This window comes from Macaca thibetana, chromosome 10, assembly GCF_024542745.1.
Source record: "Macaca thibetana thibetana isolate TM-01 chromosome 10, ASM2454274v1, whole genome shotgun sequence".
NCBI classification, from domain to species: domain Eukaryota; kingdom Metazoa; phylum Chordata; class Mammalia; order Primates; family Cercopithecidae; genus Macaca; species Macaca thibetana.
The window spans coordinates 47,254,966-47,327,054 of NC_065587.1; the positions used below are offsets into that span (position 1 = coordinate 47,254,966).

Here is a 72,089-nt window from a genome sequence, read left to right on the forward strand (position 1 = left end):
CATGATGGGTTAAATTGTGTCCTCCAAAAAAAGATATGCTGAATTTCTAACCCCCAGAATCTCAGAATGTGACCTTATTTGGAAATAGGGTCTTCACAAATTCATCTAAGTTGAGATCAGGTTATTAGAATGGGTTCCAATCCAATACTACTGGTGTCCTGATAAAAAGGGGGAAATTTGGACATAGACAGCACAGAGAGAAGATTATGTGAAGACACATATAATCTTCATAGAGAGAAAATGGCTACGTGACAATGGAGGCAAAGAGGGGAGTGATGCATCTACCAAGCCAAGGAACACCAAGGGCTGCTGGCCTTGGTCTCAGAAGCTAGAAGACTCAAGGAAGGATTCTCTCCTAGAGCTGTCAGAGGGAACGTGATGCTGCTGACGCCTTGACTTCAGACTTCTAGCTTCCAGAACTGTGACAGAATTAATTGTTGTTGTTTTAAGCCATCTGGTTTATAATATTTTGTTAAAGCAGCCCTAGAAAACTAACATATCGAAAATGAGGCATACCAGGATCTTCTATTTAATTTCACATGGGAGTACAGTGACCAACGTCTCAGTTTGCCTGGGTTTTCTCAGGAATTTTCAGCGATAAAAGTGGGAAAGTCCCAAGCACACTGGGACAAGTTGGTCACCTTGTGTGGCAGCCTCCCCCCTTACTAGGCAGAGTTCCAGAGAGGAAGTAAAGCAGCTTTCACAAAGTTCCTCTTTCAAGAGTCAAGTTAGGGAAAACTGTTAGGTAGGATATGGCAGCCTTAACCACAGGGGCAAGGAAATGTCAAGAGAGCTAAATATAAATTTAACATGAAGGTTCTAGAAATTACGATTGGTGAACTAGTCCCCACAGGAGCCAAATCAGGAGAGAAATAAAACAAAGGGTAACTTCATCTTAGGGAGATGATAAGAAATAAACATAGTCCATATTTGACCCTCCTGGAGCAGATTCACCAAATGTTCCCCAGCATTGATATTTTTTTAAATTTGTATTTGTTTATAGAATAGGTAGAAAGATACCTTTTTAGTATGAATTTATTTCTTGTTAGGGTCAAGCACTTTCAAATATTTACTAACCACTTGTATTTCCTCTTGTGTGAATGGAGTATTTGCCCATGTTTCTCCCATAGGTTATAGTTGTGAAAAATTGGTTCACATGAGTTCTTCAATAGTAAATATATTTACAATGCATGTGCCACATATATTGCACATATCTATCCATGTTTATAGTATGCCTTTTTTTTTTTTTTTTTTTTTTTTTTTTTTTTTGAGATGGAGTCTTGTTCTGTTGCCCAAACTGGAGTGCACTGACACAATCGCGGCTCACTGCAAGCTCCACCTCCCGGGTTCACGCCATTCTCCTGCCTCAGCCTCCCGAGTAGCTGGGACTACAGGTGCCCGCCACCATGCCCAGCTAATTTTTTGTATTTTTAGGAGAGATGGGGTTTCACCGTGTTAGCCAGGATGGTCTCAATCTCCTGACCTCATGATCTGCCCGCCTCGGCCTCCCAAAGTCCTGAGATTACAGGTGTGAGCCACCGCACCCGGCCTATATAGTATGCTTTTTAATGTGGTCTATGTTGCTTTCAAAGTATAGAAAATTTATTTAAATTGTTGATGCTTCCTTTGTGATTTTAAACCATTTATTTTTAATTTTGCTCTTAGGCAGTCCTTACCCACAATTTAAACTTGTTTTTAATTTTTAATAGATAATGGTAATATTTTATCCTTGGAAAGAGAGGAGCATAAGGTTAAAACACTCATCATTCCATTTCATTACAAAAAGTCATGTCATCTTTACTTACTGTACTAAATGGCTCTTGTTCTTCCTTCCTATGGCTGGCACAGCATAAACCAGTGCCTGGACTAGGGTGAGGGGAATAAGGTGCAAGGGCACCAAATGGAAGGATTAAATAGTAATTAGCTAATTAGTATGTTTGTAAACATAAATACAACACTAAAAATCCAAAAAGTGACAGAGGGTAACAGGGGAAACAATGTTAGAAAAATAAGGAGGAGAGTAAGAAGAGAATGAAACAACTTTAAAAATTGGTATCAGACAAAATCAATGTGCAAAAATCACAAGCATTCTTATACACCAATAACAGACAAACAGAGCCAAACCATGAGTGAACTCCCATTCACAATTGCTTCAAAGAGAATAAAACACCTACGAATCCAACTTACAAGGGATGTAAAGAACCTCTTCAAGGAGAGCTACAAACCACTACTCAACAAAATAAAAGAGGACACAAACAAATGGAAGAATCAATGTTGTGAAAATGGTCATACTGCCCAAGGTAATTTATAGATTCAATGCCATCCCCATCAAGCCACCAATGACTTTCTTCACAGAATTGGAAAAAAACTGCTTTAAAGTTCATATGGAACCAAAAAGAAGCCCGCATTGCCAAGACATTCCTAAGCCAAAAGAACAAAGCTGGAGGCATCATGCTACCTGACTTCAAACTATACTACAAGTCTGCAGTAACCAAAACAGCATAGTACTGGTACCAAAACAGAGATATAGACCAATGGAACAGAACAGAGCCCTCAAAAATAATGCCACACATCTACAACCATCTGATCTTTGACAAACCTGACAAAAACAAGAAATGGGGAAAGGATTCCCTATTTAATAAATAGTGCTGGGAAAACTGGCTAGCGATATGAAGAAAGCTGAGACTGGATCCCTTCCTTATACCTTATACAAAAATTAATTCAAGATGGATCAAAGACTTAAACGTTAGACCTAAAACCATAAAAAACCTAGAAGAAAACCTAGGCAATACCATTCAGGACATAGGCATGAGCAAGGACTTCATGTCTAAAACACCAAAAGCAATGGCAACAAAAGCCAAAATTGACAAATGGGATCTAATTAAACTAAAGAGCTTCTGCACAGCAAAAGAAACTACCATCAGAGTGAACAGGCAACCTACAGAATGGGAGAAAAATTTTTCAATTTTCTCATCTGACAAAGGGCTAATACCAGAATCTACAAAGAACTCAAACAAATTTACAAGAAAAAAACAAACAACCCCATCAAAAAGTGGGCAAAGGATATGAACAGACACTTCTCAAAAGAAGACATTTATGCAGCCAACAGACACATGAAAAAATGCTCATCAACACTGGCCATCAGAGAAATGCAAATCAAAACCACAATGAGATACCATCTCACACCAGTTAGAATGGCAATCATTAAAAAGTCAGGAAACAACAGGTGCTGGAGAGGATGTGGAGAAATAGGAACAGTTTTACACTGTTGTTGGGACTGTAAACTACTTCAATCATTGTGGAAGACAGTGTGGCGATTCCTCAAGGATCTAGAACTAGAAATACCATTTGACCCAGCCATCCCATTACTGGGTATATACCCAAAGGATTATAAATCATGCTGCTATAAAGACACATGCACACGTATGTTTATTGTGGCACTATTCACAATAGCAAAGACTTGGAACCAACACAAACGTCCATCAGTGATAGACTGGATTAAGAAAATGTGGCACATATACACCATGGAATACTATGCAGCCATAAAAATGGATGCATTCATGTCCACTATAGGGACATGGATGAAGCTGGAAACCATAATTCTCAGCAAACTATTGCAAGGACAGAAAACCAAACACCACATGTTCTCACTCATAGGTGGGAACTGAACAATAAGAACACTTGGACACAGGAAGGGGAACATGACACACTGAGGCCTGTCGTGGGGTGGGGGGAGGGGGGAGGGCTAGCATTAGGAGATATACCTAATGTAAATGACGAGTTAATGGGTGCAGCACACCAACATGGCATACGTATACATATGTAACAAACCTGCACATTGTGCACATGTACCCTAGAACTTAAAGTATAATAAAAAAATAATAATAAAAGTGGTATCAGAAATAAAATAGAGAGGAAATTTCATTGAGGTGGCGTTGTGAGGATGAATTGAAAATTATTTCCTCGTTAATGAATGCAATAGATACTGGAGAACCATATTAATTATTGCTCATTTTTATGTTATTTTGTACTTATAGAACTTACCTGCCCGATCCCTATTTCACAGGTTTGCTATGTGATATCTTTGGCTGGAAGAAGTGAAAGAATGGTGTCTTGAAAAACTAAAAGTCAAGAGTCTTAATGGAATACAGTCCATATTCTATTCCTTCCTTATGCACTTGAAGAATTATCATTCTCAGTCCTCTGACAGACTGCAACTGCTCTCTGTCCTTCTGCGCCTAGCATCCCAAATGTCAACATGGCCTCGAGGGAGCTGGCTGTGAGCTTGCCTTCCACTCTCTGTACCACTGGGGTACCACAGAAAGACAGTTGGTCTTGGTCCTGTCTCCTGACACATATTTCTTAAGTTCCTTGTAAGTTCGTGTGTGATAAGGGTGACAGGAGCATCTTTTGCTCAAATGAGGTGACTCTTGGTGGGTCCCTAGATAGCTTCAGGATGGGACATCGTTGCCAGAAAGACCAAGCCTTGATTAAAAGCATGGAACTTTTAACTCCCAACCACAACCTCCAGGGAGGGGAAAAGGGCTAGAGATTGAGTCAGTCATCAATGGCCAATGATTTAATCAATCATGTCTACTTAAGTAGACCTGCATTGCAAACTCAAAATGACCAGGTTCAGAGAGCTTTCCGGCTGACAACCACATCCGTGTGCCAGGAGGGTGGGGCACCTGAACTCCATGAAGAGAGATGCTCCTGCACTCAGGACTCCTCTCAACTTTGCCCTATGTACCACTTTATCTGGCTACTCATCTTTATCCTTTATAATAAACCAGCAGAAGTAAGGTAAGTGGCTTCCTGAGTTCTGTGAGCCATCCTAGCAAACTGTCAAACCTGAGGAGAGAGCTGTGGGAACCCCCAGTCTATACAGCTGGTTGGTCAGAAGTATAGGTGACCTGGGATTTGCAACTGGTGTCTGAAGTCGGGGCAGTCTTGTGGGGCTGGGCCCTTTAACTTGTTGAATCTGTTGCTAATTCCAGGTAGATGGTGTCAGAGATCAATTGAATTATTGGACACCCAGCTGGTGTTCAGAGAATTGGATAATTCGTTAATGTGAAAAGAAACCTCTGATTTGGTGTCAGAAGCATTGTTAAGTAAAAACAGTTCACCTGCATAACTTCCCCCTTTTTGGGAATTCCCTTGCATAATTTCTGCCTTTGATAGCAGAGCTTAGTGGCTCTTTTGATCTCATCATCCAGAAGTACAAAGTTCACCTTTTAAAGGAGAATTAATTATATAAAATATTGTATTTTTAAATTATTTATGTAATTTCTCTTAAGTAAGATTTAACATGCATAGGGCAATATTAATTAATTTAATGTGGCTCATCTTTTGTTTTAAATTAAATTTCCCTAAAAATAATTTTTATGTATAATTTTTATGTATAAATTCCTTATAAGGTGTGTTTTCTCTTTATGTGCTCTCAACATTTATCGAAGACTAAATAATTCCCATTGACAAATGGTGTTTTTACTTTAAGCTGCACTTTCCTATAATGTGATTTCAACATATAGGAAAAACCAAATCATTCCATATATATTTTTCTATACACATAACCTTGATGTGTATAGAATCTAGGTGCTTGGAATTTAGGTTAACAAGATGGACGTGGCCTTTTACATCAGGATGTTTAGTATAGAGAGTGTGTTAGGGAATGACTTCCCTCTTCTGGCCTAGAAGTTCTGCTTCTCTGTACTGCAGCACTTAGTTGGTGGACAGGAATGGTCCACAGGCTCTTGGAAAATTTGTTGGTGTGTAGCAAACAAGCTCACTTCTATTGGCTCCTGGCAGGAAGGAAGGATGCAGCAGCAACTCTGCAATTGTGAGCAATAATTTCCAAGACAGATGTAAGACTATGCTAATATTGTCAACACCTTGTTGATTAACTTTCTTTGGAAGAGCATGTGTAGCAACTAATCAATAACAAGTCCAAGTCTTCTCTTCTCCTACTACTCACTCTTTGGTTGATGGAAGTTAAAAAAAAGAAAAAAGAAAAAACTTATGTTTATGTAATTTTTAACAACTACCAGAACAAATCCTGAGTCAATGTTTGACAATCTAAATCCCTTTAAAGTCCTCCTAGGGATTGCAAGTTGTTTATTGATCAAATCCTCGTGTTTAGCAAATGAATTCCTCTATGAAATTGGGGGAAGAAATTCCAGTCATATGAATGAGTTGGTCTTTTCTTCCAAGGCCAATAGTGAAATAATTTATAGAGAAGAATTATAAGCAAATTAGCAATTGAGACACTGGGACTTATCTTCAGAGGAGAAAATCTAAATATTTGTCCAGTTGAAAATAGTCACACTTCTGTCTGTTAAAGAAAAAAGTAAACAAGAGACACAGTATTTAAGTCCTAAGAAGAGTGGCTAGAAAATGAGGATTTAAAATTTTATCCAAGATAAAGAATGAAACAGGCACATTTTTACCTATTTCTCCTTTAAACTAGTTACATCTGTTGAAATTACACATTTATGGACATTAACAATTTGGATAGTTGAGCAATCCTTTATTGCATGTGGTTCCTTAACTATTACTTTTAGGCGGGAGTGATACTAAAAAAATCAGCAACATACATAGCGCTGGCACGGCACTAACCAATCAGAACAGACATTCCCTTGTGCAGGCTTTTTTCTTTACTCTTTATTCTTTATTCTATAGCTGCTTGATCAATAAGGAGTCTTAGTGTAGGACCTTAGGTGACCAGGATGAGGTAGGAGATCTTCAGAGGAAACCAGAGAAGGAACAACATATAAACTAGTAAGGCAATACCAATCATCCTTGCTGAATATAAACTCTTGCTTTAAGTCCAAAGTCAAACTCCATTATAAAAGACATCACAGTACCATCCCAGTATTTTTTTTTTCTGGGATACTATTTTGTCTTAAGCAATTGTGTTATTAGCATAATCCCAATTATACGTTCTTGAGTTAAAGCTGAAAGAAAAAACCTGAGGCGTAGTCTTCAGGTTAAACGTCAACGAGGAAATGCAAGGTTCTTAACAAAATAGAAAGTTTTAATGTTATGTGCTTGTCATTCCAACCTCTTCTTTTTTCATGCTCTTAAATGTTTTGGTATGTTACATTTAGTTTGGATGGTGTATTAATCAAGGTACACCAGAGGAAAAAAAAAAAAAAAAAAAAGACCAATGAGATGGGGAGAGAGAGAAATAAGATTTTTTTTAATTTGCTCATGCAATTGTGGGGACTGGCAAGTCCAAAATCTGTAGGGCAGACAGGCAGACTGGAAATTCAAGTACGAGTTGATGTTGCAGTCTAGCATCTGAATCTGCAGGGTAGGCCAGCAGGTAGAAAACTCAGGCAGGGTTTCCAAGTTCCAGTCTTGAGACATAATGGTGTCTTCATCTGGAGACCTCAGTCTTTGCTCTTCAACGAATAGAATAAGTACCATCCACATTATGAAGAGAGCAATCTGCTATACTTCAAGGCAATTGCTTTGAATGCTAATCACATTCACAAATACCTTCACAGTAACATCTAGACCACTGTTTGACCAAATAATTGGGCATCATAGACTTGCCAAATTGATACATAAAATTAGCCATCACTGATAAGTATTTTTGAAACTTAGTAATAGGAAGGATGATGGAACTGCTAAGGTATGGCAAAATAAAATACCCATGACTAATCCAGGACCTTTAAATATGTACTTTATGCTGGGCCCACTGCCAAGTGCCTCTCTCTTCTACACCTTACAATAGCTTGAAGGGGTAAAGATTGTTATTATTCCACTTTGTACATGACCAAACAACGATTAGGAAAGATTGCATCACTGTGCTGTATTAATTTCCTATTGTTGCTATAACAAGTTAGCACACATGTTGTGGCTTTAAAACAACACAAATTCATAATCTTACAGTTCTGGAGGTCAACAGTCAAAACTGGGTCACACTGGGCTAAACTTAAGGTGTCAGCAGGGCTGTGTTCCTTCTGGAGGCTCTAGGTCTAGAGGAGAGTCCATTTTCTTACTTTTTCCAGCATTTAAAAGCTTCTTATATTCTTTGGCTTGTCATCTCTTCTTCCATTTTCAAAGTCAACAGTCTAGCAGTTTCTAACCTCTCTGATTCTGACCTCCTTTTTGGGATGACATTCGTTCCACTCAGATGATTCAGGATAATCTCCCACTTCAAGATTCTTAACATAATCATATCTGCAAAGCCCCTTTTGCCAGATAAGGCAACATATTCACAGGTTTCAAGGATTGAGACACTAGCGTCTTCAGGGAGCCATTACTCTGCCTGTCACACTTGCTTAGTCTCACACAGCTGATAGTAGTGAAGCCAGGATTCAAACCCAGTCCCATCTAACCTAGAGTCAATGATCTTGACCATGGTGGCTTTTCACCTCCCACAAATACCATGCAAAAGGAATTTAAGTCATTAGGGTGACTATGTATTTGAGCATGAGCAGCGATCATCAAAAGCATTGGTCATAGAGAAGCAAGCAGGTTCACAAAGCACTGCTTAATAAATTATCCACCGGCACATGGAAATGCTTTGTTACAAAGAATGCTTAAACCTCTGGGATTTTACTTCCATGACCAACTGAAACAGTGAATTATTCAGGCTTCCAACACTAAAATAATGCTTCTCTGATCACATAGATTAGTAACAGCCAAATTTGGAGAAGACTGAATTTTTAAAGAGTATCTTGGGAGAAGAAAGAAAGGAGACAAACAAGGACACTTTAATGCCAAAGTTAGGGCTACTGTCCTCACACAGAACACCCCAAAATCTCAAGGATCAGTTCGCCGACTTGACCAGCTCCAAGAAGCCACATGGATAAAATAGGGTTGGAAGGATTCAGAAAATAAAGCTTGGAAACCCCCAGCTTGAGAGAGAAGGAAGAAGGATGTATTTACTTGGATAAAGAGAGTTCAAAACAAAACTCCGAAAAAATCACAAATAAAATCGCCCAAGGAAAATGAAAAATAATAAAACAGACAATCCTGTGTGAACACACTGTCTATTCTCCTTTAACGGTCTTTTTGCTAATTTCTCAGTTCGTCAAGTTGCAAGACAACATTTAAAAAATGACCATGGAAACAGCCTGTTTGAAGGGCTTGTAGCAGAGCACAGTGGGCAAGCATGCCCAGTTTACAAGGCAGATGCACACGCACACACACACACACACACACACACACACACACTTACCTTGATTTTTCAGTAACTTGATTTCTACTTCCATTTTCTCCACCCTGGGAGATATTTGGCTGTTGATTTAGAGATATTATCAGCTCTGAAATACTACTATTCTCCTTATGTTTATAAGAAGGAAGATTAAACAAAAAGAAAAGAAATTTCCATCTGCCTTCTATAACACTTCCCTAGGAAAAACTGATTGCTTTATAATAGGCAGCAGTGGTTCTCAACTGGGGCTTTTTGTGCCCCAGTGGGCATTTGGCAATGTCTGGAGACATTTTTGGTTGTCAGAACAGGAGGTGGGGAGGCAGGTACTACTGGCTTCTAGTGGTAGAGGGGATGCTGCCAAGCATCCTACGATGCACAGGACAGCTCCCATAACAAAGAATTATTCAGCACAGAGTGGCAATAGTAATAAAGGTTGAGAAAGCCTGACCTATAGCCCAGTGGATAAGAACAGGGCTCTGGAAGTAGATAGCCTGTATTCAAATCCTGGCTTCACTACAGATTAGTCTAACACCTTAATGTTTCCATATCTCCACTTCCTTATCTCTAAAAGAGATAACAAATACACCCACTTTAGAGGGTTCTTGTGGGCATCAAATAAGTTAGTCAAGGTAAATGCTTAGAGTACAGCCTGACAAATAACATGCATATCACAAATGATGCACATATTGTTAAATATATCTCCACAGACTACTAACCTCACAGGCTAAAAATTGCTTACCTGTTTAGCTTCCTCAACTCACTCACTGAAGTGTGAGCATCCTAAGGACAACACTGGATCTTTATTGTTTGCTTCACCTCAGCACCAAGCACAGAGATTAAGGAGACTTAGAAGAAATGAGATGCCGAAGATTCAATCCACAGATGGTAGCTATTGTCATTGGCCATTGCCCACATCCACTCAGCCCTTGGCACTCCAGGCCCCATGGCTTGATGTTCTCTATGATCGAGGGCTTTCTCTGACCTGAAGTGCCAGGGACTCAATACCACCAGTAAGCAGCCCTCAATCAATAACAGATGGAATTGGTGTATTAATACCCCAGTTCCCCCGGCCCTCACGAGCGTCACTGTGAAGCACATGTTCCCCACTATCTCAGGCTTCCCCAGCAGGTGTAAGCTCCAATTGCCCAGAACAGTGCCTTGCTTCATGACATGCCCTTTCCTGATTGCTTCGCATCCTTGTCTTATTTTCCCCTTCTTCTGCCAGTGTTTTGTGGCTTAACCTCCCACATAAGCGACTATACTCTGACCCTGGTCTTCGAGCTGGCACCGAAGCAACTACAACTAACACAGCACTCCAGGAGTAGGATGGACCAATTTCTCCAGGAAGATGATCTCCCTGACTAAATATTCCTGCACATTCATGGGAGATAAAAAATCACAGTGCTTGGACTCGGGCTTCACTCCTGTCCATTTCTCATCTCTTGGGAAGCACGTCCCTTTCCACAAGATGGCAGGTACGGAAACGGGAAGTAGAAGGGAAAAAAATCCATTTTCAGAGTGATGAACTAAGTAATTTGCCTCCAGGTCTGAGACGGGTATGAAATGAAACTTGAGGTAATCTTCCGAGCAGAGCTTGGGGGCACCTCTGACTTTTAAATGGAGCTACTCTGTTTCTAGGGAAATACATACTTTTAAAAATTATGCTTGAGGCTAAAAGCTTCCAACAATAAATCTCCCGGAGGCGCACTCCTCTAGGGACAAATATACCGGGAAATCTTCAAAGAGGGTGCTCGGTTTATCACTTGGTGTCTCTTTCCCACTGAGGAAGGAAATCCCTTTGTTTCCACTGAGAAATCAAGTCCACTGGGACCTCTTCGAAGGATCAAGAATTCTTCAGCTCCTCCCATCCCCACAACTTAAAGACCACAGATCATTTCATTCTGAAAATAATCCTTTGGGGGTTGAAAGCAGACAGCATATTAGCAATCGATGCCGTTCCTCTTGACCTGAAGAAAAAAAAAGAAAATCAAACATACAAATAACAACAAGTACCCATCCTGCTGTGAAATAAAAATATAATCTCACATCTGTTCTTTTATCTTTCATGGAAAACCGGGTGATACTATTACTAAGAATTTGTTGAGCACTTACTATGTGTCTTAGTCTGTTTTCTATTGCCTATAAACAGAATACATGAAACTGAGTAATTTATAAAGAAATTTATTTTTCACAGTTATGGAGGTTGAGAAATCCAAGGTCAGGGGTGTGCAGCTAGTGACAGTCTTCTTGCTGATGGGGACTACAGAGTCCTGAAATGGCCCAAGGCATAGCATGGGAAGGGGGCTGAATGTGTTAGCTCAGGTGTCTCTTGCTGTTCTTATAAAACCACCAGTCCCACTCCTATGTTAACCCATTATCCATTAATCTATGAATGGATTAATTCATTCATAAAGTCAGAGCCCTCATGACACAATCACCTCTCAAAGGACCCACCTCTCAGTACTGCCACATTGGAGATTAAGCTCCAACGATAGTTTCAGAGGAGACAAACATTTAAACTGTAGCACTCTGTATAAGGCACTTAAATTTATCTCACCTAAAAACTCCACAAGATAAGTAACAGTATGTCCATTTTACAGATGGAGAGTCTGAGAGGCAAAGCTTTAAAAAATTGATGAAGGTTATGCCATTAGCTCATAAACAGCAAAGCTGGGATTTTTTTTTAACCCAGGAGAGCCTGACTTTAGAATTTTACACTCAGTGATTGCCTTACGTGAAACTTAAGTCAATTTAACTAATAAACATCATCTGAGGAAAGCTGATTAATTATTCCGCTAGATATCAGGCAAGAAAACAGGGAGGATATAAAAACTGACAGTCGTCAGAGGGAAAAGCCCAATGAATGGGGAATAATTGCTGCCGATGGCTAGTGAAGTCTTCCATCTGAGATTCCATAATCATCATAAACTTTATTTCTCATATGTACATGAAACGTGTGCAACTACAGTACAGTTGTTGAAGAATCTAATTTGCAGGAAAATGCAATTAAACCTGGGAGTAACAGAATTAATAGAAAAATGAGAGTTGGAGATGAATCTATCCTCACTAAAGAAAATGAGGAAAAGAGACCCACGTTCTACTGCACTGAGACCAACACTGTGACTGGAAAACCTCACAGTCTCCTGCGAAGTGAATGTGCTCAACTCTCTTCACATTCCCCATCTGTCTCACACTCAGAGCCGTGTGTCAGACTGCCCTAGCCCAATTCTGAGCTCCAACACTCACTAGCTATAGGGGCTTGAGAAGTTCCCTCATCTTTTGTGAGCCTCTGCTTCTCACTAAAATGCAGCCAGGGCTAACACCTTCATGAAAGGATTGCTGTGAAGATGAAATGAGAAATGCGTGCAAAGGCATGACTCCGTGATCAGCAAGTAATAAGCACTCAGTAAATATTCCTGGGTCTCCTTAGGCCCTCACCTGAATCCTGAGAGTGCCAGGCAGTGCACACAGACACCACTGGCCCCAAGCTCTATCCAGTGGTCTTTGAGCTTGGCTTCCTTTGCAGACCAGAGCAAAGAAGGGAAACCTTGGTTAAGTGAACTAGCCTCTGCATTGAGTTCCTGGGTGGGGGGACTCTTACACTGGTGATTCAACCATGTATAGGACTCCAAGTTCAGGGGAGGGCCCTCTTTCATTCCCAGCCCCCTGGGATAAGATCTTACAGGGATGAGCCTAGAAGAAAATCCAGCTGTAAGTGCATGGATTCTCATGGTGCTTTGGTATGCACTGAGCAGAAAGAAAATGCTTATAACCAGGGGTAGATGCATAAACAGGTGGGTGTTAGGAAGACTGATGAGTGGCCCAGAATATGACCTCTTTCTTCAGAGGTTCATAAAAATAGCCCTTATTGACTGAAATTACTTTAAAGAAATTATTCCTAGTCCTCATCATATATCAATAAAATTGCCCCATTATCTCCAGTTTACAGGTTGGATTGATCTTAAAGTTCAAGTATTTTACCATAAAGCCCCAGCTGGGAAGAGGCTGATTTGGAATACAGACTCAGACATCCTGGTTCTGCACCCTGTAATCTTTTCACTCTCCCTTCTGTGTCCCTCTTGAGTGATTAGTGTGCCTACAGATACCTGGAAACAGTGGGCTGTAGACAGAGAGATGAGCTGCTCAGCTCAGACCTCCTTTCAGGAAAGGCCTTACCATCTAGCTGAGGGGTGTGGGTCAGCAGACTGTACTCCCCCGCCTTGCTATCTGTTCTTGAATGCAGGGACTGCCACAGCTGCAAAGTGCCAACTGAACCCAAGTCATGCTTTCAGAGCAGCTCCCATAGTGATAGAGCACGGTGGAGGCATAAAGGCCCAGTCATTTCTGTCCAAGGCAGGACACTCTGATGGGCAATACCAGCCCCAGAGCTCCCTAAAGGGTTGGCAGGGATCAGAGTTTCATGTCAGTTCAACATCTGCCTCTGCCCAATCTTGCTTTCTCCCCTTCTTTTTATAGGTGTTAATCCCAATAAATACCTTAAACTCCCAATTTTGCCTCCAAAGAACCCAACCTGCAGTACAAAATGAAGTACACCGTGTGGTCTACAGAGCCACCCTGATCCTAAAATCACAATCATTCCCATTCAGAGGGCCCAGGGAACTCAAGTCTTTTAAGCCACGGAAAGGTAGGCTCAGGTAGGGAAAAACCGAAGTTGAGTTTCGGAGTCAAAAGACCTCTATTGGACCCTTAGCTCATCCACTTTCCATCTCTGTGTTAGGCAATCCAAGTGACCTCACTCAACCTTATAGGAAAATTAGAACTAGTATTACTTCATGGGATCAATCAAGACAATGCAAACAAAAATCATAGTGCATTTTATAATGCTTATCACTGTCATCCTGACATATCCCCCTCTTTCCGTTATAGATGAATGGGCACAGTTATTTGTGGCATGGGAGAAATGCTTCTCTCTTTCCCAATAACTCAATTCCCCTCTCACTGAAGGAGAGTAAATTCCATTCTTTTCCAAAAGTCTCCAAAATCAGCAGGCCCAGCAGCAAGAAAGCGAGGAACATTGTTATTCTTGTACAGCAAAGCTGTAGCATATAATTAAATCATTAAGAGGCAAATTAACTCCTCTAGCAATACTCTTCTAAGTATTTGTGGGCAAACCCATTAGCATTGTGCCAGTAAACTCTGAAATTTCTTTGCTTGCAGACTGAGTAACTACAGCCTCAAAGGCAAGGGGTGGGGTGGGTAGTGTGGTGTACGGTGATTTTACCTACCATGGAGATACAAGGGAGTGTTAGGTTGGGAAATAGATAGGATGCTAACGGTGTATTGTGACTGTATTTCATAAACCCTTGAAAATATAGCTGCCAAATTTCTTCTACATAGAGCCAACAATAAATCTATTTGTTTCCCAGGAAAATCATTCAAGAGTTTTTGGTTTCCCATTCACTTAGTCTTCATCAACTGCCCCCAATTTTGCTGAATTCACTCAGCTTGGATTATTTGGTTCTGGAGAGGACATAGCTAGGCAGGGTTACTGAGTCAGTAGAATGGGCATCTTCCAGTGGGACATTTTGGAGCTGTTTATTTAGCAGGGTTTTCAGAATAATGAATATAAAGTTGGCTTTGACTCTGTAGCCAAATATATATTTATGCTATTGACTCAAATTCAAGCTGACCAATCTGGTTGGCTGTCTGCAGCCTTCAATTCTTCAACGCTTGAGTGTTTCAGTCAATATGTTGATCATTTATATGATGACCCTGCTTAAACCATTTAATAAAATGTAAACAACATGAAAGTGTATTGGAAGTCAACATAGCTCATTATTGCTGCCTATACACTCATCGAAATCCTGAGCAGGGCATCTGACCGGATTGGAGGTTTCCTCCAGAGTCATGCAAAAATTTCAGCTGTGAAAAAACTTTTTTATGGCATGTAAGATTAGCCCACACTAATGCAAGGTCAAAAATAATAGAATCAATAGGCAAACTCAATACTGTTAACATTTTGAGAAAATTACTACCAGAAAACAATGTCAACAACAGATTGAAATGGGTCTCCAAAGTCGTCCCATTGATTTCCTTTCACTTTGGTGACAATCTAACTCTTTCTTTTATGCAATATGGAATGTTTTAGCCTTCTTTTCCCCCAGCTCTGCTTTAAACATGGAATATTTCTGTTGTACTCTTTTTGACTGATGTCAAACATTACATGTGTCACAAAAACTTATATTGTTGTCCGTATCTAAGACAACTGAATATGAAAATTTATTCCATCATGTAGAGCCTTTCATGGGTCTTTAATTTAGGGCTCAGTTGATAAATTCAAGAGTTATTTTAATTATAGCAAGGCATCCAAATGCAAATGTAAACAGTGTCATTAATAAATTATCAACTAAGTAAAAACCTAATACAGGAAACAGACGGACTTGAACATAGTTTTATATCAACTATATCGCAAGCATTGTCATCACCCTTGATGTTTGAAGGAGAGCTTACTGTTTGGCAGATCCAGGTTCTTTAGTATTGAGAGATCAGACAGTAGCCATGCATTAGCAAAGGAGTTAGCAACCCCCACTCCACCCAAGACTTTTCTGCCCCAGTCTTTCCATTTTAGTCAAAGGCTCTATCACCCCCAACTCCAACCACTGATTTATTCAAACTAAAACCTTAGGAATTATCATTACTTTCTCTTCTCATAGTCAATCCTCTTTCTCATAGCCAATCCATCAGCAAGTTGTGGCAATTTTAACTCCAAATTATATTCTGAATCCATTTACTGAACTCCATCTCTGGTTATGCACTGCAGTAGCCTCTTTCTTGGTCTCCTTCTTCCGATTTTCTATTGAACAGGGCATTACAATCACTTAGAAACACAAATCAAGTCCTTAAAAACTCTTTCATGGTGTCATTGCCCTTAGTATAAAACCCAGACCTCCATATCATTACCTACCGGGCCCTATATAACCTGTCCTTGTCCACTCTCCTTCCTAATCCTTGGTCACTCCATTCCTAACTTCCTGAGCTCCAGCCCCACTGTTCTTTCGTGACTCAGAACATGCCAAACTCAATAATATTTCAAGGCCTTTGCCTGGGCTGTTTCTTCTTCCTGGCACATTTTTCTCCCAACTTTATTCGTCACTGGTTTCTTCTCTTTGGCTAGGTCTCAGTTCTCCTGGAAGAACTTTCTCTGAACATGTCATCAAAGGGTGTCCTTAACCTCACCCTCATGCCACTTAGTTACTTTTATCATCTTCATCATTTCTAGTTAATATGAGATTCCTTAAAGAACGAAAAGTAGAACTACCATTTGATCCAACAATCCCACTAGTGGGTATCTACCCAGAGGAAAAGAAGTCATTACACGAAAAAGATACTTGCACATGCATGTTTATAGCAGCACAATTCACAATTGCAAAAATGTGGAACCAGCCCAAATGCCCATCAATCAATGAGTGGATAAAGAAACTGTGGTGTATATATATATACGATAGAATACTACTCAGCCATAAAAAGGAATTAATTAATGGCATTTGCAGAGACCTGGATGAGATTGAAGACTATTATTCTAAGTGAAATAACTCAGGAATGGAAAACCGAACATTGTACATTCTCACTCATAAGTAGGAGCTAAGCTATAAGGATGCAAAGGCATAAGAATAGCACAATGGACTTTGGAGACTCAGGGGGAAAGGGTGGGAAGGAGGTGAGGGATAAAAGACCACAAATTGAGTGCAGCATATACTGCTCGGGTGATGGGTGCACCAAAATCTCACAAATCACCACTAAAGGACTTACTCATATAACCAAACACCACGTGTTCCCCAGTAACCTATGGAAATAAAAAAATTAATAACAAACAAATAAATGAAATAATAAAATACGGGGTCTTTTGTGACTTTTTTCACTTAGCACAATGTTTTCAGGTATCACCCATGTTATAACACATATCAATAATTCATTTTAAAAAAAGGTTAACATTTATAACTCTGACTGCAGTGTATAAAAGAAAAGGGAGGGGGAGAGCTGAATCATTTTCTCTAGCATAAATCCCTTTGTTCTCAAGCTTGATTCACACAGACAGCCAAAATCTCTTCATTTATCCATTAAGGGCATTAGTACTCATCTTGCTAAATTTTCTTTGGAGTAATTTTTCAACCTTTTAGAGTTTCTCCCTAATTTCAGGGTTCTTGTTTACTTCCCATAATGCACCTGGGTATCAGGGAAAGGTCGATTCCTTATGGTGCCAGGAAGGTACTTCTGGCCTGTGAGCTCCCCTTTCATGACGGTTCCTTCTGTTCATGGTCTTCTGGCATTGCCCTCCACACTTACTGCAATTACTGTTACAAAGTGTGGCCTCCTTGCTCAATGGGTATTCAAGATTGGTGTTCACTAAGATGCAATTGAGACCCACCAGTCCTTTGGGCTCTGTGTTGGCCTCCGGTGTTAATGAACCTGGATCTCACCATTGCTTCTGGGCATGAAGTCCAAGTCCTAAACTTCCTCTACCTGAACCCAGTCTTCTTCCAGGCAAAGAGTTCATACAACATTTCCATATCCCTATGAGTACAAATGGCTGCTTGTTTCCACACCATGTTGGGGTATGTGCGGTCCTGTGATGCCACCCAGGCCAGCCAATGTTACTCTCCTTTTTCCTACCTCAGCCTCCCGAGTAGCTGGGACTACAGGCACGAGTCACCACACCCGGCTAATTTTTTGTGTTTTCAGTAGAGACGGAGTTTCACTGTGTTAGCCAGGATGGTCTCCATGTCCTGACCTCATGATCCACCCACCTCAGCCTCCCAAAGTGCTGGGATTACAGGCGTGAGCCACCGCACCCAGCCATCACTCTCTTATGTGAAACTATGTAAGAGGTGTCCTTGTAACTAACATGATGCTTCTCTATGAGGCCTCATTCGCCTCAGTCTTCAGACTAAAAATTGTGTTCCAGAGTTAAATTCAAGATGGCCTGAAACCTAGAATCACCAGGATACTCCTCTGAGGATTTCCTGCCTCCTCTCTCCTCACTACATTTCTGGGCTCCTCCTTCTGGCCTCTAAAAACTTTTCCTGCACCTTGTGCACATGTACCCTAGAACTTAAAGTATAATAAAAAAGAAAAAAAAAAAGCTATTTATCAACATACTCTTTTTCAGTATATAAAAAAACTTTTCCCTTTTTATGTGATCAGAAATTTATTTTAATACATAACCTCACCTTTGCCACTCTAAGTTTCCTTCTGTGGTCCGCCTACCCAGCCTTGATTGTGGGATGTAAAAACCCAGTTTGGAGAATACTCAGAATAGTAGTACTTTCTTGTACTGGCTTATAAAACTCGTACAAGGCTTATAAAACTATCTTCTTACTACATCTCTATTTTGAAACTCAAAGCTAAGAGTTATAATTAAGATAATTATATTTCCGTAAGTGTTGCTTGAGGATTTTTAAATATTTTTTTAAATTCTGAAGTCATCTTAAAATTGCAGAAAAGTTTCAAGTATAGAAAAATAAACATTTTCCCCCCGCACTGTAAGAGTAAGTTGCTAACCTGATGTCCGAACACCTTAGTGTGTATTTTCTATAAATAAGGACATTCTTTTACACAACCAACCATCAAAATCAGGAAACTAACATGAATCACAGGATATATTCCTATTGTCCCACTCATGTTTCTCTGATTGTCCTAGAATTGTCCTTTGTAGTCAAAGGAGCAAGTTCAAAATCAACTGTTGCTTCTATCCTCTTCAATCTGGAACACTACATTGGTCTTTCCTTGACTTTCATAACCCGACACTTTAGAAGATCATAAGTCAGCCATTTTGTATATGTTCTCTGGCACTTCTGTGGCTGCCCACCCTTAGTGATTGTGAGATAACTGTAGCATAATCTGAAGCCATGGTTAAGAAGACAGATTCTAAAACATCTGGGGGTCACATTCTGTCTCTACCACTCCTGCATCTCTGTTGCTGCAAAAATGTGATTTCCTTGTCAGTCGAATGAAAGGAATGAAAGTGATCATTGTGCTTATTTCCTGGGGCTATTATGAGAATAGTCTTCTTCCTGCACACTCAGAGCCTGGGTTATGTGGAAATTGACGACCTCTGGCTGCAAAGCCCTTACAAATGACCAGCAGGTGCAAGAAATATAAATATCCCTTACTCCTAATTGGGACAATTTGATGATGGCTTACACTCAGAAGTTCCCCATGGGATAGAGGGCTAGAACCCAAGTTACCTTCCCTAGAACTTGTAGATACTGTATACTCGCTTGGCCTCCTTCTTCTCCTGGCTTTATTTCCTCATTTCCATTCTGGTATTTTCAGTAGACACTTCCTAATAAATTACTTCCACACAGATCCTTCTTTCAAGATCTGCTTCTGGGGAACACAACTTAGGACAATTTCCATCTTTTTAGAAAGCAGTTTGCCTGCCATACAGAGGACAGATAGAAAATAGATCGGTTCAGAAGCTGCTAGGGTCTATATATTTTTTTAAAAAGTAAATCATTCTACCCAAAAGTCAGATGTTTATCACAGCACTATTCACAAAAACAAAGACATAGAATCAACCCAGGTGGCCATCAATGGTGGATTGAATAAAGAAAAGGTGATACATATAGACCATACTATGCAGCCATAAAAAAGAACAAAATCATTTTTTTGCAGCAACATGGAAGCAACTGGAGGCCATTATCCTACATGAATTAATGCAGGGACAGAAAAACAAATATTGCATGTTCTTACTTGTAAGTGGGAACTAAACCCTGGGTACTTATGAACATGACGATGGCAACAATAGACACCAGGAACTACTAGAGGTGTGAGGGAGAGATGGGGGCAAGAGCTGAAAAATTAAAAATCAGGTACTATGCTCTGTATCCGGGTGATGGAATCAATGGTACCCCAAACCTCAGCGTCATGCAATATACCCACGTAACAAACCAGTCCATGTACCCCCTGAATCTAAAATAAAAGTTGAAATTATTTTAAAAGATGGCTTAATTTTATTGTAATTGGAGAAATGCAAAATTGAAATGAAAAACCATTTTATATCCTACACATGAGCAATAATTTTTAAAAGTCTAAATACTATCAATAGGCAAGGACATAACAGAGAAAAATTCTTATGTAACACAGGAAAATTATGATATACTGCCAGGAGCAGTGTAAATTGGTAGAATTACTTTGGAGATCAGCTTAGCACTATCTAGTAAAGTTGATGTGAATATCCACAACCATGTAACAAACCCATGCAACAAAACTGCATGTGTACCCTTGCACATGAGTCTAAAATAAAGGTTGAAGTTATATTTTTTAAAGAATAGAAGCTGCCAGAGTTGCCCAGATGTGAACCATGTGGGCAGAGAAATGAACATACACAGAATATTTTTGGAGATGGAGTCCTCAGGACTGGCTTCTAAATGGCACACGTAAGGAGGGAAAGAGGCATATCAAGGGCGAATCCGAGATATATGCAAATTGTTTCACATGAGGAACTGAACAGCACTCCAGCTATGGAGAGCTGATATTCTTAGAATCTCAGTTAATAATACTAAACATCGTTGGTAACAAGGACTGTAGACACACAATAGAATTTAATCGCTGGTACCACAGTCTCACAATGGGAAATTACAATGCCCTGAATTTAATAGGTTTCATTTTTCAAAGTGAATATTTCGCTTTTACAATCTCTCACTGCCAGCAATGCTCTTGGATTAGAACTCATTAGAGAGTTTTCTTTTATCTAGAAACAGGGCCCTTGGCTATTCATACAGACTGGTTAGCTTTGTCTGATGGCAAAAAAGGCCACTTGCCTTCCTCTTCCTCCTTTGTGTTCCCATGTTTTTGATTACCACAGACAGGCCTTCAATTGTTTCTTCCATTTTAGCACAGCAATGACAGCATAAGGAGAAAAAAAAAAAAAAAAAAAAAAAAGGTGTCAGAAGACCTGAGTTCCAGGCCACCAACCCCAGCACTGGGACGAGTCATGCATCATCTGATCCCCAGGTTCCTCAGCGGAGTTAATCATTCCATTCCGCACATATTTATTGAGTAGCTAGTGCTTCAGTGCTTCAGGCTCTGTTGTGTATTAGGGATACGGTGATAAAATCGTCCTCATCCTTGACCTCACAGAGTTGACAGGATTCCCCATCCCCACCCACAAACAAAATGTTTTGTTAAATTAATGGGACAGACAAATGTACACTTACTACAATTTTTGTAATTTATTTACAGTCTTTTAAATGGCTCCACCTACCTTCTAATATGATCAGTTATGTTTCAAATGCCTGTTTTGCAGATTCTGAAGAAATGATCACGTATAGTTGTGGAGGTCTATAATCCCCTATCTGGAATTTTCAGGCCAAATATATTTCAAAATTCAAGTTTTACTTAGATTTTAGGTTAATAGGTTCAGATATATTAAATCATAATCTCAAAGGAAACTGAGGCAGATCCCTATAATCAAACCCAATATTTCTGCAGTGCAACCTAGCCTCAAAAGTCACTATATACATATACACACATATATATATACACATATATATATATACACACTATATATACACACACATATATAGTCTTTATTCATCTTGCTGTGTGGGGATATCCCATATTCCTTAGTTCAATTTTGGCCATCAAATGAATCATAAAACAAATTTAAAATAACTAGCTTTGGTCTTCAGGTGGTTTTTTTTTTTTTTTTTTTTTTTTGATTTCAGAATTGCATGTAAGAAATTGCAGGCCTACAGCTCATAATTTTGAAATAAGCAGGACATGGGTTGAGGCTTAAAAACCGAATTTATCAAAGATATTCATTAAATTGCATTTGCTATAATGGTATTTGACCTATAGATGACCCAGCTTTATAAATAAACTTAAAGCACCTCCAGGTCCATTAATATTTCATTGATCCATAAAATACTTTCAAGTACTTATATTTATCTGCCTCATAGAAAGACCGTATCTGATGTAGAAACCACATGCACAAAGAAAAGCAGCCTCGCTTTGGTGTCCGGGATCATAATTCACATGAGCGTTAGGAGTCAGCTATAATATAATTTTTAAGGCCCCAGGAGGGACTAATGAAAGTTGGCATGACAGAATTGGACCATGCCATATGGTGGGTCAGCTTTTCCCATGCTCAAGATAGCAATGTTAGAGTGATCTCTTTAAAATGCACATTGGAGCCAATGTCTTCCGCTTAAAACCCTCCAGTGGCTTCCCACAGCACCTGGAAGAAAGGCCAAATTCCTTAACTTGATCTGGCACCATATGACCTCATCTTTCTCCATCTCTCCTGATGTCCCAACCACCTGGCCTTCTAATTTACAAAGCTCCCACCCACCTCAACACCTTTGCCCAGCTATTCCTCCTGCCTAAAAGCACTTGAACTGGCCACATCCTTATTCCTAATGGCTTCTCTCCATCACTGAGGTTTCAACTTAAAGGTCACCCGCATAAAAAGATCCCTGACCACAACTTTATCTGAAGGAAGGCACCCAGCACAGCCTTCATCAGGTTTTCTGCAGGAAAGTTGAGGCAGGACAGGTGAACAGCTTAGAACTGTCTAGTTTAAATAATTCTAGTGGGCTCTGGGACTTAAAGCTGTTCCTAGTTGGCTGATACCTGGCCCCAGGTTGACTTAGGACAGGAGACATATTGGGCTGGTGTGTGAGAGTAAGCTACAGGAGAGGGCTCAGAGTATGAAATATGGAACACAGAATAAATGGAAACAACTTTGGTCATTAATTTGGCCTTGTGATTAATGGATGTCAAATAGACAACTTCAAAAGCTATGGAAACACAGACTGGTGGCACACAACAGTAAACCAGATATAAGACTGTTTTAAATAAGATAGAAGTGTATTTCTTTCATGCATAAAAGAAGTCCAAAAGTAACAAATCTAAGGCCAACATGGTCGCCCAGTGGTGTCATCAGGGAACATACATCCTTGTCTTTCCACTTCCCCAACCCAGCACAAGAGTCCCTTCTCAAGATCACTTTGCACTCATTTCCCTTTGCTGTTGTAACAAATGATCACGAATTTAGTGGCTTAAAGCAACATACATTTAGTATTGTACCATTCTGAAAGTCACGATCCAAAATGAGTCTTACAGTGCTAAGAAAAAGATGTCTAGCAAGACTGTGGTCCTTCTCAGGGCTCGAGGAGAAAATCAATTCCTCGCCTTTTCCAGCTCCTATGGGCTGCCCACATTCCTTGACTCATGGCCTGTCCCTCCATCTTCAAGGCGCATCACTCCAACCTCTGCTTCCAAAGTCTTTGACCCACTTGCTTCCTTCATCTAAGAACCCTTCTGATGACAGTGGGCCCACCTGGATAATCACCCCTCTCAAGATCCTTGACTTAATCACATCTATAGTGTTCCTTTTGCCATCTAAGGTGAGGTACTCACAGGTTTTGAGAATCAGGACACGCATGTCTTTGGGAGACCATTATTCTGTCTACCATGCACCGAATTCTCCAGGGTGGCAGCTAGAGCTCCAGGCATCAAATACACATTCCAGGCAGCAGAAAAAGAAAGGAGTGGAAACTGTCATTATCTTCACCTGCTTTAAGGAGCCTTCTCTGAAGTCCTCATAGCACTGTCTCTTATGTCTCTTTAGCTAGATTTAGTCATAATGTATATGTTCCAAAGAAATGCAAGAGAGGCAAAGAAACGTAGACTTTGATGCCAGGGGTTGTGTCCAGTTCAAAATGAAGGTTTGCTACTAAGGAAGAGGTGGAAATAAATATATGGAAGCCCCTAGCAGTCAATACTACAATCTTCAACAGCAATATAGGTGTCATGATTACAGAAACCTCTGTCTTCTGGCTATTCTCTCCCACAGAGCTTGCACAGCCATCTGGGACCCAGCTGGCCCAGCCATAGACTGTGGAAATGTGACATGAAGCCATTCCTGCTGGAAAATCTGAGTCCTTTGAAGACAGGGCCTTGTCTTTCATGCTCACTTATTATCTCAGTGCCTAAAACAGTGCCTGGTGCCCAACGGGCTTGCAGTAACTGTTGGTTGCGGAATGAGTCTAATCTCTTTCATATCTAGTATAGAGGTTCTCCACTGGAGGTAACTGTGGCTCCCAGGGGACATTTGCCAACGTCTGGAGACATTTTTGGTTGTCACACTGAGATGAGAGGGTGACTGGCGTCTAGTGGGTAGAAGCCAGCAATGCTGCTAAACACCCCATAATGCCCAGAACAGCCCTCGACAACAGATGACTACCCCTAGCCTCAAATGTCAATACTGCCAAGATCGAGAAACTGCACTGTATGATAGGGTGTCCAAATTCTTAGACCCAAAAATTCCAAATTTGTTTTAAAATGCCCACCATGAACGGCTGCTAGGACTCTGGGTGGAAACAGCCCCATTGTCCTATGACAGGGCCCCACTGCCCTCCTGTTCAAACGTAAATTCCATGGGTGAAGGGTAAAGTGCCTCATGACTCCACCCACACTCGCCCATCCTGTGTCACACCTTGGGGAACCTCCACAGCCATTCGTGCTGGAGCAACAGCCCCCTCCTCGCAGGTCACCAAACACATTTCCATATCCACAAGCACCTTTGCTCAAGACACTCCTCTCTCCCTTTTCACCCGTTCAATGTTTATATGTCGTCCAAGTACCCGTGCAAGAGCCATTTTCCTTTCGAAAACTTTTTCTGAAATCTTTTTCATCTTCCCATCAGGTTGTGTCATGTTCTTGCCTAAACTCCCATAATACCCTCATCATGGCAGATCACTTTTCATTTTTATTGATGTGTGGTTTTTTTTGTTTTTGTTTTTGTTGTTTTTGTTTCAGAGGCTCGCACCGTCGCCCGGGCTGGAGTGCAATGGCACGATCTCGGCTCACTGCAACCTCTGCCTCCCGAGTAGCTGGGATTACAGGCACACAGCACCACACCCAGCTAATTTTTTTGTATTTTTAGTAGAGACAGGGTTTCACTATGTTGGCCAGACTGGTCTTGAACTCCTGACCTCATAATCTGCCTGCCTCAGCCTCCCAAAGTGCTGGGATTATAGGCATGAGCCACCATGCCCTGCTGATGTGTTAATTTCTTTCTTTCTTTCTTTTCTTTTTTTTTTTTTTTGAGACAGAGTCTCGCTCTGTCGGCCAGACTGGAGTGCAGTGGCGCCATCTATGCTCACTGCAAGCTCCGCCTCCCGGGTTCACGCCATTCTCCTGCCTCAGCCTCCTGAGTAGCTGGGACTACAGGTGCCAGCCACGACACCTGGCTAATTTTTTGTATTTTTAGTAGAGATGGGATTTCACTGTGTTAGCCAGGATGGCCTCAATCTTCTGACCTCGTGATCCCCCGACCTTGGCCTCTCAAAGTGCTGGGATTACAGGCATGAGCCACCGTGTCCGGCCCTGATGTGTTAATTTCTTAGGGCTACTATTGCAAAGGACCACAAACTGGGTGGCTTAAAACCACAGAAACAGCTGGGCGCAGTGACTCATGCGTGTAATCCCAACCCTTTAGGAGGCCCAGGCGGGCGGATCACCTGAGGTCAGGAGTTCAAGACCAGCCTGGCCAACATGGTGAAACCCCATCTCTACCAAAAATACAAAAAGTAGCCAGGCATGGTAGCAGGTGCCTGTAATCCCAGCTACTCAGGAGGCAGGAGAATCGCTTGAACCCAGGAGGTGGAAGTTGCAGTAAGCCAAGATCGCGCCATTGCACTCCAGCCTGGGCAACAAGAGCGAAACTCCTTCTAAACAAACAAACAAACAAAACAAAACAAAACAAATAGAAACATTGCCTCAGCTCTGGAGGCTAAAAGCCCCAAATTGAGTTGCCATCCAGGTAATGCCTCCTCTGAAGGCTCTAGGGGAGGATCCTTCCTTACGTCTTGTAGCTTTTGGTAGCTCCAGGGGTTCCTTGGCTTGTGGCAACATAACTTCAGTCTCTGCCTCTACTTCATGTGGTCATCTTATCCCTGGGTCTTCTTCTTATAAGAACACCAGTCATGTGGCATTAAGGGCCTACCTTAATTAGTTACCTCATCTTCACTAATTACATCTACAACTATCCTACTTCCAAATAAATTTACATTCTAAGTTATTGGGTGTTAGGACTTCAGCATATCTTTTTGGGGGACAAAATTCAACCCATAACAACTAGCATAATAATAATTAAATATGTTGGCCTTTGAAAAGGATATGAGAAAAAGTCAAACAAATAGGTTTAAGTTAAAGAGGAGAACATATTGGACATACCGAGGAGGTAAATGTAGCTTCAGGCATAGCTGGATCCAGGAACTCAAATACCAATCAAAGGGCTTGATATCTGCCAGTCTCTAAATTCCACTTTGCACTGTGCTCAGCTTCATGTTCAGTAAGATTTCTCCACGTGGTGACTCCCAGAAATTGTGGGTTTACATACTCTTACACTTAGAGTCCCTATCAAGTGCAAGTACAGCAGATAAGAACTTTTCTCCTGGTTTTTGCCAAGTGTAGGATTGAATATTATAGCAATACTTGGGGTCAGGTGGCTTGCTGAACCTATTGCTGTGCTAATTGGCTCAGCCTGGTCCCATGTCCACACCTGGGGTTAGGAATAGACATAGGGTCAGCCCTCTCTGTAACTCAAAGCCTGGGAACAAGGAAGAATTATACCGAGGAAAATCAGAGAGAGGAATGGATATATGGCTGGAAAATCAGCAAATACTTAACACAGACAGTTTTTTGTCCCCTTTTTCCTGGGAGATGCAAGCAGGCTAATGTCAAAAGTGACATCCATCTTGTTTGATCCTGTGAGAAATAACACCAGACAGAGTATTTGGCACATAGCAGTTGGTCAATAAATGTTTCTCAAATTGAACTGGGATTTTCCTTTATCTGATATTTTTCTGGCCCTCTCTGGGCATCTCTTCCTTTCTTTTGATCTAAGTGTCATGCATTTCTCCTCAAGTGCCTCCCTTTTGTCTCATCAGTGAAAGTTGTAAACTATTCTAAATATAACTTGTCTTTTCTTCTTCTTCCCCAAAAGTATGATCTTACCATTGGTGGACAAAGAATTACTATGTAAAGCTACATGACTGTTATGACTGTGATGACAATGTGTTTGAATGCCACCTTTCTCCCCAGGTTCCCACCAGAGTCCTCAGAAGATGTGTGATTTATAAGAAAGAATATTATGCACAGAAAAATCCCAACCGTTCATTTTCTGCCATTCTCATGTCATGCGGTGAACAGATGTTGGTCAAAGAATAAGTCAACAGCAGTTGGGTTCACCAGCTTTCACCAACGGATCATAAAAGAGTTCATGATTTTAATCAAAGTTTGTCATCCACCCAGAACTTAATAAATGAATTTCCACCAAAAGGAAATTTAAGCTTCTGAAAGTTACCCAGCCCAAGAGTAACAGGGTGAGCTGTGGGTCCAGAAAGAAAATAAAAATCAATCATGACAATTATCCTACTAAATTATCTTAAACTGCAGTGTATCAAAAAGGCTCAGGTAAATGTCGACTGTCATACCAACAAGCAGTGCTGTTCCCATCACTGACCTTTTTCTTGTTAAAATGCATGTCCATATGCAAAATAGAAGTGTTCCATATCAGAACTGAATGCACTATCCATTTCGAGAATTTCCCAAAATAATCTGCAGGAAATGGAATTCAAGAGACAATTCGGTTTATCTAAAGACATGTACAAACAACCTTTAAAAACTGTCTTGCCTGAAGAGTCACATCTTCAGTTTGTCAGCTCCTGTTTCAATGGATTCAGACCTGAGCTTGCTTCAAAATAAGATGCAGTGGAGTGGGATGTCCTGATGGCAAAACATCCTGAAATATCTCATTTATACACAGGTCATTTCTCTGCCAACTTCCATCATCTAAAATATACCTGAAAACCCAGTGAAAAGCAAGAGAAATGGTCCTTTGAACAGCCCATATAGATGTGGTCAAACTCAAGCACTTTGCTAATGAAAGAGCTACAGTCAGAACCTATGGACTCTGAACTCTTCTTAAAAATCTAACGATCTCGGTGTAACAGTGAAGGGCCTATCAGAAATCACATGGCTCATTTAGACTGGGATAATTCAAAGGCAGTTCAGTAAAGGCACTATTTACAGAGGAGTTTGGTGTAGAAAATTCGAAGGAGCTGTTACCATCCTGAGGTCTGAAGGGAAAGAGGAGGGTGTTGTTCCCAGAATGAGGAACAATGAAGAGCTCTGTGAAAAAAAGGCTACCTGAAGAGGAATGATGACCATGGAGGAAACGACCAGCCAAGGCAACCCCAGAAAAAGTGTCTAGAAAACATATATCCCAGCATCCTCTCTTCCCTCTTATTTCTTGCCAGCTTGCCCAGCTGAAAGGCAGTGAGCTAGGGAGCCAGTTGATGCAGCCCCTAACGTTCAGCTTTGCAGCCAGAGAGCAGGGTAGGACAGGGTGGCAAGTGGCCCTGCTGGGGCAAATAGACCATGACATATATACTTGGTTGATCGCTGTGGGTTTTTCAGCTCACAGTACATGTGGGGAAACTAGAAGCAACTGTTGCTAAACATGGTACATGGTCATGCCCAGAAGGGAACATCTAACAACAGCAAAGAAGAAATCAATGTTTCCTGCAGATACTGATATTCTAATATGTGAACAGGAACTTTTGAAAGTTTCATTCAAAGATACAGACTCTCTCCCAAAGGAATTCAAATAGAAATCATACGGAATGGGACAATTTAGGATCGGGCCCCAATTCTCCATGGTGCCAGAGGACATCCCTGTAGTACAGATACCTTGGTAATTTAATAGCAAGTAGTCCAGAAAAGCTTTTAAAAATCCTGAAACTTATCTTAAGCAGGTAGAGACATTTGGGGATTTTTTTATAGGGCTTTTTCCCCATAGTAGTTAAGATTTATTTGCTAATTTATGAAACACAGTAATAATAACTAACATGTTATTGAGTTCTTACTATGTACTAGGCACTTTACACACAAAGGTCATCTCATCCTCACCCCAGCCTTATGAGCAAGCATGATTATCTCATTCCTATTTTACACATGGCAGTTAAGAAATTTGCCCAGGGTCCCACAGCTGGTAAGACACAGTGCCAGGATTAAATCCAGGCAGTCTGGCTCCAGAGTCTGTCCTCCTTACTGGACACACAGCCTCTCTAGCTCACATTTACAGCACCTGCTATGTGTAAGCACAATGCAAAGGAGATGAGAACAAAAAGAAGAAAGAAGAAGGAAACCAAAGAAAAGAAAAGAGAGAGAGAGAAAGAAAGAAAGAAAGAAAGAAAGAAAGAAAGAAAGAAGGACAGAAAGAAAGAAAGAAAGAGAAAGAAAGAAAGAAAAAGAAAGAAAGAAAGAAAGAAAGAAAGAAAGAAAGAAAGAAAGAAAGAAAGAAAGAGAGAGAGAGAGAGAGAGAGAGAAAGGAAAGGAAAGGAAAGGAAAGGAAAAAAGAAAAGAAAAGAAAAAAGAAATGACATCCATGGCACCTAAATGAGTCTATAGTGCAGAAAAAGTACATGGAAATGCATGGTATATTATTTTTCTATTGCCATGTAACAAATTACCACCAATTTAGCAGCCTAACATAATGAGCTCTTCCCATTCATGAGCTCTCAGTTCAGTTGATCAGAAGCCCAAGCATAGCATGCCTGGGTTCCCTTCTCAGGATCTAACAAGACTGAAATCAAGGTGTCAGTTAAGCAGCATTCATATCTGGAGGGTCTGGGGAAGGATCCATTTCCAAGCTCATAGAAGTTATCAACAGAATTCAGTTCCTTACAGTTGTAGGACTGAAGTCCCCATTTTCTTGCTGGCTCACAACTCACAGAGGCCACCCACACTCCTTGCCATGTGGCCCCATCCATCTTTACAGCCAGCATTGGAGAATCTCCCTCATGCCAAACCCCACTCATTCTTTGACTCTCTCTACAGGAAGAGCATGATCTCCTGCAAGGGCTCACCTGATTAGGCCAGGCCCACCCAGAATAATCCCCTTATCCTAATGTCAACTAATTATGCATCATGATTACAATGGCAAAATCTCTTTTTCCATGGGCCTGATATCTCGTCATAGGCACAGGTTCCTCCCACACTTAAGGGAAGGGGATTACACAAGGGTGAGGGTCAGTGAAAGTCATCTTAGAATTCTGCCTCCAACACCTGGCAATGGTCGCATGAGGCATTGATGTGAGATGGTCACAAAGCAGTGTGGAGCTGACCCAAATGACCTTCTAATAAATTATATATATATAACATATTATAGTGATATGTAATTATAATAATACATATTACATATTATATGACATTTATATTATACTATATAATAATATTTATATAATATATTAAAAAATTTATATGTATATATTATATATAATATATACTTATGTATTGTATTAGTCCATTCTCATGCTGCTATAAGGACATACCCGAGACTGGGTAATTTATAAAGAAAAAGAGGTTTAATGGACTCACAGTCTCACATGGCTGGGGAGGCCTCACAATCATGGCAGAAGGTGAAGAAGGTGCAAAGTCACATCTTACATGGTGGCAGGAAAGACAGCGTGTGCAGGGGAACTGCCCTTTATAAAACCATGAGATCTCATGAGGCTTATTCAATATCACTAGAACAGCATGGGAAAAACCCACCCCCACGATTCAATTACTCCCCACTGGGTCCCTCCCACTACAGATGGGGATTATGGGAGCTACAATTCAAGATGAGATTTGGGTGGGGACACAGCCAAACCTGGAGAAACTTGAGTTGCAAGTTTTCCATAGTGGTTAAAATTTATTTGTCAAAACTTATATATAAGTTTTATATTATATATAATATAAATGCCTATTTTATTATATACAATATAAATATCTATATAACATATAGATATATGTATTAGAGAGATAGAAAGTCATTAATTAACCTTGCAAACCTGGAGTCAGACTATGGGGATACTCCTTGGGCTCCGTCTTTATTGTTCAAGTTGTTTAATTCCTCCAAACCTTGGAGAAGTTTCCTGCTCTGATGTCCAATAAGTGACAGTATATTTCTCATAAGGTTGCTGTGAGGAGTAACATTTAAATCCATGTGGCTTCCTAGCACAGCACCTGGCAAGGAGTAGGCACTGGATACTGTTAGCTATTAGAATTAATATTAGCATTGCTGTTAATATCTTTATTGCTATTCATATTTGAGTGAAATAAGCCTAGACTGAGTTCACAGCACAGCTGAGAAAATTTCCATTGCTTGTGTGGTTTAACATGGATTCTGGGAGCAATAACCCTGGTCACTGATGCATCAACTCTGGAATAAATGCCAGTGGCCGCTGGCAAGAAAGGAACAAGAGCATCCCATATTCCAGCTGCATTTACAAGATGGCTTATTGCTTTTATAGATCCTTCAGACAAGGGCACAAAGGCTTCCAGAGAGAAAAGCCTGAGATACTCTAATATGTATATGAACAGGAACATTTGTAAGATTCTTCAAAGCATATGGTCTCCAACCAAAGCAGACAAGCAATTGGAAACAGAGAAAGTTCTCCTCGCCTATCTATTTACGCTATAACAAGCTTCTCTTTTGCATTCACTTTAATTTAAACAACGTTGTATGTCAGGCTACTTCCTGCAAGTTGCAACTCATTTCAGCTCCTTTTGCATCATCACTCAAGAGAAGGCACCCACGAAGGCAAGGTGTGGGGGTTGTTTCATTATTGGGGATGGTGTCCTTTCCAGAAGCATCACCCTCTTTAACTGGTGAGGAGTGTTTTCTGATCTTTTCTAGAGCAGTGTCCTCCAAAGTGGAAAATAAGCAAAAAAAGCCATTAGACCTTCTATTTATACTTACTTCAAACTAAAAATAAAAAAGAAATTAAAGTGTGTTATATTTTAATAAGCAGCTTGACACTTGCCTCACTCCCTCTGCGTCGGTTACATATGGTATTGCAGAAATTCTGAGAGAAGGTGGGAATTCCACAACTCAGAGGAACTGGGGATGGGGGACACAATGGCATTCTTTTTTTTTTTTAATTATACTTTTAGTTCTGGGATACGTGTGCAGAAAACGCAGGTTTGTTACATAGGTGTACACGTGCCATGGTGGTTTGCTGCACCCATCAACCCGTCATCTACATTAGGTATTTCTCCTAACGCTATGCTCCCCTAGCCCCCCACCGCTCCCCCCAACAGGCCCTGGTGTGTAATGTTACCCTCCTGTGTTCATGTGTTCTCATTGTTCAGCTCCCATTTATGAGTGAGAATGTGCAGTGTTTGGTTTTCTGTTCTTGTGTTAGTTTGCTGAGAATGACGGTTTCCAGTTTCATCCACATCCCTACAAAGGACATGAACTCATCCTTTTTATGGCTGCATAGTATTCCATGGTGTATATGCGCCACATTTTCTTTATCCAGTCTATCATAGATGGGCATTTGGTTTGGTTCCAAGTCTTTGCTATTGTGAATAGTGCTGCAATAAACGTACGTGTGCATGTGTCTTTACAGTAGAATGCAAATCAATAAACGTAATCCAAACAGAACCAATGACAGAAACCACATGATTATCTCAATAGATGCAGAGAAGACCTTCAATAAAATTCAATACCCCTTCATGCTAAAAACGCTCAATATTGATAGAACATATCTCAAAATAATGGGAGTTATTTTTGACAAACCCACAGCCAATATCATACTGAATGGGCAAAAGCTGGAAGCATTCCCTTTGAAAACCAGCACAAGACAAGGATGCCCTCTCTCTCCACTCCAATTTAACATAGTATTGGAAGTTCTGGCCAGGGCAATCAGACAAGAGAGTTGATGGTTGCAGCACACCAACATGGCACAAGTATACATATGTAACAAACCTGCACGTTATGCACATGTACCCTAGAACTTAAAGTATAATAATAATAACAAATAAATAAATAAATAAATTTTTTAAAAATGAGAAAGAAATAAAGGGTATTCACATAGGAAGAGAGGAAGTCAGATTGTCTCTGCAGATGTCAATGGCGTTCTTACTGCTTCTAGCCTATAACCTACTGAGGTTTCTTGCAATTTACACATGCCTGGTAGTGTGGATTCACAGACTGCATTATCTCCTCTTAACTATAGCAGCTCTCACAAAAAGGACTAGTGGCTTAAAGATTCCTACAAAGTAATCTGAATTGAAGGAAATAATAACAATGCAAGCATCTGCATGCAAGGAGAAAATGGCTGTAACTTCTCCCACCACTAATAGGAGCTTTTTATCAGTTATATTGTGATGTAAAAAAAAAGATGATGAGCAACTCGAATCTGTCAAAACAAACAAATAAAAAAGGAAGTTATCAAGCAGATTATGTAACATATAGATTTACATTTAAAACCGTGATCCGATATTTTCTATACTAGAATATAGGTTCCAGAACATCAGGGATCTTGTGTTTTTTCAAGCTTTTTACTCATATTCTTAGCTTGGCACAAAGGAGGCACTGCATAAATATCTATTAATAAATAACTTAATCTGTAATGATGAGGCTTACATTTTTCAGAGATAGCCTCAATCATCTCTCTCCTTCCATAGGCTGGCTTACAACGTGATCTTGCTATTCCCTCATCAAGAAGTATAGTCTAGGCCTGGCGCGGTGGCTCATGCCTGTAATCCCAGCACTTTGGGAGGCTGAGGTGGGCAGATCACCAGGCCAACACAGCGAAACCCCATCTCTACTAAAAATACAAAAATTAGCTAGGCGTGGTGGCAGGCGCCTGTAATTCCAGCTACTTGAGAGGCTGAGGCAGGAGAATTTCTTGAACCTGGGAGTCAGAGGTTGCAGTGAGCCAAGATCGCATCACTGCACTCCAGCCTGGCGACAGAGTGAGACTCCATCAAAAAAAAAAAGAAGAAGAAGAAGAAGGAGAAATATAGTCTAATTCCCAGCCCTTGAGCCAAGGCAGGCTTATGACAGCTTTGATGGATAGATTATGGCAGAGGGAATGCTACGTGACTTCCAAGGCTGTCAGGAAAAGCCACACAGCTTTCCTCTCTGATTTCTCCTGAGATGCTTATTCTGGAGGGAGCAACATCTGCTATTCAAGAAGTCCAGCTACACTGAGACCATCGTGGTGAAAGAGGCACATGAACACTCTGACCAACAGCCCCAGTTAAGGTCCCAAAGCTGCCAGTCATGGCAATGGCACAACTTGGACATCCTTCAAATGACTGTAGCCTCAGCTTCATCCAGTATCAGACTGTACTACACAAGGACCTGCAAGTGAGAACCAGTCAGCTGAGCCCTTTCCTAATTCCTGACCCAGAAATCATGAGCAAAACAAACTTGTGAGTTTAAATCATTAAATTTGGGGATCATTTATTACGTGTTACTAGATAACTAAAACAATAAACCTCCTCCCAAATATATGTTATGGCTTAATATTTTTTATTTCTTTTCTTTTCTTTATTTTTTTGAGACAGAGTCTCACTCTGTTGCCAGAATGGAGTGCAATGGCACCATCTTGGCTCACTGCAACCTCCTCCTCCCAGGTTCAAGCAATTCTCACGCCTCAGCTTCCAAGTAGCTGAGATTACAGGCACCCACTACCAACTCTGGCTAATTTTTTGTATTTTTAGTAGAGACAGGGTTTCACCATGTTGACCAGGCTGTTCTCGAACTCCCAACCTCAGGTGATCCACCCGCCTTGGCCTCCCAAAGTGCTGGGATTACAGGTGTGAGCCACCGTGCCCGGCCATGGCTTAAGATATTTTTTAATAATACTATAAGGCCATCGCAAGTCATGAAACATGTAAAATTAAGCATGCAGTTCATTTCTAATACTAATTTTATTTAGTGAGAGCAATGATATTTTGGTACTATTCACAAATAGAGTAATTAGATTACAAGTAATTTCGGTTTTATCAATTTGTAATAGACCTAATGTTTGTGTCCACCCAAAATCCACATATTGAAATTCTAATCCCCAAAGTGATAATAGGTTGGTGCTTGCGGCTTTTGCCATTACTTTTAATGGTAATGCCGATGGCACAACTAGCACATCCTTCAGAGGACTGCAGTCTCAGCTACAGCCAATTGGTTTTAATGGCAAAACCACAAATACTTTTGCACCAACCTAATATTAGGAGGTGGGGCCTTTAGTGGGTAATCGGGTCATGAGAGTGGGATCCTCATGAATCCTATTCCCTCATCAAGAATTGTAGTCTGGCTGGGCACAGTGGCTCATGCCTGTAATCCCAGCACTTTGGGAGGCCGAGGCAGACGGATCACCTGAGGTCAGGAGTTCAAGACCAGCCTGACCAACATGATGAAACTGTCTCTACTAAAAATACAAAAAAGTAGCCAGGCATGGTGGCAGGCACCTGTAATCCCAGCTACTTGAGAGGTTAAGGCAGGAGAATCACTTGAACCCGGGAGGCGGAGGTTGCAGTGAGCTGAGATCATGCCACTGCACTCCAGCCTGGGCAAGAAGAGCAAAACTCTGTCTTAAAAAAAAAAAAAGAAAAAAAAAAGTGTAGTCTAATTCCCCAGCCCTTAAGGCAAGGCAGGCTTATAACTGCTTTGATGGATTGATCCTATTCATGAGGATTCCACTCTCATGACCCAGTTACCCACTAAAGGCCCCTTTTGTCATGTGAGGATACAATGGAAAGTCAGTAACCTGCAGCCTGGAAGAGGACCGTCACCAGAACCTAACAATGCTGGCACCCTGATTTCGGACTGCCAGCCTCCAGAACAATGAGAAATACATGTTTGTCGTGTAAACCATCCAGTCCATGGTATTTTTGCTACAATGGCTCGAACTGAGACACCATTTAAAATTATAACTGCTTATGTATGCTTTCTGGTGGACATAAGATATCATCAGTGCAAGTATATAATTTATAAATAAGTACACAAATATTGGGAATGCATGTTTAAAATATTTCAAACTGAAGTGTAAGATTAAATTGCTAGATTGGAAAATGAAGAAAATAAATCAAACCTCTCCCAGCATCCTGCACAACATTTCAGGAGGTTCTTGGACTCTTGTCATCCAGACCTGGCCTCACTTTAATGAATCCCATCTTGGGTATGTATCTAGCAGGCAATGTGCACAGTGCTTGTGTGCCGTCTGTGCTGTAGTTGCCAGACCTCTTGGATTCATCCCTGTTCTGCTTCTCACTCCCTCTGCACATTTAGGCAAATTACTCTAACCTTCCCCTCCACCCTTTTTCTTGAAACAAGATGGAGTACAGTGATGTCATCACAGCTCATTGCAGACTCGACTTCCCAAGCTCCAGTGATTCTCACACCTCAGCCTCACAAGTAGCTGAGACTACAAGTGTGCGCCATCACACTCAGCTAATTTATTTTATTTTATTGCTATTATTATTATCATTATTATTAGAGAGACGGGTCTCACTAGGTTTCCCAGGCTGGCCTCAAACTCCTGGGCTTAAGTGATCCTCCCACCTCAGCCCCACAAAGTGCTGGGATTAGAGGCATGAGCCACCACACCTATCCTCTAACTTTTTTCTGAGCCTCAGTTTCCTAATCTGTAAAAGCCGACTTATAAGACTCGATAGCTCATAGGGTTATTGTGAAGATCAAAGGAAAAACTTTCAGTAAAGAACCTGTTCAGGATTGTATGTGTATAGCACACTCAGCACAGGTAGTCAACACTCAATAAACATCAGCTGCATCTTCATCCTCATTATTACAAGGAGCAACCTCCGCAAGAACACAGGAAAGGCAGGAAAGGCAGGTAAAATGGGGCCATAGAGCAGATTCTGAGTGATGGTCCTAAGGACTCAAATGAGGAAGATGCTCAGTCTTATAAAGAGAAAAAAGAATAAAAATCATGAAACTACCACAGTATCATGTGCCAAAAAATTCTGAGATAGCAGTGATTTGGAGAAATATACTGGTGAGAATGTGAAGTTCTGTAAACTTTCTGGAAAGTAATCATCTGTGTTCATTTAAATTAAAATTATACATACCCTTTGACCCAGCAATCACACCTTTGTAAATATATCCCAAAGCAACAGTGTATAAGAATATGTTAAAAAATGATGTGTGTATGTGTGTTTATGTATATAGGCATAGACACATACATGTGTATACATGCATGCATTTGTGTCTGGTTATAATACCATAGAAAAAAGACTACAAGGTTATGCACTAAGCTGTTAAAATTAGTTACTTTAAGAGAGATGGAGATGGAGAGGAATAGACCAAAAAAATTCCTTATGCACTAAATTGCTATCCTTGCTATAAATCACTGGTATTTATTTATTTTTAAATAAAGAAACTAGAGAACTTGGAACTTCACTGTTTATCTTAGATAAAGCCACATGTAAAGCACATCCTTCCTTCTCCTGAAGAGGAGTTTCTGGTCTTTAAAAGATGAAGTTCTAAATGGCGGATCCTCGTACTTTTGACCACTGGGGATGGATGGTGCAAGTGTAGAAGAAAAGGAGACGGGAGAGAGAGGAAAATCAGGCAAAAAGTCAAAATCTTGGAATTTTGCATTTCACAGTCACGTAAAATAAACCAAACAGGCAAAAAGCAATGATGAGAACTTTTCTTACTTAAAGTATCTCCTATTACACTTCCCAAATTATAAACATATTTGTGATTGGCCAAATACATATATTCTAGTAGGTAAAAAAAGAAAATACACCATTTAGATAGACTCAGGATATTTTTTAAGTACCTACCAACTGTCAATCACCCTCCAGTTGCTTTCAAATATCAATTTCATCTCCAGAACATTCCAGTGGTTGAGTCAGCAAGCACTCCCAATCACTGGCACTTTAGTTTGAAATACCATCATGAGCCACTCCGGTTTCTAAGGGAGACTGTTCTGGAGTACAGGGGATTTGGCCTAAAGGAGACGTTTTATTTGGGATTGTTTTGGCAGCAGGTGTCAACATCTAATTTAATCTGATTTTAGCAAAAAAAGGGCCTTTATTATCTTACTTATCGTGGAATTTTTTGCAATAAGCCTACTTCCCAGGGCCAGATCCGGCCATTCCAAGATTTCATCAGGATTCTTTCTCTAATTTTCATCTCTGCTTACCTCAATGCGGGCTTTATTATCTGGGTGACTCTCCCTTCACAGTAACAGCATCCAACATGCATTCTATGCACTTTGTAGCCCTGGTGAAAAGATGTCTTCCTGTTCCCCATAAAGTCCATTCAATTACCTTGTCACATCTGGAACCAAGGGGGAGGAGTCAAATCTATTCAAACTCTTTGGACTGGGATGAGGGAGGCATGGTTCCTCAAAAGGAAATTTAAGACGTTACTATCAGAAGAAGGTCTGGACTTGGGGTAAGCGAAGCAACATATGTCCGTTTCAGGGAATAACAAGAAGTGATTTGGGTCATGGTGTCCTGCAGACTCCCAGGAACCCTTCTGTAGCACAAAGCCTGCCATGTGGTGAATATGGCTATGAGTGAGAAATCAGGGAGGCCCAGAAGGTCACATGAGGATAATGGAAAGAGCTGGCCTGCTGATTCAAAGTCTGTGTTTGGAATTCCCTGATGAATCCTACACTCTTTAGAGTTTGAGAACCTTGGGATCTGAGCTCTGTTAAAAAAAAAAAAAAAAAAAAAAAAAAAAAAAAAAAAGGATACCCCTGCTATACCTGCCCACAAACCTATAGACTTGAGAAGGACAAAAAGGTGGGGCTTATGAACATGGGCTCTGACAACAAACCAGGGCCATCTCCCTCCTTCCCTACCTGCCACCCATTAGCTTGTGATGTGTGGAAGTGATTTAACTTTCCTGCGTTTCATTTTCTCATTAGGAAAATGCAGCTTATTGCCAATTACATGGACTTCTGGCCAGCATTAGTGTTTTCTTCAAGAGTTCCATAAAGGAGCAGCCAAGAGGGTGGGGAAGGGAACCCCATGTTTAGAAGGAGTTTGCTCTCCTGCTTACCAGTGAGGTGAACTTGCTCTGAAATTGTTTCCTCGCCTGGGAAGAAGTAAAGTTAATGATAGCACCTGCCTTCTACAATTTTCTGTAGGATTAACATCACAGGTGTTCTGCACTGTGCCGGCAGAGAGCAAGCACTCAACATATGGCAGGTGCTGGGGCTCTCACTCGGATACAAGTCTCGTGAGCTCAAGGCTTTGTGTCTGTCTTAGCTGAGCTGTAACTTAGAACAGTGCCTGGCATATAATGGATGTCCAACAGATATTTGTCAGAGAAACTGTGGAATGCTTGTCATCAGTTCAGTATTACCTCAACTCGGCCTTCTCTTCTACAACTTCTCCTACTTCCCAAATTTTCTGATTCAGATGTTATATTCAGTGCATAGTTATCAAGCACCTGTTTTGTTGCAGGCACTCATCCACACTCTGGGAACGGAGCTGTGAATAAGACATGCAAAGCAGTTACTCTTGGGAGTTCATATTCTTCTAGAGAGAGGGAGGGGGGTTGTATATTCGGTGGGGATAAGGTCTAAGAAAGAAATAAAGTGCAGTGACGACAAGGAGTTGAGGGGTGGGAAGTCAAAAATATGTGATCTGGGAAGCTTCGGACAAGATGGCTTTTGAGCTCACTCCCAAAAGATGCAAGGAGCCAGCCATGAAAAGGGCTAGTAGGAGGGAATTCGAGGTGGAAGTCCTGAGGTGGCATTATGGATTGAATTGTGTCCCCAGAGAGATATGCTGAAGTGATAACTAGTACCTGTAAATACGGCCTTATTTGGAAAGAGAGCCTTAGCAAATATAGTGAAGTTGAGTTCTACTCAATTCAGGTGGGCCCTAATCCAATGACCAATGTCTTCATAAGAAGAGGAGAAGAGATGTAGAAACACACAGGGAGGCAGAGATGGGGACAAAGCACCCACACGCCAAGGAATTGCCAACAACGTCAGGAACTCAGAGAAGGAAATGGAATACTTCCCTGGAGCCTTCAGAGGGGATATGGCCATGCAGACACCTTGATTCGGACTCCAAGCCTCCAGAACTATGGGAGAATAGATTTCTGTTGTTTTTCACCACCTGGTTTGTGGAGCTTTGTTAAGGCAACTCCAGGAAATTAATGCAAGTGGAAATAAGCTTGGCATGTTCAAGGGACAGGAAGGAAGATTGTTGACAATGGACTGCAGGGGAGAGAGTCAAGAAATAAGGGCAGAGAGTTAGGAAGAGGCAAACTCAGCAGGACCTGGTGGGCCATGGTGTAAACACCAACCGCTGCTCAGCCTGCAAGGGAAGCCAGGGGAGGAGCTCAGTGGGGGAAGGACATGATTTACGTTTTTCAGAATCACTTGGGCACCTATACTATGGGGGCACATAGCAAAACAGAGGGACTGGTTAGCCTGGAGACAGTCATTGCTAAGGGCATGGGGTGGCTTTTATTACCCTGGCAGTAGCATCCTTTAGATACTGAAAGGAAGGACCATCGACTGAGTTAGGTGAGTCTGGAAGCACCTTTCAACCCAGGAGTTGCTCAAGGAAGAAGGGTGGATGCTCATTTTGTGTGTGTGCCTCCAGATCTTTCACCTCAAACCATAATCTGCCATCTTTCTCCCATTCTAAATTCACTAATGTTCCAGAAGTGAAGCGCATATTTTCTGAGAAAGTGGATAGGTGCATACATCTGCACATAGGCATTTGCACATGGCTGTAAATTAATGGCTCATGCTTAAGGAAGAAGGAAGTACCAATCCCTGCTATGTATGGTCAGCCTGTGTTTTCTCTTTCTTTTTCTAAGCATGAAAATGCTATATTTTGTATTTTTCCCTCACTGTGATCATTCTGGTTTTGTGACTGTGTATTAGTTACCCTGGCAACGTGGTAGACTTGAATTTGATTGGCCAGGTTGTCAGGTTCATTGTGAGAGCCAGGGGCCCGTTTTTGAGCGCTAGACCTGTGCATGTTTACCGCAGCTACACAGACAAGCTTGGTCAGGAAAACCTGATTGAGCAGAACTTCTGCATCCCCTCTGTCTGCCAGAGGGACCCTTCCAGCACCTGCTGTGTGAATGTCCCTTGCATTGCTTTTGAAAAGATGCAAGAGCTCATCTCTATCTTTGAAATGTCTGTCAGAAAATGTGCTTAGCATTGGTATGTTCAGACGATGGTGCAGAATATATTTATTTATAATGAGAAATTAATTCTCAAAGAAGCTTAGGGAGAATGGTCTAATTGCTGGACCATGGGATTAGAACCTGTTACACAGATTTAATTCAGACTTGCTGTGCATTATTGAGTAAGTCACAAACTCAGCCAAATGCTTCGTTTTCTGTAAATAAATTCCATTCATAAAGAAAGAGCCTCATCTTAAGAATGAAGTTCTAAGAGCACTGAAGATTTAAACTGGGATAAAGTTGTAGTCTTGTTCTTCCAACAATATTGAATCACTTATTTAATCAATGTATCAGATACCTGGTTTACTGATTAAAGTCGGCTTCTATTCATTTACCAATTACCTAGGAAAAAAACAAACTCCCATGTATGGCTGAAAATCTTTATTAGCCAATGAATAAATAACTCCAAAAAAAAGTAAAGTTTGATACAGACCAATGCCTTAAAAAGTAATAACTGTGTTTTTCTTATTTGCTCAGATTCCTAAGTAGCCACACCTGGCTCACTTCTTGCAATCCTTTTGTTTTCAAAGAAAGCATATCATCGATGCCTGGATCTATCACACTCTCTGTATTTGAACATATTATATCTAACTGTGCTATATAACCAGAATAGTCTTAATATAGATGTAAAAGTCATTGGCAAGCAGTCATTTTTCACCTGGGTTAAGTGTTACAGTATGTTCAGCTCCAGTAAGGCTAACATTTAGGATGTCCAATTCAAAGAAGAAGAAGAAAAAAAGTCTGAAGGGAAAAGAGACAAGAAGCACATTCCAAATATCCTTCCAAAAAAGATGATTGCACACTAATAATTAATTCCTCTGCTAAAGTTACTAGGGAAAAACGTGAACCATCTAAAACTCAGACCTCCCCCAACCCCCCATTCAGGAAAAAAAAAATGCCTTGTTAATTGTGCACAGGGCGACAAGAGAATCAGAGAATAATAGGAAACTAAATCCTTCAGGGTTGAGCCTATAAACCAAATTAATATTAGCTTTTGAACATCACATGCTTTCTAAAAGACCTGGCGTGGTTGGATTTTGTTAGTGAAACTTGTTTGCAGGACTATCAGTAGTGCATTCAGATTAAGCGTTGTTTCTAAATCTGCTAATTTGCTTGCACATGGCACAATGACACAGCCTTAGATTTGTGTAAGGAGTGTTAATTTGTTTAGCATAAATATTTTAAATATACCACAATTTTTATAACTCTTTTTTTTTTTGTCCGCCTTTATTGTCTAACACTTTGGGAATCCCCCAAAATGGAAGTGGCAGGACTCTTGACCCTTGAGAGGCCTGCTTGCTCTCAGATTTGTGTGCAAGGAAGATTCTTCTGGAAATAACCCTCTTTTTTTTTTTTTTTTTTTTTTTTTTTTTTTTGAGATGGAGTCTTGCTCTGTCGCCCAGGCTGGAATGCAGTGGCGCAATCTCGGCTCACTGCAAGCTCCGCCTCCTGAGTTCACGCCATTCTCCTGCTTCAGCCTCCCAAGTAGCTGGGACTACAGGTGCCCGCCACCACCCTGGGTTAATTTTTTGTATTTTTAGTTTCACCGTGTTAGCCAGGATGGTCTTGATCTCCTGACCTCATGATCCGCCCGCCTCAGCCTCCCAAAATGCGGGAATTACAGGCATGAGCCCCTGCACCCAGCCCTGGAAATAACCCTCTCTTGACCAGGAGGCACTTGGTCAGAGGCTTCCGCGGTGAGCCCTGGCTTGAGGCTGCTCGTTCCTGCTGGTCTTGTGCCCTGCCTGCTTGGAAGCCACCCTCCCCAGCCTCTCCCTTCCTAGAACTCTGAGCCACAGACAAGTGCCCAGAACATTACCCTGAGATTTTCAAAGAAGACAGAGAAGAATAAGAAAATGAAAAAACTCAAATAAAAGTCTGTGGAGATGGAATTAATTAACAGGAAAAAATAATACGAAGGCCAAGGAGGGGAGAGAGGGTGAGAAACAACAAAAACTCATTTAGAGCCAACAGAGATCATCTGAGGGAAAGCAAAGAATGGAACCCAAATGAAAGATTCTGTGAAGTCTAGGGAGAAGACTTGGGGATGTGCACAGAGATAAAAGGACGCAGTGATTAATAAAACAGAGGGGAAAATGAAAATGCAACACAAAGCCCTCCGGTTCTACATACAAGCCAAGGTACATATGCCAGTAAAAGCAGGGAAATGGGGAACAAAGGATGTCATAGCAACCTCAACGAGCCCTGTTGTGCTAGTGATTGCAGCACTCATGGACATCCATCAGGAAGCCTCCAATACCCAAACCAGGTACTCACAAGGGGAGGGCTGTGGCCCTCAGCCAGGGGGATCTGAGCCCCTGCAAAGCACTCTTGTCTCACTTTCTTCCTTCCTCCCTCCCAAAAATCCAAACCAGTTCTGCACCAAGCCTCTCCCTTCTTTTCCCGCAGCTGTTTTCCTGAAATGCAGGAAAACAAACCTGGACCAAGCATCCTGATGCTTTCACACCCCCCAAATTATGCTTCCCAAGTTGTTTCAACCCTGAGTAATGTCGTAGCATTCCTTTGTGCTCTCGAAAGACTCCCTGCTCCTTTAAAACAAAGACAATGATAATAACAAAAGAAAAACGCATAAATGTGTTTTGCTTGCTGTTGCAAAATCAGGCATCCCACCGTTCGAATTCATTTGGGGATGTGGACATCCAATGGGATATATAGCTCATTTACCTGTGCCTAATTCAAAGAGAAATGCTCATTTCCTTCCACCTCTATCTTCTACTTAAATTGTAGGTCTCTTCTTTATTAATAGACCATCACTTCTTTCTACTTTCTTGTGGTTTGAGTGGGGGAAATACTGGGACATTTGGAACGAAACTGGAAAGATGAATGTTTCACCATCAAGACTTGGAACGCAGTGGAAAATAAAAGAACTTTTACAGGAACCTAATGGAGATATTGACATGTGTGTCTGGAAATCTAAACTTAGTAAAGTGTAAGGCAAGAACAGGCTTTCCCACTTTATTTCTGTATCTGGAAAGTTTCAGCGGCTGGTACCATATGAATATTTATTAATGCATTGTGAATCAGAACCTGTGATTATTACTCAAACTATCTTTTTACCTTGCAAGCTTCAACTCAGAAGAATAAAAACACATCTGCTTTTGCTCTTCCCATATTTTATTCAATGTTTTAACAGCTTTGCTGTAAATATCTCATCCATTACGATTTAGTTGTGACTATATCGGCTTCACGTCTCCTGTTTTATTACTGTCATCACAGTGAAACAACACAGTTAATTCTGTTAACTAACAAGTTCATTGTTCGAGCTAGTCAGCCATCTCTCGTTTGTTGGGTCCACATGTTAAAAAAGAATTGGTTATAAATCAAAGAAGGGCCTGAGTGGGGCGTGTTCCCTTTGTTCAGATGAGTGAGTCTTTATTTGAGATTGTCATTTAATACGCCGTCATGGAATAAATGACTAAATCTGAAGATAGGGCCAAATTCAATCGTATTAGATGAAGAGGCTGCACAACCCTCCAGGAATTCAGCTCTAAAATATGCAAACGTACATACAGCTTCAGATTCTCTGCATGAAACCTGTACTTCTTTTATAGCTCCCATTCAATTTAGACCTTGTAAACCTACCTTCTTCCAGATCTTTCCAGAGCAAACTTGGTAATATTTTTCCCTCTCAATGTGAAAACTGAGTCAGTCAGTGTGGTCTGAAGGTTAAGAATGTGGACTTTCAAATTCAGCATCCTGGTTTGCTTTCCACTCTGCCATTTCGGAGTTGTATGGACTTGAATGATTTAGTTAGCATCCTGATCTGTAAAATGGGAGAGCAACAACACCTACCATGTTAGGTAGTTGTGACAATTAAATGAGAAAATGTCTATAATCTTCTGTATCAGTCAGGACTCAGTATAGGAAATCAGAATCATTCCAGATATTTCAACCATATAATGAGTTATTCAGATATTAGGTGTGTACCAGTTACCTATTACCATGATAGTGTTGGGAAACACATGCCTGGACACACGCACACACATACAGTGGCTGACAACAACGAGCATGTATTTAAATCACAGATCTGCAGGTCAGAGATTTGGGCTGGGCTGGGCTGGGCTGTGCTGGGCAGTTCTTCTGGCGATGCTAGGTTCACTCTATGCCTCACTGGCTGTCGGCTGGTACACCGAGCAAATGTCTAATTCTCCATCAGGATAGCCTGAGTATTTATTTATTTATTTATTTATTTATTTATTTATTTATTTATTTATTTTTGGCAGAGACAGAGGAGCAAAAGGACCTCTCCTTGTGTGATGTTGGCTAACATCCCACTGGCCAAAACAGGTTACATGTCAGGTCCATAGGCAAAGGTTGCTATAGATAGAATGCCCACTCTTATGAAATAAACAAACAAAAAAAAAGAATGAGTTCTGAGGGCATTTGAAATGGGTACCATAGATCTTGGTCTATATCAGAAAGAGAAGGGAAAGGAAAGGTAGGGAAGGGAAGGGAAAGGAAGGGAAGGGAAGGGAAAGGAAGAAAGGAGGAAACCTCATTTTAAGAAGGTCATTTGAGTCTACTAATTTCAAAACACAAATGAGCTGAATTTATTAGGAACAAATTCTGGTTCATTAGAACTAATTTTTCTAAGACACATTCCTTAAGGAAAACATACCTTAGTTGTGATTCTAAATCTGTCTCCTGAGAAATCTTGGATGCCTGCTGATCATTTTGAATTCTTTGCTACCCTCAACTTTCTGGCTGCATGTAAGAAATCATTTTAAATGAATTGAATAAAATTCACAAGTGTTATATGCCAGCAAATGATGAACTCACAGGAAATATGACTCAAATCCACTTTTTTCATTTTGTTTTTTTCTCATAATAAATAGAAATGAACAAATGTGGCTTTAATGACATCTTGGAGTGAGAGCTTTTATTGATATATTATCAGTTGGAAGTGTGTAACACTTTGGTAAATAAACTCCATTCTGCATATTTATAACCAGATTGAAAAAGGTGTATTTGTTATTTCCTGTGACATTTTCTAATGATAGTGAAGTTTTATATGTGAAGATATACATGTACCATCATAAAAATGAACAATATTTCAGCTTACAAAATGTTTCTTTGATTGAAGATGTTTTTGTACTTACTTAGTTTCCAATTACTTTTTTAACCTGTGCTCACACACTTAAAAATACCTTCTCCTCCTTCCTGTAAAGCTGTAAACAGATGCTCCAAATTGTGTCAGTTGAGACAAAATTTGGAGCATCTGTTTTAGGGTGACAAGTCCTTCTTTGGGCAGCTGAAGTTTTGATCATTAGCTAATTACAGTTTGTATCAGGTCAAAGTCTGGGTTACAAAAAAAGTAGAAACTGGCTTAAGAAAAAAAGGGAATTCAGTGACTCACATCCACTGGCTTCAGACACAGTGTGATGAAGGTATTTAAATGATGCCCTAGAACCTGGTATCTCGCTGTGCTTTCTGATTTGTGTTAGCTTTCTTTTAAGACAGGTTACCTCCACAAAGTCACAAGATGACAACAACTATAGAACAGCTTCTTTGTTTCATAGATGGAAGAAAATAGTCTCTCTCTCTCTCTCTCTCTCTCTCTCTCTCTCCCCCCCCCTCTCTCTCTCTCTCTCCCCCCACCGGCCCTCCACCTCCTCTTTTGCTTTCTATTTTTCCTTCCCAACCCTCTCCCCCTACCAGCTGAAAAGTCAAGGATATCAGCCTACCTACCATTGGCTCAATTGCTCACATGCAAATACCTGGACAAACTTTTGTAACCAGGAGTGTATCAGTTATCTATTGCTATATAACCAATTACACTCCCCTCCTTCCTCTGCCAAACTTAGCAGCTTAAAATAACATGCACTTATTACCTCACAGTTTCTATGGGCCAGAGATCCAAATATGGCTTCATTAGGTCCTCCAGCTCAGAGTCTTTTGTAAGTTCCAATTGTGGTGTCAACCACCACTCCAGTCATTTCAAGGTTCAACAGGATCCTCTCCCAAACCCACTCAGTGGTTACTGGTAGGATTCAATTCATTGTGGACTGTTGGACTGAGAGCCTCAGGTCCTCACTGGCTGTTCGGCAGAGACCATGCTCAGCTTTTTGCCATGTGGCCTCTCTGTAGGGAAGTTCACAACAAGGCAGCTGGCTTCATCACAGCAAGCAAACGAGACAGATGGATGTCACAGTCTCTGATAACCTAATCCTGGAAGGGATATCCCATCATTTCTGTCATATTTTAGTCATTATTAGTGTATTAGTCCATTTTCATGCTGCTGATAAAGACATACCTGAGACCGAGCAATTTACAAAGAAAGAGGTTTAATTGGACTTACAGTTCCATGTGGCTGGGGAAGCCTCACGATCAAGGCAGAAGGCGAGGAAGAGCAAGCCACGTCTTCCATGGATGGCAGCAGGCAAAGAGAGAGAGCTTGGGCAGGGGAATTTCTCTTTTTAAAATCATCAGATCTCAGGAGACTTATTCACTATCATGAGAATACCATGGGAAAGACTTGCCCCATGATTCAGTTACCTCCCACTGGGTCCCTCCCACAACATGTGGGAATTCAAGATGAGAATTGGGTGGGGACACAGCCAAACCATATCAATTAGCAAGTCCATCCACACTCAAAAAGTAGGGATTACACAACAGCGTGAATACCAGGAGGTGGGGAGCCCATGGGAGCCATTTCCAAAGCTGCTTACTACCATGGATAGTGACATACGCTGGTTGGTTTAACTGAATCTCAGCCCGCCACTAGAGCTGGGTGAGAATCAACCACAACATTTTCTAAACTATGAGTGAAGGTGACCGTCACAAATGGGAATCTGCATATGGTTAGAAAGTTTGCATGTGGTTTGAACATGGTTGAGTGGACAACATTTATGATCATTACTCACAACAGTCCGATGATACAGTATCATCGTAAGTGTTGAGAATAATACATTAAGTCACGTTCCTGATTTTGACACTGTTTCATGAGTCACCAAGACAACATATTCAGAGGCAGTAAGTTAAAACTACAGAAACGATGGTCGCATGATAAAATTACCTTAATATACTTGAATGTAGATTTAAACAGCACAGACTCATGTCCCACTGACTCATGTCCCACTGACTCTATATTTTCTGCATAGAGTGTCCGATGTCGAGATTTCTCAACATTTGAGACCGAAAACATGTGTAGTACTTTTCAGAACTTGAAAATAATAAGTGTTGATTATCATTTGTGGTGAGGAGAAAGGAAAAAGAGTATTTCAACCAACAGACTGCAGTCATTTTTCTATTCTAGGGGTAATTGACTAATCCATATCCATGTTGATAGCTCTTTGCTTAGGAAACCTTGATGGCTTATTTGGATGAGAAAGGTGAGTTCAGAGACTGATGTTGCAAAGATAGTTGAATGGGTCTGTATAAGAAAGAAGGAGCTGGGGACCATGGCTCATTTCTGTAATCTCAGCATTTTGGGAGGCTGAGACAGGAGGATTGCTTGAGCCCAGGAATTCAAGAGCAGCCTGGGCAACATAGGGAGACCCCCATCTCTATAAAAATAAATTAGCCAGGTGTAGTGTTGTGCACCTGTAGTCCCAGCTACCAAGGAAGCTGAGTCAGGAGGAGCCCTTGAGCCTGGGAGGTTGAGATTGCAATGAGCAGTGATCCCACCACTGCACTGCAGTCTGGGAGACAGAGTGAGACACTGTCTCAAAAAAGAAAGAAAAGAAAAGAGAAGAGAAGCAAAGAAAAAAAGAAAGAGGGAAAGAAAAAGAAGAGAGAAAGAAGGAGAGAGAGAGAGAAGGGAAGAGAAATAGAGGAATAAAGGGAGGGAGGGAAGGAGGAAAGGAGGGAGGGAGGGAAGAAGGAAGGAAGGAAGAAAGAAAGGAAAAGGAAGGAGAAGGAAGGAAGGGAGGGAGGGAGGGAGGAAGGAAGGAAGGAGATGAAGGAAGGAAGGAAGGAAGAAAGATGAAGGAAGGAAGGAAGAAAGATGAAGGAAGGAAGGAAGGCAGGGAGGGAGGGAGGGAGGGAGGGGAGGGGAGAGGAGAGGAGAGGAAGGAAGGAAAGGAGGGGAGAGGAAGGAAGGAAAGGAGGGGAGAGGAAGGAAGGATGGAAGGAATAAAGATGAAAGGAAGGAAGGAAAGAAGAAAGGAAGGAATGAAGACAAGGGAGGAAGGAAGGAAGGAAGGAGAGGAAGGAAGGAAGGAAAGAGAGGAAGGATGGATGGAAGGAAGAAAGATGGAAGGAAGAAAGATGGAAGGAAGGAAGGAAAGACGGAAGGAGGGAAGGAAAAGAAGGAAGTTTTCAGATGCTCAACATGGAGGGAGAAAAAGAACCCTTAGCTTGAATGAGGGCCCAGAGAATATTTTTGAGCTTTAAAAGAAAAGATAATCCCAGAATACTGAAGTTAGGGACCCCTGACATTGGAGTTAAATGGCAGTGACCGATTCTGTCTGTTATCTGTTTAATAACCATTCTCTTTTATCTCATATATAATAAACAATGACTTTATTTTCAGAGTATAAAAACATTCCGTGAAATATTCCCTTTCAAAGGTTCCCTTTTGGCGATACGTAACCATGTGAGACAACACGGCCATGAAACAAACTGATTCTGCCAGTGGCTCCTAGGAACACATTTGCTTTCCTGATAAAAGAGCACAGATGTAGTTGCAGAAGTACCTGTGCCTTTTTTTTTTTTAAATTTCTTAAATGCAGATGTAAGAACTGGTACTGAAGCAGTCATCTTGTGACCATAAGGAAAAAGCCAAGAGTATCAGAACCAGTGGCCTAGCCATTGCACAGTCATCTAAACACACCTCTAGATTTGTTATTATATATATATAAAAAAACCCTGATCTTGTTATTTGCAATTCAACATAATCCTAACTTATGTAATATTGATCAAATTGATACAAATAAGAAATAAATTACTTGGGAATAAAACTTCCAGTAGTTTGTCAAGCTTCTCCAATCTTCTGATTTCTTTATGTACTTTATTTTCCCATTGCATTTTTCCCCAATAAATATTCATCTTCAGTACTCAAGAGTCTTTCTTATGTAAGAGGGAAGTTTCTCTGAAGCTAAAATCACAATAGAAAAATATATCCAGAGGTGCAGCCCTTAGCCCCCAGCAGTTTCTTTCCTCGGTTATGCCATCTATTGTCAGGACATATCAACAAAACACAACAAATGGTCGGATGTGGCTGTCCTCGGTCATGATCTTTTTCATTCTTGAATACCTACTCATCACTTACAGTTCTGCCTTAGTTTACTGTGTAGAAGCCACTTGTCATGTAACATCCAAAGCTGGTCATTTAGAACTTAACTTCTCTCCATCTCTTCATACTGAGATGCAGCGATGGGAGATTTCCATTTCTTCTCTGAAATGTTGTTTATACACACATTTCAGGCATAAACTTTGTGGGAAACAAAAATGAGTGAGGAATCAAATTGCTCTCAACAGCATCTTGTAGACATAAACTTTCAAGAAAAAAAAAAAAGAAAACCTCAAAGGTCTTGTAGAAGAGATAAGTCATCCACCCAACCGCCTAAAATATAAAGTGAAAAAGTAGCAACGGCCATACCAGATACAGAGATTAAGGCAATGGGCATTCACAAGGAGAAAAGTCGTATTTCTGCAGTATGAGAGAGAAGATCACATTTTGAATGGACCTTTAGAGAGGGAAACAATTACATGGGTGAAGTCAGGGTGGGAGGAGCTAATAAATGGCTAATGAATGGAGAGAGCATTGCAGAGGCTGCAGGGAGCCATCGAAAGTGGTGGAGCAGAGCAATGGTCATCTGTATGTAAGCTTCTAGAGCAATTTTAGAAAGTAAACTTTTTTTTTTTTTTTTTTGAGACGGAGTCTCACTCTGTCACCCAGGCTGGAGTGCAATGGTCAGATCTCAGCTCACTGCAAGCTCTGCCTCCCGGGTTTAGGCCATTCTCCTGCCTCAGCCTCCCAAGTAGCTGGGACTACAGGCGCCCACCACCTCGCCCGGCTAGTTTTTTGTATTTTTTAGTAGAGATGGGGTTTCACCATGTTAGCCAGGATGGTCTCGACCTCCTGACCTCGTGATCCGCCCGTCTCGGCCTCCCAAAGTGCTGGGATTACAGGCTTGAGCCACCGAGCCCGGCCTAGAAAGTAAACTTTTTAAAATTTATACTTGCTACTCTCCAGTGTGAAGATCAAACAAGATGCAAAACGACGAAACACCATACCTTTTGTAGATACTAAACTTCTCACTACGTAATGGTTCAGGGAAGAACCCACCTTTTGAAAAGGTGGAATAGAATAGCTCAAACCAAAGCACTTTTTAATGCTCCACAAACTCAGGGTGGTTCATTATTACAGAAGTATTTCCCACACATCCATATGCCAGTTTGTTGAGACATCTTCAATTCCTTTGAAATGCATGTGGACTATAAATCAAAATATAACACAGCAAATAAACTATGGTTCTTTTGGCTTTAAAAACCATTTGCTAATCACATTTAGTGAAAATAAAACTCTACTGCTCATGGAGGATGTGACTGCTGTCTCTCTGAAGGGGTAGTAGCTACATAGGTCCGGCTTCTTGCTGACATGTGGAAACTCCCGGAGTCAACAGATCTCCTGATTTTTTTTCAAGGAAATAGGAAATTCAGATTTGTATGTAAACTGTGCTAACTACTGGCTCCATTTATATATGTGTATATGTGTGTGTGTGTGTGTGTGTATACATAAAAAAGTTAAGTTATTATGTATCCACTCAGTGGATTATTATGCAGATTAATAAAACCTATATATTAACATCAAAAAAAATATATAAAAGAAAACAGCAAAACTATGAAGATAGTAAAAAGATCGGTGGTTACCAGGAGTTGGGGTGAGAGAGAGATTAATAAATTCAAAGAGCACAGAGGCTTATTAGGGCAGTATGATTCTATGTGACAGGATAATGGTGGATACATGTTATGATACATTTGTTAGAAACCCATAGAATGTACATCACTAAAAGTAAACCCTAATGTAAACTATGGACTTTGGGTGATGATGTGTCAATGTAGATTCATTGACTGTAACAAAGGTATCACTCTGGTGCATGATGTTGCTGGTAGGGGAGTCTGTGCTTATGTGGGGATACGAGGTATAATAGGAGCTCTCTGTACTTACCACTCCATTTTGCTGTGAAGTTAAAACTCCTCTAAAAAGTAAACTCTATTTTTAAAAAGGAAATAAAATTCTTTAAGCAGCATGATCACAAGTATGTAAAACCAATCGATATAAAATTATACCAATCAAAATGACTATTGGAAAGATATACATTTTTATACTCACAAGTGCCTTTGGGATGGAGTTATACGTAAATTTTTTTCTCTTGCTCTATTTTCCAAGCGTTCTTCAATGAGAAAATTACATTACTGTCCTCACTTTGCAGAGTAGTGTGGGACCATAAAAAAGATTGTGCAGGCTGCAACTGTGCAAAACCATCTGATTATTAATAATCAGTGGTAAAAATTGCAGTTGTTCTGTGACCTTTAAAAATGTTTGTCAAAACATTAAAAAATCACTTATTCTCTCTTATAAGTAGGGAAATATAAAAAATAGTAAAACTAATACTTCAGTGCATCACAATTTTAAAATTAGAAACATTGAAAATTGAAGTTTTTTTCTTTATTAAAAACTTACCAAGAGTAGTTCGAACAGTGCTTGCCTACTTCTCATTGTAGAACTTATGAGACAAAACATCTTCTCCACACCTTCGTGAATTGTTATGCTTAATTCAAAGTTTGAATCAGCTTCCAAACCTTGAGTGTGAAGCTTTCAATGTTGTCAGTTATCTCTGAGAATCCCTTTAATGTGAATTTTTTGCCAGCATCCTTTCCTCTGGGACATCTTCATCCTTTTTGTCACAACCACTTTCCTTACTTATTTTGATAAGCTCGCTTCCGTGAAGTTCCTCCAGCTGCACAGCAGAGCCTCCAACCACAGCAGCATCAATATTCCTACGATCAACTATTTCTTTAATAACTCCATTTAGGTTCAATGTGAGTTTCACTTCCAGCACTACCACTTTTTATTTCTTTAATGCACTTTTATCTTTGTTGCTAATCCTCTCTTAGGATTACTCACTTTTATTTTATTGTTTTGTTTTGTTTTTGAGACAGAGTCTTGCTCTGTCGCCAGGGTGGAGTGCAGTGGCACAATCTCAGCTCACTGCAACCTCCGCCTCCCAAGTTCAAGCAATTCTCCTGCCTCAGCCTCCTGAGTAGCTGGAACTATAGGCGTGCGCCACCACGCCCAGCTAATTTTTGTATTTTTGGTAGAGACGGGGTTTCACAATGTTGGCCAGGATGGTCTCAGTCTCTTGACCTCGTGATCCGCCCACCTCGGCCTCCTAAAGTGCTGGGATTACAGGCGTGAGCCACCGCGCCCGGCCAGGATTACTCACTTTTATAAAATGTCACATGGTTTAATAACTGGGAGACAAGGAGACAACACAACTTCACGCTTTGCTGTCTGTGTATGAACTGAATACGGATGCGTAGTGACCAGTCATTGACTTCGAAGAAGTGACATGATCAGTCACAGATCATGATGTGCATGTGTTATTTAGGTAGTGATTTATGAACTGAAGAGCTAGCAGGGAAATTCGTGCTTCATGTAATTACAGGTAATATGCCATAGTAACTAAAAATTGACCCATATTGTTGGGGAACTGGAGTTATTTAATTAAACCATGGTAACTGAAATTTGTGCCTATTGGAAGCAAGGACCTCTGGTATTTCAATATTGGAAAAATAAACTTCATCATAAAATATCCTTGTTCCTTTTATTAGTCATGGGCAGTCTCAAAGACTAAAGATAGACTTCTGAAGAAGACATGCTGCTGCTGAGTTCAGTTGATTTATGGCCCTGGAGACCTCATGGAGCATTTCATAATGCTGTTTTGTTCTGACTCCCTGTGAATAGGTACATCTGGAGACATATATATTTATGGAAAATGCTAAATATTCTTTCTCCCCTACCTTATGTCTAAGTAGGTCATGATAGCAATATTTTGAGTAGTCATTACATTGTAGCCAATGTATTTCCAAGAACATATTGAATGTAGCTGTAGGACGCCCATGGGTGGTGACAGTGAATGCCTCCTACTTCAAAGTCCTTTAAATATGATTGTTCTCTGGGAAACCACAGCATCATGGATAAAAGCGGAAAAATGCAAAGTCAACTTAGAAATAAAAGTTTAAAAGTCAACTGATGTCCTTGGTAGATGCAAAATGGATAAAATTTAATAATTTTAATTTTTTTTTTTACCGTAATAGGGAATTAGCAACATAGCAATGGAAAGAAAACATTTTAGTAGGAAAATCACCTATAAGAAACATCATTTTAAGTGGTGATCTTAGTGTGTTCAGGCTGCTATAACGACCTATCGTAGATTGGGTGACTGATAAACTACAAATGTTTATTTCTTACAGTTCTAGAGGCTGGAAAGTCCCAGATCAAGGTTCAGACAGATTTGGTGCCTGGTGAGGGCTTGCATTTCTTTTGTAGATGATCATCTCCTCACATGTCCTTATATGGTGAAAGGGGAAAGGAAGCTGTGGCTTTTTTTTTTTTTTTTTTTTTTTTTGAGACGGGGTCTCCTCTGTTGCCCCAAGCTGAAGTGCAGTGGTGCAGCTTCAGCTCACGGCAACCTCCACCTCCCGGGTTCAAGCAATTCTCCCACTTCAGCCTCTAGTAGCTGGAATCACAGGCACACACCACTACACCCGGCTAATTTTTTTCTATTTTTGGTAGAAATGGGGCTTCACCATGTTGGCCAGGCTGGTCTCAAACTGCTGGGCTCCAGTGATCTGCCCACCTCAGCCTCCCAAAGTATGGGGATTACAGGCATGAGCCACCATGCCCAGCCTGGATCTCTTTTTCAAAGGCACTAGTGTCATTCAGGAAAGCTCTGCTCTCATGACCTAATCACCTACCAAGTCTCCACCTCCTAATCCCATCACTTGGGGCTTAGGATGTCAACATATGAACCTCGGAGAGACATAAATATTCATTTTATAGCAACTGTGAAAATTTAGAAGATGTGCTGTCAAAAAATCCCATCACTGTTACTTTACAATACTGTTCTGAAGATTCCAGCCAATACATTAAAAAAAGAAAAGCTAATTAGAGGGCTAAGGATTTGAAAGGAAACAAATATATCATCATTTGCAGCTGAAAAGATTATCAATAAGGAAAATAGAGTCAACAAATGACTGCAATCAAAGGGAATGTTTACCAAAGTTGATACACATGAGATGAGTGTTTAAAAAATGTCCTAGATGCTAGACATCATCAATTATAATATGTAAAGAAGCATCAATGTGATTCCTAAACCATCAAAGCTGGAGGTAACCAGATTGAAGGTATTAACACAGATAAGCAAATATGTAAATTTGTAGGGGACTAGGTGAGCCACGAATTCAGGGACAGTGAGAATCACAGAGGACAATATCAGCAACACCCAGGCAAACAGTCCTGTGACGTGGATAGGTCAACACTGAAACCGTTAGTACCTGAAGCCATTCTACTTCCTAATCTTATATAAATAAATCACCTAAGGTCACCCCATTTCTTAAGATTTTTATTAAATTTGCTTTGTGCCCTTTAACAGTCCTTGGAAGTTCAAGGTTGCCAAATGATTTATCAAGTTTAATCAATGATGGTTCATAGTCTGCTCAGAATTTTTGAGCCCACTAGCAGAGAATCCCACCTTTGCAGAAAGGCAGCCTAATCCAGGGCACAAAACCTCTCCTTTCCTGAAAGTCAAGAGCAAGCTGTTCATGGTTTCCCAATGTATTCCTGGTTGCAAATCTTTTTGAGATAATTTGACTGTTTGAACCATATCCCCCTTCCCCTCTAAAAAAGAAATGCACATTGATGGAAATATTGCATTTATTTCCAGGGGGCTCAAAGACCTCCTGAATCCTATCCAAGAGACCTCAGTTAGAGAATCCTCGCTCTGAAGTATACGGCACATCTGTTTCTAGATGCATCAGGGTTCACCATAGTGGTTGAAAATAAAGAAGCCCTTCCCATTTGGCTGCCTGGGATTGGATCTCAGCTTAGTCCTTAATCAGCTGTGTGACTTTAGTTACATAATTTAACTTATTTGGGCCACGGTTTTATCATTTGCGATGGGGATCATTATAGTTCCTACCTTATAGGGTAATTATGAGGAGCAAATAAGGCAAAGAAGGGAAAACTGTTGGCATGGTGCCTGCCACATGACAAATGCCAAATACATTTGAGTTATTATGGTTTTATTATTAACTATCCCTATGACTGCATTGTGTTTGAGTTCTATTTTAGCTTTTTAAGATAAATACACTTTCTAATGTATACCAGAGTTTTTCAACATTGGCATTATTGGCATTTGAATATTTCTTTGTTGTGGGGCTGTCGTGGGTTTGGAGTATTGTTCCGCAGCATCCCTGGCCTCTCCCCACCAGATGCCAGAAGGACCCCCACCGGTTGTAACAACTACAAATGTCCCCAGACATTTACAAATGTCCCTTAGTGGGCATAATCACCCCTCCCTGACTGAGAATCAGTGCTCTAGACTGATCATACGGATGTCTTGAAGGATTTTTATGGCAGAGAGAAAAGTAATCAAAATATTTAAAATATTAGCATTGCTGATGAAAGCTCCTTGAGGCCAAGAATGTTTACTCAACACGGAGAATGAAGGGCTCAGAGTGAGGAAGAGGAAGTGGTCAGGAGTGCAGATGGAGAATCGCAAGGCTCAGGACACATATAAAGGTGACAGATGTGGAACATAGGGGTTGTGAAAGACACAGAGGGAAAATGACATTTTGGCAGTGGAAGAAATAAATTGGAAACTTAGAGGAGGAAATGACTCAGTCTACAGAATACATAACATGAGTAACACCTGGGAAGGGTCAACAGAGGTTGAATGTGAAAAACGGGGAGAGGAAATGAGGGGAACGGTCCTGTGATTCCATGTGAGGTCAATACCACTGATTCAGGGTAAGACTGCTGGAGAGAATGATTTGATGTGGAATTAAAGGGTAGAGCCAGGGGATAAGAAAGAGAGGCTTAGAAACATTGGATTCAGATCAAGGCTGAGGGTAGGCTGAAACCAGAGTACCAACCTTTTAAGAGACTCACACAGTATACTCATTCCTGCAACAAATAAAATTGATACCTGATGTATATTTAGTCAATATACTATAGCAAATTTGTTTTACATTCTGAGTAAATAAGCTTGTTGGGGCGGGCTTAAAGTCTTAAAACACACACACACACATACACACACATACACACACAGAGAGAGAGAGCGAGAGAGAAAGAGGCTCAGAGAAGTTAAAAAAGGCAGCCCTGGTCATAAAGTGCATGGTATGCAGATGAGCCACATGACCTTCCCCCGAGTAATTTTGAACACTTCCCATATGTCTGGTTAAATTATTCACCTGTCTTATCTCACTTCATCTCACAAAATCTTCTGGGGTAGTAACAATAACGATCCCCATTTTGCAGATGAGAAAACCAGAGATTTGAAAGGTTAAACGCTTGCCCCAAGGCTGCACAGCTACAGAGTAAGGATTAAAACCCAGGGGGCAGTCCTGAACACTCGCTCTCTTGACTCCTCTGCTGCCTTCTCTCCAGGCTTCTGCTGCCTGGGAGGCTTAGAGTGCTGAACTCACCTCATCTCACTGTGCTCAAGCCAGGACCAAACAGACTAAAAACACTTGAATAATGTGGCTCTCCTCTGCCTTGCATTTATTTTTATTGCATAAATATAATCACTTTGCAAGTGAATGATGTGTTAGCATGTTAGTTGTGTCGCTGAAGGTGACAGAAGGTGGAAAGCGAGGGGGGATAATCTAAGTGCGGGAGAAGTGTTGTGGTTTTCTGCATCATCGGTTTACCTCACAAGGATTTAAACCAAACTATAAAAGAATATTTATTGAATAACTACTTTGTGTTGCATTATATGCTAGGTATTCCCGTGTAAATTATTTTACTTACACTGACATTAAAAAAAAAATCTTCCAAAATTGGCCTCATTATCCTCATTGTTCAAAGAGAAAACCATGGTAACTCAGTCATCAGGAGAGGGAGCTAATACTCAAACCAAGCTAGATCTGACCCCAAATCTAAGGATTTTTTTTTTTTCAGACAAAAACAAACATGTTAAAACCAAGGATCCTATGTTCTGACATGTTTTGTCAGAACAACAACAAAAAAAATTTGCCTCCAAAATTTTTGCCATGTGTGACCAATTAGCACAGTTGGCTAGAACATGGTGCTAATAAGGCCACGGTCAGGGGTTCAATTCCTTTATGGGCTGAAACTTGATTCTTCCTTCCCACAGACACAGACCATCTAGACCACATCTGGGCCCCTCCCAAGAGCATCATATTGGTCGTAAGTGCAGTTGAGAAAGTCTTGCTAAATCACAGTAACTCCATCTGCCCTATTGGAACAATTCAAACATATGCCATACTCATGGTGTGACTATAGACATAAATAAAAACCAATATTGTTATTAGTTAAATAAATTAGTAATTTTTGCTGACTCTGTAAATTTTAAATGTATTCTTTGTGGCCCAGTAGAGAGAGCCATGACTTTCTTTTTAAAAGTTCGTGCATGTAGAGATCCTAAGATTTCAATATGTTGAATGATATGTGCAATAATACCTCAATTACTGAAACTTATCAGGAAATGAGTTATTTTGTGTATGCAAGTTATGTTCGGATAATGGAAGTGTCTGCTTAGCACCAAGACATGTTCATATTAGAAATTCTGATGAAAATATTTGTAAACAAAATTCACATTTTTATGCCTCTCAAATGGGGGAGATGACACATGATTTACCTTAGGATATTTGTCATTTTGTTACTTACCAAAAAACACAATTTAAACAAACTGATTTTTTGAAAACATTGGGAAGGTATGGGCAAAGATACACAAAACGGGAAATCAATGGTAACATCAGACGAGACAGAATTTAGAGTTAAAGTAATAAAAGGATAAGGAGGAATATAACGTAACAGTAAAAAACATACTTTCCATAGAAGACATTATAATCATAAACCTATATGCACCAAACAATATAACACTTTCATTGAATTCCAACTATTTTGGCCTTTTTACATTCCTTAAATGAGCCAAAATAGTTCCAGACTCAGGCCTTTGTGGCTACAGTGTCCTCTGCCTGAGACGCACGTCCTCTAAGTTTGCTTTCTCATCTCATTTGGTTCTCTGCCTAAACATCTCTTCCCCACTCACCGTAATGAAGACTGAATATTCTATCTGATTTGTCACCTATGATCCTAAAACCTGGAGTTGTTCAATAACTGACTACATACAGGAGATCTTATTGATACGGGAAACATTAAAGATACCCAGGGCCCTGAATCCACCTACCCTAAATTTTATTAGGTTCTCAATAATAGCATCAGAATCCTCTAAGCAAATGTACTCTTTATTCAAGAGTTTAGACCCAAAACCCCACAGGAAAATCAGCCCACAGCTTCTCTCAATCCCTTTCCTCAACAGCCAATCCTAATCTAGACCATTAATTTCTTACCATCGTAAAAGTGAGAAGAATCACAGAGAAATACATGCAATGGAAAAGATACTAATTATTTCTGTATTTGTCGCCTGTGGCGCTGTAACGATTTCCCATATACTTTTGTGTCTTAAACTAAAATAAATTTGTTCTCCCATAGTTCTGGAGAAAAAGGCTGCCATGAAGGTGCTGGCAGCGCCGCACTCCCTCCAGTGGCCTCAGGTGAGCACATATTCCCTACCTGCTGCAGTTCCGGAGTTTGTGACCAGATAACAAATCTCTGCCTCCATCTTCACATTGCCTTCTCGTGTGTGTGTGTGTGTGTGTGTGTGTGTGTGTGAAATTCCCTCTATCACTCTCTCATAAAGACACTTATGATGGCATTTAGGGCACACCTGGGTAATTGAGGGTTATCTCCCCATCTCATGATTCTTAATCACATCTACAAAGACTCTTTTTCCAAATAAGATAACATTTACAGGTCCCACATATTAGGATCTGGTATCTTTGGGTCAACCGCCTTAGTCTTCTCAGGCTGCCACAAAAAAATATATATATAATAATAACAATCACTGTGAAGCTTACACAACAGAAATGTTTTCTCTGAAGGCTGGAAAGCTGAAGATCAAGGCTCCAAAAGGAGTCTGTTTCTGGTGAGGGTTCCCTTCCAGATGGTCACCTTCTTGCTCTGTCTTCACAGGGTGGAGAGGGGTGGATCTTTGGTGTCTCCTTCTCTTCTCATATGGGCACCAGCCCTATCACATTAGAGACCTATACTTACAACCTTTGTTAAACTTTATTATCTCCTGGATGAGGCAGGGGGAGTTTATGACAAGGCTGACTTTGGACATACTGAGTTTGGGGATGTCTCTGAGGTTTCCCAGAGCTGATGTCGAGGTGATTTAATATGAGTCTAACACTCAAAGGAGCTTGTCGGAAAGGTCTACTCTAGTGATCAAAGTGTGTGAGTCATCCAGAGGATACTGGTCTGCAGCTCCTGGAGCTTACACAATTTGGAAACTCTAATTAAGCACAATAACACAAGAACATAAAATTCAGTACAGAAGTGTACATTTATTTAGAGTTAAAATAAAATCTCAACAAATTACAAGTACTAAAAACTGAAAATACCACTAGCGTCACAAGATTCAGAAAAATAACATAACAGTTTGTATGATTTAACTGCCTGATGTAACTCCATAATAGATCTCTCTTCCACATTTTAGGCCATCTACAATTTGATGATCTTTTCTTACGATAATTCTTTTTTATATTTTTCATAAGAAATAGTAATGAAATTCAGACCTTCCTCTAACATGGTTAATTAAAATTGGTTTCATATTATTGATAATTGGTATACATAGAACATGTAACTTCATAGACAGATGTACTTGCCTTCCTACTGCTGCCACAGGTTCATGCCCTACATTCAGGAATTCTGATACATTTACTCTGGCTTATTTTTTTAAAAACAGAAAAATATGTGATGCCTTTATAATGGTATACACTGTGCTATCAAATGTATTTCAGACAGGAAAGAAATCCTTTTTTAACTTTTAAGTTCAGAGGTACATGTGCAGCTTTCTTATGTAGGTAAATTCATGTCACAGGGATTTATTGTACAGGTTATTTCATCACTTAGGTATTAAGTCTTGTATCCATTAGTTATTTTTCCCGATCCTCTCCCTCCTCCCACTCTTCATGCTCTGGTAGGCCCCGGTGTCTGCTGTTCCCTTGCAAGTGTCCATGTGTTCTCACAGGAAAGATACTCTATTTTGCCATGGCATCAATGGGAAATTCATCCGTCACTTCAGTTTACACATTTGGTGGATGGAAAAAACTTCCCACAAACTAGCTTCTGGCTCCATATATTTTATTTGTTATTTATTTATTTATTTTGAGACTGAGTCTCCCTCTGTTGCCCAGGCTGGAGTGCAGTGACATAATCTCAGCTCACTGCAACTTCCCCATTCTGGGTTCAAGCGATTCGCCTGCATCAGCCTCCCGAGCAGCTGGGATTACAGGTGCCCACCACCACACCCAGTTAATTTTTGTATTTATGTTAGAAATAGGGTTTCACCATATTGGCCAGGCTGGTCTCAAACTCCTGACCTCAGGTGATCCACCCACCTTGGCCTTCCCAAAGTGCTGGGATTACAGGTGTGAGCCACCATGCCCAGCCTGGCTCCCTATATTTTTAAATTTGTGTCTCCTCCACTACCCACTTACACTGAGTGTTAAGTGCCTAGAAAACACACGTAGCCCTACAAGAGCTTCTAGCCTTCACCTTTGTATCACCATCTGCTGGGAGAGGTGGGAAAGTGAGCATTAAGAATATTCTGGAAGTCATTCCTACACCAGTAAAGTGAGCAGTAACTTTACTGTACACAAAGGCACCTAAAACCACATGTGTGTGTTCCACTCGAGACAAACCAAATAAATTCTAGGGCATCCCCTTAGATATGTCCAAAAGCTTCCTGTAGCCACCTACATTTGCAAATTGGGCAAAATTATATGCCTGTGAATATATGTCCAAAAGTAGATATGTCCCCTTAGATATGTCCAAAAGCTTCCTGTAGCCACCTACATTTGCAAATTGGGCAAGATTATATGACCCTGTGAATATATTGCTATGGCCCCTCCCAGAGCTTTAGAAGGGCTGATGCCAGTGGGTGGGACCCTAATGTTTTATGAGCATCACAGGAAATTCATCTCCCATTTTGGGTGTGTATTAGATACCTCTAGAGCAGGCCTTCTCTTCTGGCACTATTGACATTTGGATTTGGGGTGGATAATTCTTTGCATGAAGGACTGTCTTGTGTATTGTAGGATGTTTAGCATCATCCCTGGCCTCCACCCACTGGATGCCACTAGTACCCCATCCTTACTTCAGTCAAAGGTCTTCGGACATTGCCAGATATCCCCTGAGCACGACACCACTGCTGTTGAAAACTACTGATCTAGAAACAGAGTTCAGAGAGAGAACAACACATTTACTTAGTGAAGGTTTATCGAATGCCTATGTTTAAAGCCCTAAGGAAGGTCACTTTGCACTTCATACAAGGAAGGTCACTTTGCGGAAGGTCACAGTGCTGTTGGGAAAGCACACGATAAATAATGAATTTCGGTACAATGCAGTAGGTACCATAACAAAGCTATCCAAGACAAATCCAAGACACAACTCTTTCCTACTTCACAAGGCTATTGTGGGGATCAAAACAACAGAGACTGTAAAGTGTGAGATGACTGCATCTAGACCAAGTTTCTTTATGTTGGTTCGTATAAGCTAACATGAGAAAATTGCAGGGAATACTCCAATTAGCCACAACAGTCACTATTTGCAAATGTTGGCCAAGAATGACTGAGAAAGCGTGTTAATTATGACAAGGTAGAAAATCCATCTCCTTTTCTCTTTATTCTGACAGCTATTTCTTTCCACCATGGTAGTCACACTTATATTTGAAATCCACAAATACATAGATAGACTCATTCCTAGGAGAGATGGACAATTTCATTCATAGAAGATTGGCCACAAGGGTTCATTCCAGCTAAATGGAACAGAGAAGACAGAGGTTAAATCAGTGAGAATTCAGCTTGTGAATGGCACTGTATATAATTGAAGAAAAAAAAAAAAACAAAAACTACCCACCTAATTTGACACAAATCATTCCTCCAGAACTCTTGAGATAACCCTGGTATTTTTCTTACCCTATTGTGTTTTCCCCACAATCAATTATTAAACCTATTGACAACAAAATAAAAGAATTCGAGGGTATATTGAAAATCAGGCCCCATTTCACACAGGGTGTTGTCTCAAATATCACATGTATTTGTTCACGGAAAGCCTTGGAACAGACAATGTGTTCCCTTTGCTGAGCTGTTTGCGTTTCTGTAAAATTAGTAATTGGAGAGGGAATGCCACTAATTCCCATTTCTCCATTTGAAAAGCTACTGCAGGGTCCTTTATGAAATTGAACACTATGTAACTGTGCTCCGCAGAAATGAGTTAACCCATTAGTTCTCCTCTGATTGCATTTAATCACAGGAGCTCCTTACAAGCATTTTCCTTTAATCTTTTTTCTTTATCATCACTCTTTATTTTGCTGATCTTACCTTAATTTGGCCACTCAGAACTTCTTCTAGAGAGTACTTTGTGGCCCTCACGTGGATTAACTAATCAATTATTACAATAATTTCCACTTATATAGTGCTTGATCATTAAAAACTCATTTTGAAATAGGCGAGGGGTGGCTTAACATTGTGGTGTTAAAGCAGTGATTCCTCCAAATGTATTAGTAATAAAATGTGTGCTGGGGCACTGCACCCAGGATTGCAGGCCGTTGCTGTTAAGAGTAAGGTTAAATTACTTAAATTTTTAAAAATCAGAAAAATAATAATGCAGGCATCTCATGGATATAGCAAAAATCATTGAAGAAGGCGTGGAATAAGTGATATTTCAGAGATCCTAGCTAAGAGGATGGGCTTCAGGGCTGAGACAGCCTAGACTGAGATATGTCTTTCTCACCTACCAGGGCTCATGTTATCTTTGACAAGTTACTGATCTTTAAACCACAGGTTATCATCTTTGAGTGGGGTTAATCCCACTTACAGTGTTGTCGTGAGATTAAGCCAGATCATCCATTTACAGTCGGTCCAACCTTATGCTTGATATATAAACATGCAGGACATTTCAGGATAAGGAAAAGAAGCGATTACTCTGCCATACACTATCACTGTACACATGCACACATACACACACAGGCATGCACGCTTCATGCATAAACAAACTGAACAAAGAGGCCAACTTTATAAAATATGGTTATTTTACTCATCAATTGGCTAGTTATTAATTGAGAAAAAACTTGACTCAATTCAGTCAAAAGAGATCCATATCATTAATTAGTTAGTTAGTTAACTGATTAGTTGTTTATGTAACTGGCTAATTAGTTACTTAGTGTAAGGCTTGTTTCTGTGAGTTCTCTGGTTCAGGATCTAAAATCCTCAACATTATTGATGTTTGGGGCCAGCTAATTCTCTGTCGTGGGCCTTTCCTGAGCATTGTAGGATGTTTAGCAGCAACTCTGACCTCAACACACCTAGTGCCAGTAGCACCCGCCTTCCCTAGTTTCGACAACAAAAAATGTGTCCAAACATTGCCACGCATCCTCTGGGTTGAGAATGACTACTTGGGTCCAACATGCCAAACGTTTATACTAACAGTCATGTAATTTTCTCCCATCTGCTAATTATTTTTAAATCTCATTTCCCTCCAACCCTGAATTTAATGACCAAACTGAGTATGAAATTTTGAGCCTGGCTAATAATTTTTTAAAGTAGAATTGCCAGTTGTTCCTCATTATAATTGTTATTTTAAAATTACTACCTTGATTTCAAAATATTTGGCCTGGGAGGGGTCCCAATTGTGCTGACAATTGAAAAATTATAAATTAGTCTCTGCCATCAAATCTCTTATGCTTTAGTTTGGGAAATGATACACAAAACTGAAAAATTTTTAATGGGGGTAATCAGTAGAGCATGTAATTCTCCAGAATTCTGCACGTCTATGTGAAGGAGGTTGTGGTGAATTCTAGTAGTGTCTACAAAAACATTTGTAGTAGAAACTAGCCCACACCAGTTTAGGGTGCACACACATTCGGGAGTAGGGTTTCCAGGGTTTAAAGAGTATTAGGCCAGGGACAGAATGGAAAACAGAGCAGCAGGATGGTGAAGGTAATGGGACGTTCAGGGTGAGAGACAGCGACATTTTGGGGAAAATGACTTTTAGGAATATTTGGGTATGGCACACCGTGTCATTTTGGCTGCTAGATTAGCTCCCTCAGGGAAATCTGCAATAAAGATTTTCATAATCCCTCATGGTTTGTAGTCACATTTATGCTCTGTTTTGTTTGGACTTGATCTGTGAATGGTGATCAGGGCCGCAGGGCCTCCCTGTTATATCGGGGTCACAGCAGAATCTAGAATTCTAAGATCCGTAACAGTGGGGACCTGTAGTGGATTTACCATGAAGCTAATGAAGCTTAGGTTTCAGAACCCCTCATTTGGAAGACCTCCTCCCTGGCCCTGAATCTAACTGCGTGTATGTAATTTAATGTTCTTTTCCTAAAGAGGACCCCCCAAGTAAAGGTCTAAGTTGCCTTGAAGTTTGGCTCTTCCCTTAGTGAATACCAAGTCTCTTTGGTTCTCCTCTGTATCCTCAGAATCTCCCACAGTGCCTGGAACATAATAGACACAAAATTATGTTTGCTGAGTGACTGAGTGATCAAATCAATGAACAAAGAAAGGCAATAGTGATTTAACCACTTCAGGAAAGCATGGGAGGCCATAATGAACTCGAGGCCATAATTTATTACCTACTGATTTAGATCAACAGTAAAAGTCATTGAAGTTCGAAAGAGAGAGTGATCACTCCAGGTGTGATGAAATGGAAAGACATTACAAGCCAATCGTAGATTCAGAGTTTAATGACAACACGATGAGCCACGGCAGCTGGCAAAACCACTGACTCAGAGCTTGGATTCTGAGCTTGAACTCCAACTCCATTGCTTACCAGATGGAAACCACCCAGTTACTCTCTCCAAAATGAGGGCAGACATGGCACCCTCAGCACAGGACACTGGTGGGGATTAGAGAGATGCCACCTGCAGAGCATGCAATGTGGAGCCAAGCACATTGTAGGCACCAGTAAACGTTAGCTAATATTATTACTGAGTGGTATCTCTGTGCCACATATTGTGCTAAATGCTTTCCAAGCCTTAGAAAGAAAAGTGTCCATAAGTAATGGAGAAAAGTCAATATTTATTGAGCATCACTGTAATTCATCAGTGTTCAAGGTACTTCACTATGTTCCCCATTTAATAGTCACTGCAACTCAGTAAGTTTGGTGTTATTATTTCAGTTTTCTAAGTGTAAACTCGAACTGAGAGAAGTTACATGCAAAGATATTAAGTGAGAGAGCAGAGATGAACCACAGACTATTGGATGTCAACACCAATATTTCTATTGATTGGCTTGTTTTGATTCCATCTTGAGGGCTAAGAGCTCAGGTGTAAGAGTTAAAATCTTGAGTCAGCCCCTCTTTGGCCTCTGCAATGTATTTGAGTTGCAGTTGCAGTTTCTGTATCTGCGGAACAAAGAAGACAACAGCACTTATAGGGCCATAGAGAGGATTAAATGAGATGACACATGTGAACGACCTGACTCAGGGTCTGGTACATGATACATGTTCAATGCATCTTGAGGTTACTATTGGCCAAAATTACAGACAAGTAGAAAGTTCTATATTGACTCACCTTCAAACCCCAACTTAATGAGTGTGATGTCTTCAAGGAGTGCCCTAAGAAAAATGTATATATTTCAAATTCAAATTATGCCCACCCAATTAACTGAAAATGTCTGCTTCCATCACACATTAGCATGATTTACTGAGAACATTCTCATGGAGAAATTGGGAAAAGTAAGAGAAGTGGATCTCAGGAAAGAAGTGAATTTCATGAAGGTTAGAGGGAGATGCAATTCCCGTGCCACAGAGTCACGTGACCCTAGATCTCTGAGGAGAAAATTGTGGTTTTTGGCATAGGCAGTTCAGGATCATGTGGAGGACAGGGAGCTCTCTGGGATAGCAACAGTGACCTCTAAGATGGCAGCCAAATCTTTGGTTTTAAAAGTTATTAATCTTCACATGAAATTCCTAGTCAGTGGCAGGGGGAATATTAGTATTATTTAATTTCATTCAAATTACACTACAGAAAAACAATTAAGGTGAATAATTATGAAAGTGAGGTCAACTCAATTTTCTATAATAATTTTTTTTGTTCCCAGGCTCATTATTGCTAATTCCTTTCATAATCTTTGCCATCTAACCTCATTTGTTTCATTTATAAGTGGCAAGAAACGCACATCACAAAACAGCAATGAAATCAAGACAGCAGCATGTCACTTTGGTGATCTCTGGAGAAAGTAATTATTGTCTCTAGTTAACCTTTTAGGGAAAAACTCATCTGCATATTCCCAATGTAGGTATTATATTTGTCAAAGTAAAATTTTCCTTTTTTGATTTTTTTTAGTCATACAATCTACCTGGAGAAAGTAGAGGCTTGCCTGAACCCGAGGCTTTATTCTGATGCTCTGAATACTTAAAAACCAAATGAAAAAGCACTCAAGTAGGTTTTAAATGGGCTTTTAGTGGAACACAAAACACATACACACACTCGTTTTTAAACATTCAAAATCATCTTGCTTATGCAGCTTCAAAAAAAAAAAAAAGATTTTTCATGTTCATTACCAAGGCTCTCATATTTGAGATCCTCAGAATTTAATTTGATGCCATTCCTGCAGTTTAAACCTGTGCTGTTTAGGTTTATGAAGATTCTCGAAAATGTAACTAACAAAGGCATGCCCTACTTTAAAAGCATTGTGTCTTAGACACAGCAATTTTACTTTCTAGAAACTTACCACAAAGCAGGATGGGTGAACTTTTGGATGACTGACAACCCTGCCCTTCAGGTGCTTAAATACTTTGATTATCACCCTTTTGCTGATCACTAAAGAAACACTCAAGAACACTCAAAGAAACACTCAAGAACATTCAAACATAGCTCTGTGCCCTCAGACCCTACAAATAGGTATGTATTAATTTAGCAAACACATAAATACATAGTGGCTCATGCCTATAATCCCAGCACTTTGGGAGGCTGAGGAAGAAGAATTGCTTGAGCCTGGGAGTTCCAGACCAGCCTGCACAACATAATGAGACCTTGTCTCTACAAAAAACTTAAAAAATCAGCCAGGTGTAGTGGGGTATACCTGTAGTCCCAGCTACTTGGGAGGCTGATGTGGGAGGATCACCTGAGCCCAAGAGGTTGAGGCTGCAGTAAGCTATGATTACACCACTGCACTCCAGCCTGAGGAACAGAGTAAGACCCTGTCTCAAAAAGCAAACAAACAAACAAAAACAACAACAACAAAACCAAAAAAGAAATACACAAACCAAGAAGGGTATGATTCACAGTTGCAGTAAGTCCTTTCAAGGCCGTGGACAGGATGAAGGAACAGAGATCAATGGAGGATTCTAAAGGAGTCAGCTCCCTGCACACATTCCCTTGTCACACCCATGGAGTCACTTGCACCCTGCTGGGCAGTTCCCTCACTCTCCAAGAGCTTCCTACCCCTAGCACCTGCATCTCTCTGCCATAGAGCCTTCTGTAATACGCAAGCATCATGCTCAATCTGTACTAGCAGAAGCTGGAAGTGCCAAATAATGAGCCCCTCCATACGTGGAGGATGAGAATTGGTGGAAACCCATCACAGCTTCCCAGCCCCTTATAGCACAACTTGGAGGAGGTTTCACACTGTGTCCCAGAAACTCCCTGCAGGATTGAGTTCCACTTGCCTGCAGTGATCAATTTCTCATCAATATCACCTTGACTTAACTCTCCTTCCTTCTCTATTCCTCTGATTCCCGGGATCACCATCTAAATAAACTACTCAAGTCTGCCTTTGGGAAACCATGTGAGAAAGTCCAATTCAAACTGGTTCATAAATGAAGAGAAGGAGCCCACCCTTGAGCATCTGGGGAGAAGCATTTCATAGAAGAGGAAGTAACATCATGGCCAAAGGCCTTGAGGTGGGAAGCCACTGTTGTTACACTGCAGAGTTGGAAAGGAGACCAACGTGGTGGAAGCCCAGGGTTCCAGGAAAGCCAGGAAGGCACTGGAGGCCTGAGACCAAGGTGGGACCAGATCGTGGGAACCTGGTAGGCCATGGTATGGACTTAAGGTTGTGTTCTAAATGTACCTCCACCTTACAAATAAAGAAACTGAAGAAGAGAGAGGCTGCAAAACAAGGGCAGGTGGCTAGTGGATATTTGAGTGAGAATCTAAAAATAGTGTGTATTAGTCAGGGTTCTCTAGAAGGACAGGACTAATAGGACAGCTGTACATTTACAGTCACAAGGTAAAGTCCCACAATAGGCTGCCTGAAAGCAGAGGAGCAAGGAAGCCAGTCCTAGTCCCAAAACCTCCAAAGTAGAGAAGCTGACAATACAGGCTTCAGTCTGTGGCCAAAGGTCCGAGAGTGCCTGGCAAACCACTGGTGTAGATCCAAGAGTCCAAAGCTGAAGAACCTGGAGTCTGATGTCGAGGGCAGGAAGCATCCAGCACAGGAGGAAGATGGAGGCCAGAAGCCTCAGCCAGTCTAGTCCTTCCATGTTCCTCTGCCTGCTTTTATCCTAGCCATGCTGGCAGCTGATTAGATGGTGCCCACCAAGACTGAGGGTGGGTCTGCCTCTCCCAGTCCACTGACTCAAATGTTAATCTCTTTTGGCAACACCCACACAGACACACCCAGGAACAATACTTTGCATTCTTCAATCCAATCAAGCTGACACTCAATATTAATCGTCGCACAGGGCAATATGAATACTGATCCCACCTTTTTAGCCACTCTTCTATTAAACCTGTTCTAAAGTAGCTTAAACCTGTATTTCCCCTCCTGATTTACACCAGGCTGGCTACTCAGTCCCTTTTCACACCTTCCTGCCAAAGGTCTCGGTTCTGTCCTGCTACCAATATGACAGATAATGAACTCCGTTCCTTACATCAGCTGGAAGAGCTGAGCACCTGCATTCCCAGCCAATCTCTGGCACATCCTTTTGCAAACATCAAGATATATGGCCTCTGTAAATTTTCTGAGACATATTAATGTTCACCTCCATAATGCCTTAATTGTACAGAAACCATTAGACAATAATGTGAAGGTGACAAAGGGATGCATGCAAATGGTAAAGAAAGAGAGCAAGATGCCTAAATTAAAAGGGGTGAAGGGTCCAGGACAGTCTTTCATGGGGGAAAAGATTCATGGAGATTTGCTGTCTTAACAAGAATGGACTGCCTCATAAATTATCTCAATATGATGCCCGTAAGTCAAGGGGAACTTCTGTAAAGTAGGAATTTACAAAAGGTTAAATTAAAATGAAGGCAGAACAATTATTTTTGTCCTCCCGCCTAGCAGGGCTTCTGCTAATGTTTGTGTACAGAAGTGATAACGGCGGGATACTTCAAAGCCTTTTCAGGGAAAATCATATCGTTGGTGAGAAAGGATTTGATTTTGTAAAAAGCTTACATTGTCAGTGATATTGAAAATAAAAAGACAAGATTGCATGAGCTAAGTACTTTATTTTCGTTAGTGTTCATGGGGTTCCATGGATCCTCATTGTGCCCATAATTGGGGTTTTAAAAATGGGAATAAAGCAGAGTATGTTTTCCTTTGTCTGTGAAGATGGCATTCCTGACCCACCAGTGCAGGGCCACACACTTTGAATTTTGTTTCTGGGGAAGAAGACACATTTGCTTCAAGGGCTCCTGATTCTCTTGGCAAGGCCAGAACATTTGATCAGGGACCACTTTGAGAGCAACATGTTGAGTTTGCCCTCATGTTTTCCTTGATCCAGTCCCCTTGGGTACTTTGGTTAACTTCACAGAGAGAAAGAAGTAGAATAAACTGGGAAAAAATAACAATTTCCGGCCAATTAAAATGGAAGCATCATATGAGCAGAGGGCATACATCCTACGATTTCTTAACCTCAATGCCTGTCCCTGGACCTGTCATTTATAGGAAGTGCATTTGTTGCAAATAACCCAAAGCCCAATGTAACTCAAAATATAGAAAGCAATTTTCTTATACAACTAGAAATCTAGAGGTGGGGTCATGTCTAGAGTCATTAATTTCCTCAACAACATTATCCAAGAACCCATGCTGTTTCAACATTTATCTCATGTAGATTAGGTCCACAAGTCTGCTCCCTTTGAGGACCCCTAACTGTATTTTTTTAAGAGCAAGAACAACCTTCCTGGAAGCTTTCTGGTGACTTCACATGTCATTGCCCCAAATTCTACTTATGTTTATGCCTTAAACAAACCAACAGCAAAGGAAATGGCACTAAGAGGGTTGGCTTAGATAATCAAGACTTGCCCTTGGGTTTGGAAATGGAGCAGCCTTCTCTCAAACACAGTCACTTCAAGGGGGGATAGTTGAACAAAGTCAATGGTTCTGATTAAAAAAAAGTAATAATAAAACAGGAATGGAAGGTGGGAGTAGATATTGGCAATCAACAGCCTCCACTAGAACAACAAATTTTGGTAAATATTTATTGAAGAAAACATTGAATGAAACAAATGAGTCTGTCTGGTGTCATTCATGATTTCCTTCTTTGGGGATGTTGATTTTGGTTTGTTTCTAGGGAGTGTCTGTTGCTTTTTGTCTTTCCAGCATTTATTCCTCCTTCTTCTCATAATAACGTTCCTATTTTTCCTTAAAAACCCCAAAGACTCCATCATCAATGCATGTGGATTG

The 72,089-nt window shown here is 40.6% G+C and overlaps 1 long non-coding RNA gene across 1 annotated transcript; it reads right to left on the reverse strand.

The window, feature by feature from the left end:
* Nucleotides 1-7,207: 7,207 nt before the first annotated feature.
* Nucleotides 7,208-39,390, reverse strand: LOC126929858 (uncharacterized). Its single transcript, XR_007717300.1, has 3 exons — nucleotides 39,015-39,390; nucleotides 38,149-38,285; nucleotides 7,208-11,133 (listed from the first exon to the last, which is right to left on the reverse strand). It is a non-coding gene; the product is annotated as an uncharacterized LOC126929858 (long non-coding RNA).
* Between the last annotated feature and the right edge of the window lie 32,699 nt (nucleotides 39,391-72,089).